The sequence below is a fragment of the Gordionus sp. m RMFG-2023 genome, chromosome 1 (assembly GCF_954871325.1).
Source record: "Gordionus sp. m RMFG-2023 chromosome 1, tfGorSpeb1-WG-v2, whole genome shotgun sequence".
Taxonomy (NCBI): domain Eukaryota; kingdom Metazoa; phylum Nematomorpha; class Gordioida; order Chordodea; family Parachordodidae; genus Gordionus; species Gordionus sp. m RMFG-2023.
The window spans coordinates 65,708,007-65,780,095 of NC_088775.1; the positions used below are offsets into that span (position 1 = coordinate 65,708,007).

General features: G+C 27.6%; 2 protein-coding genes and 1 long non-coding RNA gene across 4 annotated transcripts; 2 read left to right on the forward strand and 1 right to left on the reverse strand.

Moving 5' to 3' along the window:
• Nucleotides 1-259: 259 nt before the first annotated feature.
• Nucleotides 260-42,187, reverse strand: LOC135928683 (TBC domain-containing protein kinase-like protein). Its single transcript, XM_065465140.1, has 7 exons — nt 40,731-42,187; nt 29,546-29,723; nt 18,968-19,174; nt 18,499-18,801; nt 11,803-11,998; nt 376-622; nt 260-331 (listed from the first exon to the last, which is right to left on the reverse strand). The coding sequence occupies exons 1-7, from the start codon at nt 42,183-42,185 to the stop codon at nt 260-262; spliced, it is 2,658 nt and encodes an 885-aa protein (XP_065321212.1). The 5' UTR covers nt 42,186-42,187.
• A 9,466-nt stretch (nt 42,188-51,653) lies between these two features.
• On the forward strand, nt 51,654-52,675 carry LOC135931848 (uncharacterized). Of its 2 annotated transcripts, XM_065469156.1 has the most exons (7): nt 51,654-51,844; nt 51,894-52,008; nt 52,054-52,095; nt 52,152-52,211; nt 52,302-52,379; nt 52,418-52,471; nt 52,512-52,675. In XM_065469156.1, the coding sequence occupies exons 1-7, from the start codon at nt 51,789-51,791 to the stop codon at nt 52,596-52,598; spliced, it is 492 nt and encodes a 163-aa protein (XP_065325228.1). In that variant the 5' UTR covers nt 51,654-51,788; the 3' UTR covers nt 52,599-52,675. The 2 variants fall into 2 exon arrangements, with proteins under 2 accessions (XP_065325228.1, XP_065325227.1); XM_065469155.1 differs by having other exon boundaries at nt 51,894-52,095.
• A 1,351-nt stretch (nt 52,676-54,026) lies between these two features.
• Nucleotides 54,027-54,752, forward strand: LOC135931850 (uncharacterized). The gene is made up of 3 exons (XR_010573182.1): nt 54,027-54,304; nt 54,347-54,636; nt 54,680-54,752. It is a non-coding gene; the product is annotated as an uncharacterized LOC135931850 (long non-coding RNA).
• Nucleotides 54,753-72,089: the final 17,337 nt, after the last annotated feature.

Here is a 72,089-nt window from a genome sequence, read left to right on the forward strand (position 1 = left end):
GGAATTTCGACGCTCGATTCAATTTGTGGAAGAAGTTTGCTTCGAAATATTAATAAAATTTTAATCAATTATAAACTCATATCATATATTATTGCTTTTTTATTTGATGTATATAATTATATATATTATGAATTTCAATTGCAAATAAAATCCATAAATTTGTAAACACGAATTTGATTTACAATTATTTAATAATAAAAAGGAATACCTGCTTCTGTGAATTAAATACAAAACTTTTTTCTAATTCCTAGATCGTCATTTATAGCAAATTATTCGAAATTTGGATGCAGAGATATTTTGGCGTATAAACGTTAAAAATATGCAAATAAACCTAAATTCGGGAGGAATTATTTTAATTCTTTTATTAAAAAAAACCTCTATAGCAGCAGTTACGTGATATCCAGCATTTATGATCACAATTTCGTGCTTATTTAAATGATGTGTCATATTATCTTCGGTTCCGACACTACTATTACTACTCGCCAAATAAATTTGAGAGTCCAACAAGCATTTCTTAATTTCTTCTCTCCAATTATCAAAGAACGGCGGATCGCGTTTTTTAGTATTATCACACTTTTTTAACATGGGAATATTTATCGCCAGAAACGAACTTTTACCTACCCTATATAAATTAAATTAATTTATAATCAGATATAAATTTCTTTATATTGAATATTTAAAATTTTACTTAATATTCAATTCCTAGACTTTTTGTTTTCCACATTTATTCATCGTTTTTTTAGGCAAATATTTTTAAATATTTAACTTTCGAATCTAATAATGATTTTGTTAACATTTATATCTTTAAAAAAAATTTCGGCATAATAAAGATGAGACAAAATTTAAGGTATAAGATATTATATTTATTGATAATATTTTCCTTACAGAATATATTTCCAAATAACAAGTTTATATCAATGATTTATTAATTTTAACAAACTAATATAATGATAATAAAAATCTTCTTAAACAAAAAAAAATAATCATTTTATGTCTTTTATATCTTGAACATTTTGAAAAATAAATATAGATTTATTCAGGGTTGGGCAGTATCGCGGATATTTGTATCTAAGATACAAGATACTTTTGTACAAGATATTTTTGTATCTTGTATCTTCTATCTTTTTTAAAATTTTGGAAAGTATCTTGTATCCAGTATCTAAGATACATATTATTTAAAAGTATTTGTATCTTAACCAACTTTGTATTCAAAAAGATACAGATACTTTAAAAAAAATTATATTGGTTAATTTAAATAGTATTAAAATTTAAAATGATATTGTTTTAAGATTTAAATGAAAAATTTAATCAAAATTTAGATATTTTACGATAATTTTTGATATATGACGTTGGTCGTCATATAGCAATTTGCTAACAATTAGAACTACCATATTTGAATCGTTTTATATCTGTCTATTTTAAAATTATGGAAGAAGAAAATAGAATAATATGTTCATCTTCGTCTTCAGATGATTCTTCAACCGAAAATTATAACAATAAATTTAAACTAAGCATACTTAATGGCAAATTTTTTGAATTACTTCAAGATGATCATAATAAAGAAATTCATCGTGACTTTGGTTTTGCGAAAAAGTTATAGCAACTGTTACAGATAACGGCTCTAACTTTAAGAAAGCTTTCAAGGAGTTTGGATATGGAAGCTGTAGAGAATGACTTTGACATCAATGATGATGAATGTATAGAATTGAAATTAATACTTCAACAAAATCTTCAATTGATGAAGATGATGATTACTTTTGCCTTAAAAGTATCACATCCAATTCTAATAATTCAATAAATGATATTGAAATAGAGGTCCTAAATTATATGAAAGATGACAGGCGGAGTATAAATATGTTAAATAGTTATAAATATATAAAAGAAATATTTATTAAATACAACACAATATTACCCTCCTCAGCCCCCGTTGAAAGATTATTTAGCTTTGCTAATATGGTTAATAGACCAAATCGTCAAAGATTGAACGATAAATCATTTGAAAAATTAATAATATTAAAAAATAATGCTGATTTATTATTATTTAATAATTATATAATTATTAAATGGAATATCGCATTATCTTTTATAATAAATTTGTTATTTTCTACAATTTATTTTAAATATTTTTTTATAAATTTATATTATAGATAAGAAAATAAAGCTTTATACATTTTGATTTTGACTATTTAAAGTTTTTAAAAAAAGTATCTTGTATCTTAGATACTTTTTTATAAAAAAAATACAAGTATCTTGTATCTTGTATCTTATATCTTATTGAAATTTTTCTAAAGTCTCTAGTATCTTGTATCTTAAATACAAAATTTTATAAAGTATCTGTATCCGAATACAATTATCTGAAAATTTGCCCAACCCTGGATTTATTAATAATCTTCTTCAAAAAATATATATTTTTGATATGATAACTTGACAAAATAACCAAAAAAAATTTACAATGATTACGCAAAACTAAAAGTTAAATAACAATGAATATGAAAAATTCAAAAAAATATCACGCCTCCACTAATCGAAAACCAGTCCACTTCAACCTCATTCCCGACAAAATTATTGTCCTTTCATGGTGTTTTCACGAATTTGAACGGTAGTTAGCTCCTGAGTACCCTCCTTTGTTCGCAGGTAATCGCTGATCCACTTTTCATTATTATTATCTATCGCACAGGTGTTGAGTCAAACAATATCCATATCCAATCTTTGCTCTAGTTGCCCCCTCAGATTTTCATCGGATTTAATAAGCACTATATTAAGTATTTTTTACACCACAAATTTCGGACCACTTAATTCCTTCTATTCATAACTCCCTGATCGTAATCTCCCCAGATCTCGATGCCGTATTCCCTCTCTTCCGTCAGTGAACTTTAATCGATTTAATTTGTGTCCAATGTTCTCCATGATAACCCCGGATTCCCATTTTCTTGTACCACCATATATTCTGACCCATACGGTCTGTCCCACTACAAATTCAGACGTCTCACTTATCTCCGTTTCCACCTCTTGAATTTTAATAATTCCAATAATATCCGGATTCGCCTCCCTAAAAACTTCTCTGCCGGAGATTGTTCTTCTCCCTTTCGACTATTGTTGTAATATGCCACTGCTATCCAAATTTCCCTTCCTCCATACTTTGATTTTCGTAATAAGATTTTGACAACCGCCACCACCCTGTCCGCCTGATCATTCGAACTCGGGTGACATGACGGAGCCAAAATGTTCACTCCGGTTTCAGCACAAAATAACTTGAACTGCCTACTAATGAAGGCTGGGCCTCCATCCGATACTATTATCGTCGCCACTCCGAATCGCGCTCAAAGATTTTTAACCTCTTTGCCACCACCTGGGTTGTCAATCCTCTTACTTCTTCGTACTGTACCCATTTGGAATAGGCGTCCACCACGAGTATATATATATTTTATTTCTGTCCAATAAACAAAATAAAGGACACAAATGAAAATATGAATATGAAAGCTAGGGCGTTCCCTCCATGCCACGCGCAGGGTGTAGACCTCCATCCTGTGAAAAATAAAGTAAAGGTCAAAGCAAAGAAGACACTGGCAAGTTTGAATATTGGGACGCTTAAAGGTAAGACGAGAGAATTGGCATCAATGTTGAACAGGAGAAAAGTTGATATAGCGTGCATACAAGAGACGAAATGGAAAGGACAGAAAACTTTGATGATTGGAGATGGGTATAAATTGTACTATAATGGACTTGTTAGCAATAGGAACGGTGTCGGCATCATCCTCAGCCAAGACCTAACCTCTTCAGTAGTAGAAGTCAACAGGATCTCTGATAGACTAATGAAGATAAAACTCTGCATTGGTCAATCAATACTACACATCCTATCAGTATATGCTCCTCAAACGGGTTGCAAGGAAGAAGAGATAGATGACTTTAGAGCTATCCTTGATGAAGCTGTAATGGAAATCCCTAAGGATGACCTAGTCATAATTGGTGGTGACTTAAATGCGCATGTGGGGAAAGCAAGAGATAGCTACAAAAGGCATCATGGTGGTTTTGGATACGGAGAAAGAAATGATGAAGGAGAGCACGTACTGAAATTTGCGCAAGCCTTCGACCTTGCCTTAACCAACACCTACTATAGGAAAAAAGACAGTCATTTAATAACATATGAAAGTGGTACTAGGAAAACACAGATAGATTACATGCTAATCTCTCGCAGAAGATTAAAAGATGTAATAGACTGCAAAGTCATCCCAGGAGAAGATATCGCCGCGCAACACAAGCTACTAATCATGGATTTACAAATCTCAAATAAATCCACTCAAAATAAGATAAAACTGGAACCATGCATCAAATGGGGCAAATTAAAAACAATGACAGATGCCTTTGCAATCAATGCAAACATTGAAACAATAAATTGCTCACAAGTCAGTGAAAAAATATGGACAGACCTTTCATCCAGATTAATAGACACTGCAAAATCGACGCTAGGCTTGACAAGAGGAGGCAACAAATCACACAAAGAACTATGGTGGTGGAATCAAGAGGTACAAACCAATATACAGGAGAAAAAAGCCCTTTATAAAATATGGTACAAATCCAAAAATGCAGATGACAAGTCAAGATACAAAAAATCCAAGAGATTAGCTACAAAGGCGGTATCTAGGGCCAAATCTATGGCATACGATGACATGTACGAAGATCTACATACCAAAGAAGGGCAAAATAAAATATACAGATTAGCCAAACAGCGAGAAAAGAACTCTAGGGATATAAACGGAGCTCCGAAAGTAATCAAAAATAAAGATGGGAAATTGATAATAAAGGAAAAAGAAATAATGAATAGATGGAAAGAATATTTTCAGGAGCTTCTCATCTTTAATTCCCACATATTGCATCTCGATGAACACTCCCCTTGTCAAAACCTTGTACAACCTATAACGGAACAAGAAATATCACATGCCTCAAGCATATGAAAAACAACAAAGCTAGGGGTCCAGACGATATTCCAATAGAAAGCCTTAAAGCACTAGGAGATGATGGAATACATCTCCTCACAAATCTGTACAATAAAATACTTGGAAATGAAGAGGTTTTCCAAAAATGGAGGAAGAGCCATCTAGTTCCTATCTTCAAAATAAAGGGGATCCACACAATTGTCAAAATTACAGGGGCATAAAACTAATGTCACACTGTCTAAAACTATACGAAAAAATAATAGAAAAAAGATTAAGAGATATAATCGAAATAGGAGAGACACAGTTTGGCTTTATGCCTGGAAGATCAACAACCGATGCTATCCATGCAATTAGGCAAATGAGTGAAAAATACAGGGAAAAGAACAAAAAGCTACACATGGTCTTTCTCGATCTAGAAAAGGCCTTCGATAGAATCCCAAGAAAACTTATCTGGTGGGCGCTACGCCACAAAAAAGTTCCCGAAAAATATATAAGAATAATAGAGGATATGTATATGGGACATACAACAATGGTCCGTAGCAAAACAGGTACTTCAGCAGGCTTCACAATAGCCGAAGGAGTTCATCAAGGGTCGGCTCTCAGCCCACTTCTCTTCATTACAGTAATAGATGTATTAGCACAGTCTATACCTCAAACAGTCCCGTGGAATATGATATTTGCAGATGATATTGTGATACTTGCCGAATCCAAGGATGAAATGAAAGAAAGGTTAGTGAATTGGATAAATATCCTAGAAACGCACGGATTAAAAGTAAATAGAGAAAAGACGGAGTATATGGTGATAGGAGGAGATGAAACGGAGAGTAATGATATAAATGATTGGCAGATATCCGCAATTGAAAGCTGCAAATATTTGGGCTCCACTATACAAACAAACGGCACAATAGAAAAAGAGATAAAAAATAAGATTAATCAAGGGTGGTTAAAGTGGAGATCTTTATCTGGAGTGCTAATTGACAAAAGAATCCCACACAAATTAAAGGGAAAAATTTACAGTTCCATAGTACAACCAACTATTCTATATAGTTCGGAAACATGGCCAACCAAAGAATCAGACGAGAGAAGTCTACAAACTATGGAGATGAGAATGCTGAGGATGATTGCTGGGGTAACAAGAAAGGATAAGGTGCGCAGTACAAGAATACTAAATAGTTTAAAGGTAGTGCCCATTAAGACTAAGTTAATGGTAAACAGACTTAGGTGGTATGGGCACACAATGAGAAGGCCTATGAACTACATAAGAAATAAAGTTGAAAGATTGGAAGTGATGGGCAAACGTAAAAGAGGAAGGCCAAAACTTCAATGGGGCCATAAAGTTAGAGCCAATATAAAGAAGTATAAAATAGATAAAAGAGATTGTACGAATAACATAAAGTGGAGAGAGATGTTGAAGGAGCTTACCACCAGAAAAGGTGAAAGCTAAAGAGAAAAAAAAAAAAATTTTCAAAGTCAAAGAAATCTACGTGTATGCGCTCCCATGGCTGTTTAGCCTTCGGCCATACACATTTCTTGTCTTAATGCGACATATTCGCCCATGAATTACACATCACACAACTCTAGCTTATATATTTAATCTCTTTATTCATCCCAGGCCACCATACATATTCACGACCCCACTGCTTCATCTTTTCAACTCCTTGATGTCCCTCATGAATCATCGCCTTTACCGCCTCCCTTAATTTGAACGGTACTCCTCGAGTTCCTCGTACTACGCACTCGTCTACTATCGCCAACTCTCTCTCTACATGTTTACATTTATTTCCATCTCGCCACTGCTTTTGACCCCATATTTACGTTTTAATCCGCGTCAATTCGCGATCTTTAAATGTAGCATTTTTATGTTCTTCCCACGTTAAAACGTCTGCTCAGTTTCCTCGTCGAATACCCTTTGTCTCTCTTCGTCCAAATTTTCTCCAGCTGCACACCGGGAAAAAAATATCGGGCAAATAATTTTCTCTTCTTCACCGATATTTCAGCTATACGTCACCATCTCTGTAATCTTGACGACAGCATAAACTCTTTATTAACCTTTTTGAACAAGTGTACCAACGGCTTGTGGTCGCTATATACCACAAATTTACGTCCGATTAGATATTCTCGACACTTTGTCAGTCCAAAAATGACAGCGAACACTTCTTGCTCTATCATTGAATAACTTGTTTATGCCGCTCTAAATATTCGCGAGAAAAACAATAAGGGTCTTTTCAACTCATCTACACATTGTAATAATGCTCCACCAATACCTCTATTAGAAGCATCCACGGCCAAAACTACCTCCAGAGAGTTATTAAAGCATACCAGAATAGGTTCCCTTCCAGTTCGACATTTCAATTCTTCAAACGCTTTTTCCTGTTCCTTTTCCCATTCAAATCGTTCTCCGCCACTATCTGCGCAAAACCTTTCACAACCCGGTGATAATAATTTACCATTCCTAGAAAGGCCTGCACCCCACCCTCCCTCCTTTATTATTCGGTCTCAACATACTGGTTATTCCTGCCATATTTTTATCTAGTGGTCTCACCTCTCTCCCATTAATCTTGTGCCCTAGACACATCACCTCCGTTACTCCCAATATACTCTTCTCGGCACTCGCCCGCTTTTCCTTAATTCTTCGAAATATCTCCCCTAATCTCTGTGTATGCTGCTCAGGCGCCACCCCTGTTACCAACACATCGTCCATGTAGTAAAAGACTCTTTATAGGCCTTGAAAAACGGCTGCCATAGTTCATTGAAAAATTGGGACCGATACGTTAAGTCCAAAAGGTAATCTACAAAAAGCGTACAATCCTTTCGGCGTAATAATAGTTAAAAACTTCCGCACCACAGGCTTCACCCGTAACCGTAAATAAGCATTCGAAAAATCAACCTTTGAAAAATATATCCCACCTTTCAAGCTAGCCAATATCTCTTCAATTCGTGGTAAGGGGTGTTTCACTTCCACAACCCAAGGGTTTAGCATGACCCACAAATCTGAGCACAAATGGAGTTTTTCGTTGGCCTTCTTCGCCGGCACCAGCGGTGTTACCCACTCACTATATGCTACAGGACACACCATTCTCTTCTTTATCCATTGATCCAATTATATTTCCACTTCTTTTCACCACTCGAACGGTACTTATCGAAATCCACAAAATTTTGGCACACAGCCCCCATTTCAATTCCTCGAATATACGCTTTTTCTTTTCGTTCCATCTCTTCGATCTCCCTCGTCCATTTCTCTGGCCACTCCCTTTCATTTAAAGAATTCCCACCGTCTTTTCCCCTAACAGTCCCTCCGATTTTTCTCTTAGAATTCTTCTAAATTTCTCCCCTAAAATTATTCTCTATAATTACCCCCTAGAATTATTTTCCCCCATTTTTCTCCTAATACTCCCCAATGAGTTCCCCCGATTACTCCCCAATAAGTCCCCCCGATTACTCCCCAATAAGTCCCCCGATTACTCCCCAATAAGTCCCCCGATTACTCCCCAATGAGTCCCCTCGATCTCCCCCGATTTCTCTCTTAGAATTATATCCCCATATTTTCCCCCTCAAATTATGCGCATCTATTTCCCCCTTAGAATCAACTTCTCTTATTCTCTCATCTCCTAAGAATACTCTCCCCTCATTCGCAGCTTCTTCCCTTAGCTCTTTGATACTTCCTCACTCTCTTCCCTCCCTATTCCTACTAAACGCTGCCTTGATTTCAGGTAATGCTTCTACGTATTCCTTCGATATGTCTCCATACACATCTTGTCTAGTTAGGGGTACAAACACGCCCCACCATGCAAATACTCCCCAAAAATTATACCATGGACCTATTCGGGATCCAGTCCCACCCCTTCACAGCTTCAACCCTCCGATTAATAATCCTCTAATCTAATATCTCCACTCTTTTCCCAATATCGCTTCTATTTCAACTCTCTACATTACAGATACCTGTGATCCATCAAATTGCTGTATTCTCAATCCTTCATTTTCGATCATCTCATCGGGCCAAAGACTCCGATATGTATCATATCTAATCAGCGAAATAGCCGCTCCCGTGTCAAATAACATTGGTACCACCATACTCCCATTAAAATTTATCATTACTCTCGGACAAGGGTCATGTACTATTCCTTCTTATATCATATTTACACATCCAATTATTTTTATTTTTTCATGAGAACACACTTAGCCCGTCTCTTTTAATCTCTTCGCCTTGACCCGTGTATTTTCTTCGCTATCATATAGTCACAAATTCCCACACTCTATCGCCATATGCCATTTTTTCAGCATCTAAAGCACTCCACATTTTGCTCCTCGGTTTCTTTTACATTAGGTACAATGATCCTTGCACTTTTCTCACCCCAATAGTCCGCACATTTGTAGTATTTTGACCAATTCCTCTGTATGGAAAACCCCCTCTTGTATCATAATTTCCAGTATTACATTCCTCTTTATTGTGTTCAAATCTTCCGCAACCCGCACAGCGCAATTTCTTTCGTCTACCCGGACAATACGGGACTTATGTCCAAATTTTCCACATATTTAGTTTCTCGGCCATCCCGAACAATATGTCCTTGTCTTCCGCAATTATAACAATTTAAATTCATATTCTCTCTTCCGCGAAATCAAAACCCCTTCTCACTTCTATTCTTCTTTCCTGTGAATTCTCTTTTGGTCCACTCTGTATCCCCAATATTCGATTATAACCAGATCCTCTATACCAATTTACATTCTCCGGGTTTATCTTTTCATTTCTATTTAATCCTTCAACATCATTCTCAGTCCCTCCTTTAATTAATTGCTGCATCGGTTACCATGATACTCGACCCATCATACCTTCCTCTCCATTGTGTCCTTCAATTGTCAAAGTTTGCCCCTTTATTCTCACGCTACGGCTTCTCCTAATCCTTTTCCCCAGGATATAACTACACCTCCATATAAGTAACACAATCAACGCCCTAAAAATATTTTATTATATTTCCCAGTATTTTATAAATTTTAAACTCTTCATCACCACTCTATAAAAAGTTTATGATCAACTTCAAATTAAATATTTTGGTTATTTGTAACGTGAGCAGATAAGATAATATCATAGTCCAATGATGCACATATACATCAACCAACTTCTCAAATATCAATAATTTGCGATAAGACGAATAAATCTATGGCTTTTAAATTTATGATTTCCGTATACAGTCTATGTTTCAAAAATGACAAGTTTATATTTACGACAAGAAAAAATATAATGCTTAATAATTTCAAAAATAATATAAAAAAATAAATATCGTCGATTTTTCCTTTTTTTCATCTATATATATATATATATATATATAATTTTTTAAATATAGAAATAAGAATTTATAAATAATAATACCAATATTATTTTTTATTTATCAATGAAACTAGTAATCATTTACGGATGATGAGTCGCAATTTAAAAGCATAATAAATCCTTCTAACAAACTTTATCAATTTAAATTCATACTTAAGACAATATCAAATATAGGTTATGATTTTCACAAAATAAACATCCTTTTTTTTCTAAGTTCTGTAAAAAAGGGGGGAAATAATCAATGAGGATTCGTTTCCTTAAAAATTTTTTTCCATAATTATAAGAAAAAAAGGAAGATTCAAGAAGCCCATTTCTAGATTACGCATTCTTAATTATCTTGAATATTATAAAATTATATTCTAAACAAAGTGGGAAAAAAAATCGATGCGCCACTCAAATCTTATTTTGTTGCTTAAATTAATGCAACTATTTATATATTGCTTTTTATTAATAATTCATAAAAATTTTAAGACCAACTCCCTGGGAATAAATTTTAGGAAATCTGTTATCTTTATAAAATAACATTTTGTATTTTACATGAATAGCCCATTTTAAGAGATATTTTACTGAATAATCTTTTTAAGTATATTCAAGAGAAGGGTGGGGAGTGGGGGAGGGGGGGGGGGGTCTTTTATAGAAAAGAAAAATAAATTGTTTTCATAAGGACCTTTTAACTTTTAAAATATAACCCTTCCTGAGAAACTTCATATTCTTTCTTAAGATTCGAATTTTCTTTTAATAATATTTTAAGAGATAACCCGTCTCCTTTAGATTTTCTTTAACTTTTAAAATATAACCCTTCCTGATAAACTTCATATTCTTTCTTAAGATTCGAATTTTCTTTTAATAATTATTCAGAGATAACCCGTCTCCTTTAGATTTTCTGGAAGAGAAATAGCATTTTAATTTTGTATTTTTGTTCTAATTTTTATGGCGAAATGTCTTTATTAGTAAATTTGAGAATTATATGATTATCTCATATAAAATTTTGGTTATTAATTTCATTATTATTTATTCGTGCTTTTATCATCGAATGCGATATTGATATTATTTAAAATTTTGTTTAAATGGGGCCTAAAATTTAATTTTTTCATGGGTCAGGGCCATGTATGATAATAAAAGTAAGAACTATATGCATTTACTTCAATTTCAGAAGCTAAATCAAAGTTCTGACGAAATATTATATCCATTTTGACAATTTTACAATTTATAAATATTTGTTTTGGTTTAGTTTTCGAATTTTAAACAATAAGTTAATAATCGATTTTTAAAAAAACAAGTTACAAGTGCCAGGAAAAGAGATAAAATATTTGATTGATCGTTAGTGGCCTTAATTTTAAAAATTTTAATCATTATATTTGCAAATTATTTCAAAATTAAAGAAGAATTCAAATGTACATACAAATAATTTAAATTCATTATTAGTCCAATATTTTTTTATTATTCGTAAATTTAGAATTGAATAACGAGAATCAAATAAATGTGTAGTTCTCTGATTATCGGTATTTATTTACATATTTTTAAAAAATTTAAAGCCTATTATACTTTTTTTTTTCGCCAATACAACTTATATTTAAAACGACAATATTTCTCGCTTGAAACGATTTGAACTCCTTTGAACCGAGATTATCGGCATCATAATTCGAGAGCCTGGTCAGCTCGGACTGAAATATAAAAGGAATGTAGCTAATTTTAGAGGTCGCTTCGGTTATCGATTTGTATGTGACGAATCTGTATTCTTCTATAATTACATTTAGATTTCTTTTTTAAAATATAAACACTTTTTTTCAATAAAAAGAATATAATTTAGTATAATTGATTTAAGAATATGAATTAAATTATGATACATTTAAACGAAAATTGTGTTTTGATATGGTCATAACATAAATGATCTCTATTTTAACATTTATATTATTATATTGAAGCTGTCGTAGTTATTCGAAAAAGTAATGTCGTTACATTTTGCGTAACTCTATAAAAAAGTAACTTCGTTAAGTTTAAATTACTTTTTTAAAAGTACCGAAACCGTTACTATGAAAATAGATTGCATAAATTGTTTTATTTTTATTTTATCAATCTATATTTATTAAGCGAATCCCAAAATTCAAATATATAAATAAGTGCATATAATTTATGATAACTCTAGGAATGTTTTAATAATTTTTTTTAGTATTTTTTTAATAGTAACTGCCTTTTCAAAGTTTTTATTCCATAACATTTATCTCTCAGCACCGCTTTTTATTGATCATCCGTTTAATACATGCTGAGGATGGCAAGAATGTACAATATTTTATAAAAGGACAATGTTTGAAAAGTGTAATATTTTCAAAATATTATTCTCGAAGAATTTTAATAGTTAACATCAGAGTCATACATATCTACATTTTAAAAACGTTCTGCTAATCTTGGAAATGAGTCTTGGTACTATACCTAAAATGAATTGTTGGCACAATTTGAATCGAACATAAAAGTTAGTGGTATTATTCAACATTTAAAATTATTCGTAAATATTTGAAATTATTTTTAAGTATTTAACATTCCCTTGTGGAATTTTTAATTTTTTTAAACTTTTACTTCCAAAATTTAAATCCACTTTTCACTTTTGAAAATATTTTTAAAGAATATAATTTTCTAATCGAAATGAATAATGATTTTATTATTCATACAGATATTAATAAATAATCATTCGATTCATATTTTTGTACATATATACTTGGCCTAATTTCCTCACTAGATATCCTATTTTTATAAAAATGAAACCATAATTTTTATTTTTATTTAGTTGGCTTTTAAGGTAATGATAAAGATAATTCACAATTAATATTACCCTTAGCAATACTCTCTATTGAAGACATCCATTAGTTAGACAAATAAAAAAATTGCTGAAAATATGAAATGAGATAGGCGTAAAATTTCTTTTAAAAACAACTGGGTTTTATAAAAATATTAAACCAAAACATTAAATAATAATAATAAAATGATAAAAATATAATAACTATTGTAAAGTAACGAGTAACGTAAAAAGTAACACTTTGCTTTAATTCTTTACTTTTCCCATAAGTGACATTTTGCTTTATTTACTTTTTCCAATGGTAACAACTTTATTTTTGTAATGTTTTATAAAGACAAAATATTCAAAAAATTATGTAAGAAAAAGAGAGCCAACAACATTTTTAATAAGTAATCATTTTATACAGGGCCGTAGCCACGCCCCCCCCCCAAAAAATAAATAATTTTGGCCCCCAAACCTGGCCCCCAGAAAAAATCTTTGGCCCCCCAAAAATTTTTCCGGCTCCCAAATTTAAAAAAAAATTTGTAATATTTATTTTTATAATTTTAAAATAAATTTTAAATATTTATTCAAAAAACATGTCTAGTTTGTAAATTTCTTTCTATCCTGTTTTATTTTTAACCAAAAATAAATCATCATTCATTCATATTTTATCATTTTCATATGTGTTTGTGTATGACATTATATAGGCGCTTAATCACGGTTAAATTCTACTTATTTCAATGATAATTATTTTATTTATTATGATTCAATCACAATTTTATTATTATAATATAACCAGTTATTTAAATTAAAACAGCGGTGAATATTTTAGAATTATGAAGAAAATACTGATATAACAACAATTTTCAACAAATTAACAGTAATAAGGTTATGTTTAATCACAGGTAATCCAAATGAAGGTTTATACCTTCGACAAAGAATATCAATTGAAATTTGTAAATCCAACTCGGGTCATTAAGCCCAGACCATACCTAAATATTTTTTTTTTAATTATTTTTTTAATTTCTCTTTTAATTATATATTTTTATATAGAATATTGATATAGTATGTCAATTATAATTTTAATATTCTTTTAAATAGTATTTTCATCATTGTTATGTTTTATTTTTATAACTGCATTCAAGTTTTTTTAAAAATAAAAGTGGTATTATAATCTTTACTATCTTAAATCAATATTTGATTTGATGCTGTTTCTTAGCATACAGGAGCTACCTTTCCTTGGAATTGGTTCAACAAAAATTACGGATGCTGCAGACTATTTATAGCAATGTTTTCATACACCATCCAAAAAGATCCTGAATTAAATAAAATTATGAAATTTATACCCCAAAATGCCCAAAATACATCACCCCAGATTCAAAACGAAGTAATATCTATTATGGCAGATATGGTGCTTGAATATGCCTTTTAATTGTCTTAAGGCTGATGAGACAAAAGATGCATAAGGTTGTGAAAACCTGAGCACAATTATTTGCTATATTTTTTCTGGAGAAGTCCAAGAAAATTTAATAGGAATTATTAATTTAGTGTCTTTCTGCTAAAAACATTAATGATTGCATTTTAAAGCAATTTAGTGAGTTAAATATTAATTCAACGAATATAATAAGCCAGGCATATGATAAGACAAACTTTATTTCTGGCCGAAATGAAGGAGTGCAAACCCTAAAAATTAATTTTAAAAAGTTCCTTTTATACATTGCTAAAATCACATGTTGAATCTTGTGGTTCAAAATTGGTATAATAATATTGTTATCATTTCTAATTTTTTTAATTTATCCAATGCATTGTATATTTTTTTAGGCACTCTATCGTATCCTGTAAATATGCAGGCCATACTCTTAAGGGACTTTTAGATCAGAGGTGGACTGGTCATTTAGAAGCATCTCGCATGAGAATTTTAAGGCTATAGGTGATGTAATATTTTACTTTTCTAGAACTCTTAGCTTACCTCTGGTCTTTTATCTCAATTCGTTAATATAAATTATGTTATATTAGCCATTATAATTTATGAGATATAATAACATTAGATCCACTAAATAAGTATCTACAATCAGTAGGTAATCTAGTGGATGCTAAAAATTGTATTGATTCCAATATCAATATATTAAAAAATAAAAGAAACGATAATTCTTTTGATTTGATTAGAATTATTGCTGAAAAACTTTTAGCAAAATTTAATCTTACTCCCCACAAATCATCAAGGGTACGTAAAATGCCTATAAATTTTCAAGATCGAGACCAAATTACAATTTGATTGTGAAAAAGACTCCAATTGGAGTTCTTTAAAAGAAATTATCATGAAATTATCGAATACTTTGTGTTGGTCGTTTTTTAAATAGATTTACACATGACTATGGCCTGAATAGAATCATTATTAAACTTAAATATGGAAACGTTACATCATGAAATGAAAATAGCTTAATGATTATTAGCTGCAGAAGTTAAAGAAACACATAATTTTGAAAATATCCTAAATATTATGTATAAAAAAATATCATCACTCATTTAAAGAATTGTATAAATGCTACTCAGCAGCCATCATCATTAGAATACCAACGGCTTCTTGTGTGGCCTCTTTCTCTACAATAAAGAGAGTTCTATCAGCACTAGAGAGTCGATGAAAGATCAACGTAAGCAATATTTAGTATTGATGGCTTATGAAAAAAAATAAGATAAAATTTACCCTTTAATTCATTTATGTTATTATTTAAAAATAAAAATCGTCGAATTATATTATAGTATTATTTAGTATATTCATATTATAGTATTATTTTGTATTCATATTACATTAATAAATTTTTAATAAAAATTCTATGAATGCTTAATTATTTGTTTTATTTTAAAAAAATAGTAGCCCCCTCAAGTAAGCAGCTGGCCCCCCTAGCTGAAAATTCCCGGCTATGGCCCTGATTTTACATTTAATAATTTATTTTTATTAGATTAAAAAGATTATTAAATGGAATATATTATATATAATTAAGGTATCGTACCGCTTGTACTGTTATAATTAGGTATTTTGTCGAATATAATCTAACATTGTTTTTTAATTTACATTTTTCGCATATTTCTTTTTTTTAATATTAATTTTAGAATTTCTTTTTTTAAATTAATTTTTAAACGCCTAAACTGTAAACCAGGGGTTCGAACCGAACTGAACCGCTAAACCGGAATGAACCGTTATGATTTTCTGAACTGTAACCTTAACCGAACCGTTATAAAGAAAATATAAAAAGAGCGAACCAAACCGTTATAAATATTTTGAACCGGTTTAAACCGGTACAAAAAGGTTTTAAAAAATAATTAATTTTAAATTATTAATCTAAATTTTAATTTTCCTTGGGGGAAGTTTTTAAATTGGTGATTTCTTTTCAAATTAAATATTTTTTTATTATCAACATTATATATCAATTAATACCAAGTTTTTTGTTTTTTTTCTTTGAATACTTATTTTATTAGAGATTAGGCTAATTATCTGTTAATTAGATAAGATATCTTAAAATCACACATAATTATTCTTGGCTAAATTAACAAGTTTATATATATAAGTTATTAATAAGCTTTTATAATAATACTTGCTAATAATTTAAGAAAAAATTAAATAAATCTACTATTAATAACTAACATCTAATAGAAATCAAGTACTTTTTACATTCATTTTTATATTATATGGTTTATTTTTTATCTCATTATAAAAACTTGGATCATTGAATTTAAATGACAATAAATAAAATGGTCAGCAATATTTTAATGATATGATAATTTTTTATTTATAATCATATTGTTTTTTTAAATTCAGAATTCTAATATGCATTTAAGTCATTATAAATTATTTATTAAAATAATATTTTTAACATTTGAAGAAAGAGAGATCGCCAGAAAACATCTTTGTAAAACTTGGAACTTGATACAAAGTCTAAATAATCAGAATATTGAAATTCTAAATACTATGCCTAGGTGTTCGTATTCGAAAGATAATTTAGATGATGATTTTGAAGATTTATTTAAGTCGCATAAAAGTCTTAATAAGAATAATTCTCAGGGCATAGAAAATTATAATAAATGTATAGAAATAGAATATATAATTCGGTCATTTGATAATATAGAGAGATTAGAAAAAGATACAAATCTTTTGAATTATTGGGAACATGTAAAGAATAGTATGCCAGAACTTTATAAGTTAGCTATAAATGTGCTAGCAGTTCCAGTTATGCAGGTATTCGTAGAAAAAGCATTTTCTAGCCTTAAGTTTATACTCTCTGCGCAGGGGACTAAATTAAATCCTGAAATATTATAAAATATTTTAGTCATCCGTTCTAATTCTCTTTTTAAACATAAATAGTATACCTTTTATTATATTTATGTGTTATTTTATTCATCATTGTATTTACTCATGTTTGTTTTTATCTTATTTATGAAATAAAAAAAATTAATTTGTCTAATTTATATTTACTAAGTTTAATAAAAATATCTATTAGATTATCATGGTTAAATTAAATAAGGAATTATAAATTGAAAAGATTTTTCTCTAAAATTAATATATACATGGTTAATGATTAATTTTTTTTAAATCAAATTTATAAAAACCGAAATGAACCGTTATAAATTATAAACCGAACCGATATGAATTTTTTTTAAAAAACCGAAATGGAACAAAACCTTTATAAAATTTTAAACTAAAAACCGGAACAAACCGAACCGTTATGCTTAACGGTTCGAAACCCTGCTGTAAACCATGTGGACATGATAAAAAATATATAAACGGATCTAATCAGACTTCCTCAAATTTTATTAAACATTCAAAAGTAAATATTTTATTTTTTTTAAATTTATTTATATAATGTTCTTGATATAACTTAATTGTAATAAATAATTTAATGGCCAACATAACACACATAGAAAAAGCTAGACCATTCTACCCTATTTTGAAGAAATCTCGAGGGTAAGGTAATATTTGTTTAGGTAAAATCATGATTTAGTAGTTTTTAAAAAATCACCTGAATCGAGGTTTTAAACGACATTACTTGTATGTCAGATACTTCTTTAGAAAAAATGCAGCATCTTCTATCTTTCTAATTTTCCCCAAGTATCTTATATCTTAGAAAGTTTGACAAGTATTTGCATTCGAATCAGAGATGTGTAGGCCCGAGCCGTATTTTAATTTTTTTAAATATACCCAACCAGGCCTAGAAAAAAAAATTTTTTTTTAAATACCCGAGCCGGGGCAGTATTTTAAAACGACTATTTAAAATTGCGATTATTAGCTATAAAAATTAAAAATAAATGTAATATATTTTTAAAAAATCCGGGCCGGGCCGTGGAAATCGTAATATAATGAATGCTTTTTGCCCAACCCTGCGTGCATGTCATTTTATAATCTTTTTGATATAATACCATAATTATACATGTTAAAAATATAAATATTTTAAGCTAAAATTATCTGTATTTACTTATAATTCCGATTTCATAGGGAAGGGGAAATTTCTTGGATTTTATGAAATGTTTAGAACCGTATAGCCTGTAACCAAAAGAGTCCGGAGTTAATCGGTAATATTTATTGGCCGTTTGTATGCAATTTTCTATGTCGATATCTGAAAAATCGGAAAATAGAAGGATAGCCTCATTGAAACCCGAGCTCATCAACGAGCCGCGTAACACGTTCAGAAGTGCCAGGCTTATAAATAACGGAAACGTTTCGTCTTTCAATAAAATCGCGTCCCACAGGTGAAATATTTTTGGTAGAGGCAGAATATCTATAAAAAATATTGATAATATCCTCAGAACCCAAATATATTTTTTAAAAAATAAAGGAATTTTCCGTATGCATATGATCCTTTTCCCAATGATTATGTAATTTAAAAACAAAATTAATGTAGCTAATCGACGAGTACATATTATGGACATAAATTATTATTTTACGCGCGAAAACGGTCAAAAACCAAGGAATGGCGAATAATTCTGAATCAAAATTTATTTTGAGCATGCGCAGGTAGAGTCGTGGGTCGTGGAAAGCGATCAAACTATTGAAGATACCAAGGTATTCTTTGATGACGATCGAATTGTCCTTAAAGAAGAAATTGTGCAAGTATTTATCGATAAATTTTTCGAAGCAAGCATACGCCGTCCCTTGATTTAAATTTGTTTTATTAATAAGTTTACAAATTTGCCAAATAATATAAATTAATCGGATATAAGGGCCATTCCACGTCAAATCGATCACGATTCGGCCGACCCCTTTTAAAATTGTTAAAAATTTCTGGAATTATATAGATAGGTAAATGAGTGAGAAAGCCGTTTATTTTAGCTCGCGAGCACACCTGGTTCTCGAGAAATAGGGGCTCAAAGGTACAAAAAAGAGCCACTTTGGAATCTGTAAAAAAATTTTTATATCTCAAAAACTATTTATAGTAAAAAGAATTATTATATATCATTTTGTAGGTAAAGAAATTCTCTAATGGGCTAACAAAGAATAATAAATATTGGCGCCATTATAGCCTTTTAACATCAGGTTTACCTAAATTGCTTTACCTGTATTTTTAAGCAAAATAGTGAGTTTGTTTTTAAATTTTTTTTATTGCTTTTTATTTAGACACTAAATATATATACAATATCAAAACCTTGGCGACGCTATCGACTCCAAAAATTGATAAAAAACAGATGGCGCTTTATGAAATTACGGATTATGGTTAAAATTTTGTTGCTATCTTATCAATAACCAGATATTTTCACTTTTTTGCTAAAAATAATTGATTTTCTATTAAATATACTAATTAACTGAGGAGCAGGGGCATATGCCCATTAGACACTTAATAATGTAACAAATTCCCAATAATAAATATCTTTCAAATAATTTTTTTAATTTTTAAGGTATCTAGAATTTCATCGAATTTTTCATCATTTGATGAAGATAATGGTATAATTTTAGTCGTTAACTTTTTTTTACTCTAGATATTTTTTTCTTAGAATATTTCTTTTCACATAAGCGTTTTCTTTTAATGAGAGATTCACCATTTGATTGTAGGGATATATTAATGTTATCAATAGCCTCTTGATTAATTATATGAAGGGGAGAATCAATATCTACATTGTCATTTGAAGTATAAGGAATGTTTGGTAATTTTTGTCGCCATGAAGAGCATATTAACATATCTAAATTGAATGATAATTTTTTTGGGTCATCCAGGGTAGAATCTTTCTTAGATTCTCGCGATAATAAGCATGTCTCTGTAGATTAAATGGGTTGCAACATTTTAATATTTAGTACGTTCATCTGTAATCAGGGTTGTCATGTCTCCCCCCATCAGCGGGAGACACCCGCAATTTTTTAGTTTACACGCAGACATCTCTCTCCCGCAAAACTACCGCAATTGGAAAACTTCCGCAAAAATCTACCGCATTTTTTTAATTTCTCCCGCAACTTTTTTTTTAGTATTTTAACGTTTTAAATATATAAATAATAATTTTGAGAGACATTAATTGATTTTTTTTATATTTTTAAAATAAATTTTAAATATTTATTCGAAAAACATGTCTAGTTTGTAAATTTCTTTCGATCCTGTTTTATTTTTATCCAATAATAAATCTTTCATTCAAATAAGTCAGTACAGGGGAGTATATCTACATCGATTGCAATACAAAAATATTCCCAAAAATAATAAAGATGCAACTACATTTGCTTAAATCGTATACATCTATTATGTAGTTCAACATTCACAGAGCTATATCATCACAATGTGGGTCGAATCTTTTTCAAATGATATTTAACGACTCCAATATAAGTGCAAACCTTACTTGTGGCAGAAAAATGAGCAGAGGTCAATTCTAGACGATTTGAAAGGCATCCATATGCAATTCTAGCAGATGCATCTAATAAGGGAAATATTAAAAAATTTCCTTCGATCCTTCGCTATTTCAACAAGAATAAGAACATTTCAATAAAACTGTTAAAAAATTTTCTTCGGATAGTGAAAAATTCAACAATATAGCTACCATATAATGGTAAATATAGCTAATTCAGGGTTAGCAATGATTTGCATATCAGCTTTCTGCGCTGATAATGCCTCTGTAAATTTTGGCAAAAACCAAAGTTACCGAATTGAGGCAGCATTAATGAATTAATATCAATTGGCTGTATATGCCATATACTACATAATTCTTACAAGAAGGCAATGAATGTATTATCTGTGGATGTCGAAATAATTGTGATGAATTGTTTTAACGAATTTAGTTCATCAACTAAAAGAGTTATTGAATTAAAAGATTTGGTGAAGTGGTCTGACTTGGAATGGTGTGAGTTGTTGCGTTATATACCTATCAGGTGGTTGTCATTAATACCTGCCATATATAGAATTTTAAAATTTTACAAACCCTTAAAAAAATACTTCTTAAATAGAGATTTTAAAAGCTGTCCTAAAATTTTGAAAAATCAAAAGCATATTTGGACATGTAGGAAATCTACTTCATGCAGTTAATATTCAGTTGCACAAAATATTCTAAAAAAGATTCACAAAATCAAGCTACAGCTCTGTTCATCTCTACAGTTAAAAATTGATAATAAATTTTATGGCGCTATTGCTAAAAATATTATATTAAAATGTTCAAATAATACTCTAATTAATACATTTTTAAATGAAGCAGATATTTTTATTAAGACAATTTCAGAATATTTACAATCAAAATTTGATTTTAAAAACTCTATTTACAAATGTATAAATATTATGACCTTGAAACAGAAACCATCAATTCATGGTTTTTATAATTTAATAAATGTATTAAAACCGAAAGACATTTATGTCTTGTTTGAGGAGATTGTAATTTTCTCTATTTTTTATGATTCGCCAAAATACTTAAAGTTAGATGGTCTAAAAGCAGAGGAGAAATGGGTAGAATTTTTTCGTAATAACGATAAATCCGTATGCTTGGAAAAAATATGCGAGTATGTCTTCTCCTTACCTCATTCTAATGCCTCATCCGAGCGCATTTTTAGACTGATGAGGACTACCTGGAAAAAGGAGAGAAATCGGATTGCTTTAACAACATTAGAGGCCGAGCTAATGATTAAACAAATATATAATATGTAATGCCAGGAATTTTATAAATATCTCAATAACGACGGTAAACATTTATTTCTATTATTTAAATCTCAAATAAAATATAATTAAGTTTTAGCAATGGCTCTATAAAATTTATTGTCAATTATTAACTGTAAAGATGAACACATCTTCAGCATAATTTTGTGAACCTTTATTAATCTTCTGATTGCAACTACACATTAACAGCATGTAGTAGATTTCCTACATGTGAAATCATTCCTAAATATACCTTATGCCATTCATTATTGAAAAAAATTTTCAAAATGTTAAAACAACTTTTATAATCTTTATTTGAGAAATATATTTTTAAAGGTTTATAAAATTTTAAAATTCTATCGATGGCGGGTAATAGGAACATATCGCAACCAACATTGTGCTGACTCAATTTTGTAAATACACTCTGTTTTTATCAAATTCACTGAGGCATTATCAGATCAGAAAACTGACATGCAATTTATTGATAATCTCGAATCTGCTATATTTACCATTATATGGTTAGCTATTGTCTTTGGATTTTTCATTATTTGGGGGAAAAAATTTAATAGTTTTATTCAAATGACCTTAATTTTGTTGAAATAGCGGAGGATCAAGGGAGATATTTTAATATTTCCCTCTTTAGATGCATCTGTTAGAATTGATGATGTATGACCATCTTTCAAATCGTCAAGAATTGACCTCTTGGATTTAGGTCTTAAAACATTGATGATAGCCTTGCTCATTTTTGTTCTACAAGTATAGTTGTCATTTATATAAGAGTTGGTTAAATATTATGGGATAAAGATTCTACCAACATTGTGATGATAAGTATCTCTGTGATTGTACTACAAGATAAGTGATTACAATTGCCGCAACTGTAGTTGCATCTGTATTATTTCTTATTTTTAGAGTACCTTATTATGTATTTAAACGTGATACGTGATAATTAAGCGCATCCTATAATGTTATACACACACACGGTAGATTTCCGATTGCGGTCGTTTTGTGGGATATTCGCATAAAATATATTTTTAATTGTAAAATTAAAATCGTTTTTTTTAATAAAATTTTATCTTGTTTACATTCTTTTATATTTAAAAAAGATCATTGGTTTTTTTTAATTAATAAATTTTAATTAATCAAAATGTTATTTTATTTTGAAAAATTGTTACCGACTTTGTATTGATATAAACTAATTATAAAAAATAATAGGCGGATAATTGAGTCAATTCAAAATCCCGGGCCCGCAAAAAAAATTATTTTAGCAATTTTTATATTTCTACCGCAATTTTCATATTTCTCCCGCATAATACCAAATTTCTCCCGCAATTTGAAAATTTTGACCTGGCAACCCTGTCTGTGATATAGAATAAAATTTTAATTGATCTACACCTAGAATACATGTTTTTGCACTCTCCAAATCCAGATTGTTATTGGTAGACAGACGATAAAATTAATCTGAACGGACAGGTTAAATTATTTCGCAGAAAGAGAGATCGTTTTAAACAATTTATTTGTAAAATATAATCGAATATATGCCTAATAAAATATTCGTTTTTACTGCAGCTGTTATATATTATCGAGCTAATAAGTCATTCGCTCGCTATAGTAGCAAAGTAGAGATCTAAAAGATGTAAAACATTTTAAGGATAGTGGGGGGGGGGGGAGTGGGGCAGAACTGGAAAATTTTATTCTTATAAAGGTATCAATATTTTTATTTTCCAAGAATAATATTTTTCAACCATTAGCGCCATCTCAATTTTTGGTAAAAATGTATATTTCGAAAAAGTAAATAGCGTTGCCAAGGTTTTGATATTGTATATATATTTAGCAAAGGTGTTTAAATAAAAAGCAATAAAAAAAATTCGAAAACAAACTCACTATTTTGCTTAAAAATACAGGTAAAGCAATTTAGGTAAACCGGATGTTAAAAGCCTATAATGGCGCCAATATATTATTCTTTGTTAGCCCATTAGAGAATTTCTTTACCTACAAAATAATATATTATAAATTTTACTATAAATAGTTTTTGAGATATAAGCATTTTAAAAATTTTACAGATTCCAAAGTGGCTCTTTTTTGTACCTTTGAGTCCCTATATCTCGAGAACCAGGTGTGCTAGCGCTAAAATAAACGGCTTTCTCATTCTTTTACCTATCTAAATAATTCCAGAAATTTTTAACAATTTTAAAAGAGGTCGGCCGAAAAAATGCCTTTTTTGATCGATTTGACATGGAATGGCCCATAAATGGAATATTATTTATGCAGGACAAAAAAATCCGGGCCGGGCTGAAAATTTTTTTTAAAAAAAAATCTGGCCGGGCAGTATACAAATGGTACCTCTGCAGGTCTCTGAAAAACTAAAATTTGACAAAAAATAACGAGTTCGGTTTTATTCAAAATAGGGCTTGATGGTTCCTCTTGTTTTGAATAGCCGGACGGTCGTCTTTATTCAAAATTTTTACCTAATCATACATTTAATACAAAACACAAACCTACTTTGAAATCTTTCTTCTATCCCAATCTTCTCTCTCAAATATACCTTCATTCAGGAATAGGTTCTCTAATTGTAGGTGTCACGGAATTAAGACATTTTTAGACAAAAACCATTCCAATCTAGCAGATATACAACCAATTTTAAATGAATTACCAGGCCATCAGGCGTTCTTTTTACTTAAAAATTAGGGCATATAAAATTTTGCCAAGTATAAAAGTAATATTTAACGTATCCAAGGTCATATATGCTATGATCAGCCCCAATCTTTCATTGCAAAAATAGCCTGTTCAAGAATGAGTTGCATATCCGCACAATGATGGAGGCTATTGTCAATATAAAATTTTCAGACAAATTGTGGCTCCAGGTCAATCTTCCGTGTAAAAATGGTGGGATTAGTTTCCCTTCCATCTTTCCTCTCTCTTGCTGCTTTTATATCCTAGATTAAGGAATTCAAGTTACATTCCAACTAATCATGATCTTGACCTAGAAAGTGTGAGCAATTGTCAATTTAGTGTTAGCAGATCCATTTCCACCCTTCAGAATTGGTTTAATCAAATGTCGGTAATATTTAATTGGGAAAAAATTTGTAATTTATATCGATCATAAACCATTAATTCATTTATTCAAAAAAGATTATCGAGAATAAATGTTATCACCATGATTACAACGTTGGTTGTTATTAGTGGGAAGTTTCAATGTGGAAATTAGATATCGCCGAGGCAAAGAAAATTGTTTGCCTGACATTTTATCCAGAATGGGATAGAGTGAAGAAGATCTCGACTTTAATAAAGATAAAGTAATGGATAAAGAAAGTATTGGTTTGTTCTCTTTCGCATATGCTAAAAAGTGGTCCCACAAATTGGGAAGATCTTAAATTCAATACTTTAAAAGATAAAGAATTGAGTCAAATAAAATTATTCTTAAGTGGAAAAATAATTGAAAGATTTATAAAAAAATGAAAAAGAATTGTCCGTGGTGAATGATTGTATTATACGGGGGAATAGGGCTGTAATTCCTTTTAAATTACGTGGTAAAATTGTTAATCTATTATATGCCGGACATCGTTGGGGTAAAGTAAAATTTTGGGCTCGTGAATTGTATGGTGGCCTGGTATGGGTAGTGATATTGAAGAAATTACAAAAAAATTTATTCCATGTAATACCTGTGCCTCTATGCCCTGCAAAGAAATGGGAAATGTGTGGCTAAGGTTTAATCAGCCTTGGGAAAGGGTCCAGGTGAATTTCTTCGAATTGGATAAAAAAAACTATTTTTTAATTGTGGATTCATATTCCAAGTAGATTGAATATGAAGAACTAAATGGATTAACGACCAAGGTTGTTATTAAATTATTAAAAAATTGTGGGCTAAATTTGGGATTCCAAAAACAATTGTATCTGATGGAGGTCCAGCGTTCATCAGTAAAAATTATAGACATTTCCGTACTTCTTTACAAATAAGACATATGTTGGTCCACCATATCATCCTAGCTCTAACGGGTAAACTGAGAGACATAGTAAAAATTGGATTAAAAAAGCCAAATACGAAAAAAAGATGAGATTTGGATGGCCCTGTTATATTAAAATAATTCAAAATATGAATTGTTTTTGGGTAGAAGAACCTAAGGGCCATTACATTTTTTAAAACCAAAGGGCAGTACTATTATATTACCCTGTGATAAAGTGAATATTAAGTTTCATATGGGACAAAATATATTGGCTCGTTTGTTCGACAATAAAAATAAAAAATAGGAAAAATGTCATATAGTAACAAATTTGGGATCCAAATCAATTTAGAAAATGGGGTTCTGGTTGTATGACATCGTCGTGATCATACACGGTCCAGATCCTAAACCCAAGATACATAATTCAATTAATTGCTGATCTGTTATTCTTAAATTATCAAGGTTTAAGACATTTAATTCAATTAATTGTTGATCTGTCATCCATTATTTATAAGGGTTTAAAGATACTTAATTCAATTAATTGTTTGTAAGTGAATTGACTGATATGTTTATTCATCGAATATATTAAAGAAAAAGTTAATTTCTTCACAAGTTTCGATCAGTTAAGAGATCAGTTGTTATTATATGCCAAGTAAAATAATAAAATTAATAAAAAATTTGATAATTCAAATGGCATATATATGGTTATTTATGCAGTAGTGGAAATATGTTTATACCAATTGATATTTTTATCTATATAGTAATGTGATTTAAAATTGAGAAAAATAAAAGAACTGCACTTGTGGAGTGATACCGCAAAACCTCATGTGTTGTTTGATTTAATTGTACAAAAGAAAATTTTTAGTGGAATATAACACTGTGAATTTACGTGTATAAATAAATTGTTGTTAAACACTGTTAATTAAAAGAAATTTTTTTTAATATGTGGTAAAAAAATTTTTTGTTCTTTCTTCTCAATGTGGCTTGTTAGAGATAAAAATATTGAAATAGTGTTGATTGATTAAAAAAAATTTCCTTTGTATGGTTAACCCTATGTCATTTTTATTTAACTGTCCAACAAAATAATGTACAATCTTTTGTTATAGAAAAATTTTTTTGTCACAAAGTTTTTATGCATCAAATTTTATAATTGTATTGATATTTTAAAAAAAAAATTTTTTTAAATAAAATAATTTTTTTTAAATTAATTTATTAGTTTATAAATTTTTATAAATTGTCGTGTCTTGTATATCATTTTATCATCCAAACTCCCTCCCAAATGAAATTTAAATTAATAGTAGGTTACTTGATTCCAAAGAATGCCAACATGTAAATTCCGTCTGGGAATAAATCTTCAATAGTTAAAAAAAATGTCCAATTTTGTATAAATTGTCAGTCTGAGTGTCCATGCCAAAGAATACTACAATATAACAAAACAGCTTAGCCAGACAGCTTGGAAACAATATTCTATGATCATTGATCTTCTCACTTGACTGTATTGATGATAGCTCAACAAATATTTCATTGACGCCGAAGGTTACCATGGCAATTACTCCAATAATATCAATATTAATCACCATGAACATAGATATGAACAAGAAAAGCTCTCAGCTTAATTATTTAAAATATTTTGTAATATTTCAGATATACCCGGTACTATTGTTTAAATATTTACTAGATATTATATAAAATTTTGCTAGTGAATGCCTTGTACCCATAAAGGAGTGGCATGTCCTAATTTTCGTTTATTTTATAACGGTTTATAATATTTTTTTTAAATAATTTAAAACAAAGTATTATAATAAATAAGAACTAAGAATTATTATATTTTTCTGGACTTATTTTTTTTATGAATATTCATTATCAGATTTATGATATTTTTCTGGAAAATTTATTAACTTTTGAACTATTTTTATTATTGGATTTGTAATAAAAAACTCTAAAAAATATTATCGGACTTAATAATAAAAAATTCGAAATTGAAGTATGATTTAAATTATATATATTAAATTGAGACGTATAAATTAAATTATATAAATTAAATAGATATTAAGTTGAGGTTGAGATGTGTAAAGTGATGAGGTCAAAATTTTTGATTTCTTTTTCCTGTTGTCTATTTTGATAATATTATTACTATATAAAATTAATGTGGTAGAATAGATGTGAATTAAAATTATTGTTGGACTTGTTACATAATGTTAAGTTATATAATTCATTATTAGATTAATAATTGATGATATGTCACATATGGTAAATGATTTGCCTACAATTTTACCTGTTTTATGCCAAAACCCATGAATGATTTGCTAGCTTGAATTATATCTGAGCTTTGGTGAATATTATATTTGAACTCCATACCATATGAGGATATTGCAAAGTCTCCTTGTATTTATTTATTGCTCTTCTTAAGGTTGTTTTAGGAATATTAAATTTAGTAGCTATGATAATGTTGATATTTTATTAATGATTATATCATCAATTGCCAGTTTAATTTGTTATCACTTTGCACCAAATATTGTTTTGCGCGAGCTTATGAATGGATGAATTTTGACCAGACAATACTCCCCTGTCTATTATTATCAATCGCCTTTATATATCTATTAGATAAAACTTTTAAAGTCTAATTTTTTGTGTAACTAATGCTAAATGCCTAAATATTTATATAAAATATCAGTAATCTAAATTAGTAAATTTTTACCAAACAAACAAATGTGCAACGTGATTTTTCCAGGAAGAGGTACTAAATTTATGTAAAATATTTTCTTAATGGATTGCTCTATTCAATAAATAAACTTAGGTAAAGTACATATCATAAATATACACATTTTGACCAATTTTGAGAAAAATCTGTCCGATAGATAAAAAGTTAAAAGATGATGGCCAGTTTTCAAACATGGCCATTTATGGCACATTTCCCCTAAGTCTTAAAAAAAATTGATATAAATATGGTTTGGATAAGGATACTTTCAAATATGAAAAACAGTAGATAAAAATAATTGCAAACCTAAAAAAATTATAAATATATTGTCTGGATAAATAATGTTGCTATATTATTTCCAAATAATATTTAAATGTTTATTTTGTATTATGATTATTTGTTTATTGGATGATTGATTTTTATTTAACATGAGATGCTTTATGTATTTATATACAAGTTAATGTTGTATTATTCGGCACTTTTAGTATTTTGTATCGGCAAATAATTTTTATTTTGGAAATTCGTTATAAAAATATTATCAGTACGATTCAGACTTTGTTAATTTTATTCCAATAAAGAACAGTTACAATTACAAAATATTTGAAATAATTAAGGGGTATAAAAACTAAAAACCTTAATCGTGTTTTGTTAATAATAATACAAGAGGAACAAGTGGTAGAAAACTTGGAAATATCACGAATGATTGGAATTAGAGAATATTTATTATAAACAAGTTTCTAGAAAAACTAGCATTATACAATGAATGATAAATTAGTGTAAAAAGAATTGTAACCTTCATCGTTAAAATGCAAGAGAAGAAAGGGAGCACAAAGTGAATCCAGTCCTTGCCAGTACACATAATCTGGATGGGACAAAATCCAAGCTTTGAGGATGTTCTTAAATTTACGATGGCCTTCGGAAGAGGCTAAGATTTCGTTGTATTGGTGGCATCGTGGTATATCAACTTCGATCTAATAATCGCGATATAATACAAATTATATGTCAAATTAAGTGCCCCGAATATCAAGATTCTCCTAGTATTTTATAACACTCGCATTTTATAAATTTTCTTAAACACATCTAAATTCGCAATTACTATAGATTATAGACATTAAAGAAATTATATTGTTTTTACAGATTTTGTAACTTCAATTCATTTAACATATATATGTGAGAGTTAAATAAAATGGCATAAACAAACCCGCCTGACGACATTTCGTAACGCGACATTGGTAATTTATCGCTCCAACACTTTATCACGGTCATTAATAACTCGTCACTTTATAATGCAAGAATTTTGAGTTAGATATTTATATATTCGTATAGATTAGACCTGTACGTCGATAAAAAACATGAAAACTAAAATTATTATTAAACAATTTGGGCTAAATAAAATTTATAATAGTTTTATTTATGTATCCTTTATAGTTTTCACCTTTTCGGGTGGTATATTATTCAAATAATCTCTTTTATACAATTTATTTTAAGATATTGGCTTTAACTTTATGGGTCCTCTACAATCTGTATAGTTTTTATGCCTTCTCATAGTATGGCCGTGATATTTGTTTTAATGGGTACTACTTTTAAACTTCCTGCTATATCTGTATTAGTGTTTTATCCTTTTTTTGATACCCCAGCCAACATCCTCATTATTCTCATCTGGACCTTAAACTTAAGTAAGAGCGATTGAAAGAGCACGCTCACTGAGAATGTTTGTAGCCGGGTCCATAATATTATCCTGGCTAGAACAGATAGTCTATAAAATTAGATTCTCTTTTTCCGAAACACTTGAACATTATCTAACGGCGAAGATAGATCAGAAAATAAAAAAAGTAACATTATTCTTGTTCTAAATCTTCCATATCGTTTTTCATCTGAATATTGAATGTTTATAAGCTAATTTTGTATATAATTTTCAATATAAAAATCTCTCTCGTATTCTATTACTTGTTCCATATCTTTATAAGTTCAAGATCGCATGACATAAAATTGAACGGAAGTGAAACATTTTAAGATAATAATTAACTATATTTAACTTTTAAAACGGTCTAAAAATGGTTCAGTGAATACCTTGAAAAAATATAAAATATGTAGATAATATATTAATAACCTGAAGATCAATTACTGGATTTCTATTTATATTTTGCTTGGAAATAAAGATATCGACGTTATTTATCATTTGCGATCAAAGGATTTCACTAAGAGTAAAGCTAAATTTATGATATTTTTTTGAGATGAGGAAAAATCATATCTTGAAATGATTTTAGGAATTTCAAGATATCTTTGGATAAACTGCATTCAAACTTGAATAATTAATGTTCATGATTTATCATTCTATTAATAAGTAGGCTTTTGAGTTTAATTCACCTTATAGCATCATTAAATGCTATACCAAAGTGTTTAGTTTTAAAGTTTTTTTAATTATTAGATTGACCAAATTTAAAGCGCTCTTAAAGATAAGAATTTTTATCGTTCAGATTAGGGGTGTATCAATACTACTTTTTAGAGGCCGATCCGATCCGATATTAAATTGATATCGGCTGATTACCAATCCGATATCATATCTAATTTTGTATTCTGTAAAGATACCAATGGTTTTAATTTTTATCAGATATAACACAACGGAAGTCGTGCAACGCATTCGCTATTTACAAAATCAAACATTTCTTTTAAGTCTTAACGCGCAATCTCTGATTCTTCTAACAATATTTTATATTCTACTTACTGTGATGACGAGATTATGTAATTCATGCCACAAACACAGGTGGTGTTAATATCCACCTAACCACTTCTCCTGCAATTTGAGTATTCTATCGAATTTTCAAATGCTTATAAATAGAAAATTGTAAATAAACGAATATAAATATGTAGCGGGAAGGATAATTTATAGTTGTATATAGACAGATATAAGAAATTACTTTAAAAAGTTGAATCGTAAATAAAGCTAGATACACAACTATATACTTTTTTAAAAAATAATTTCATATTTTTTTTCGCATTGCAAGGCGACAAACTAAATGAAAGTGATAAAATGTCGGAATGATGTCATATTCGGGGTTTCGCATATTGAGTAGGGGACTACTTCTATTTATTTTTTTTAAAAGGGAAATATAACCGATCAAACTTCCACACAGAGCCGTACAGACGGGCGGAGCGAGCGAGGCAGCCTTTCCGGGTCACTGAAATTAAATAATTTAAGGGGCTAACAGATTCTGTAATTTTATTCAATTATTTTTAGAGTCTTGAAAAATAAAATATTTTCTTTGTACTACATGCAAAGCATTATTCTTTTTTTGTAAAAAATCCATGTAAGAAATTTGAAAAAAAGGTTTAACATGTCTATTCATATTTATTATGTATAACAAAAAATTTGATTTTTGTAGTTTAAAAAAATTGATTTATTTTTAGTTAAAAAATTAGATTTTTATTTTTTTCTATTTATAAATAATCTTTAAAATAATTTTCTATTAGCAAAGAAACAAGGTAATAGGTAAGTAAAAATATATTATAAATTTATTTTTTTAAAAAACGATACTAAATGACTATTTTGATAAATATTTGGTCATTCTCTTGTAAAGATCCAGTTTTTGTAGTTGTAATAGCTATGAGACACTTTTTGGAAATTCTGATTAGTCTATTTTAAAAAAATATACATCATAGCCTTCATTTAATACATAGACATTCGGGTAGGTACACTTTAAATTACTCTAATCTAGAATGAGTTATTATTTTAATTAAGATTTAGATTTGTCTATTAAATGTTTAATTTCATATCTTATATAATAATCCTCAAAAAAAGTCAATCAAATTCAAACAATAGTATTCTTTTAAAAAATATATGACCAATGTAATCATCATAGCAATTTTAAACCAATGGTAATTCCCATGTGTTATATTTGAATATTTATTATTGTAAGATATATTTTAGAAGGTCACGTTATATATTTTAAAAGGACGTTATTTGTATATTTTATTATAACTTTCCGACATGTAATATTATATTATCGAGGTTAATCAAATTGCATATTATTAAAAGTAAAATTGGATAATTATATAAATGTATATATACAGAAGAATTAAAAATAAAATTCATTATTGTTTTTTAAACTTTAATCGATTTAATATTTGGCGACGAGGTAAAATGTCGCGCGGTTTTGGGTTTTGGGTCTTCGGTCAAGTTAAATGTTATATAGAATTATAATTTTTTTTGTTTAAAAAAAAATAAATATATAAATTGATTTAGCAATTATGGATAAAGATGAATGAGATAAATGGGCTATTGACGACTATAGACACATAAAATATCCTCAAAATTTTCTATTGATAGAGGAGCAATTGATTTCATTAGATTAAATCGCGGCCCTACTGAATCCGTAATGTGCTATATAAAAAAATATATATATATAAAGGATAGCTCGAAGATGCGAATTTGAAGATAATGCAGAATTAAGAATTCGCGATCAATTAATCGCCGGAACGATACCCAGATACTAAAGACGAAGACCAACCGTGAAACTTAAACAAAGTTATAGAATTTATGATAAGGGCACGATGCAGCCTATTTAGATTTCCATGGATTATAGAATTTATGATAAAGGCAAGATGCAGCCTATTTAGATTTCCATGGATTATAGAATTTATGCTATAAAGGGCACTATCAAAATGATTGATACAGCCTATTTGGATTTCCGGGGATTATAGAATTTGACACAGCTTTGATTCCAGGGATTATAGAATTTGACTTATCGTTATTAACATATGTAGAAATTAACATGATCAACAATATAATGATAATGGTAACGTGAATATTGACAAACTATATAGAGTAACCTGGAGTACTCCAATGGTAGTGGTACGTCAGGTGAACTACGATTATGTGGTGAATAATTTTATCAACGTTTGAAGAATTAATCGCAAATAATAGATCTACAGGGATAACAAACGAAAATGGAATAATTTGATAAAGATGTCGAAAAACTATAATCGCCATCACAATTCTGGAAAAGGGAAGAAGAAAAAGAAAAAAAAATAATAAACGTACAAAACCGTATTAAAACATCCCGACCAACTACATAAGGGAAGAACCAAAAGTAACCAAATCAATAATAACAATTGAACCAAGTCAAAAAGGAAGGCAAACGTGTTATCCAACAAGGGATCTAAAGCCAACAAAAAGATTAATAGATGAACTTGAACTTGGTAAATAAAAAGATTGGTAGACGATCTTAACTTGGTGGGAAAGCATATATGTTACATTTGAATATTTATTATTGTAAGATATATTTTAAAAGGTTACGTTTTATATTTTAAAAGGACGTTATATATTTTAAAAGGACGTTATATATTTTAAAAGGACGTTATATGTATATTATTATATTATAACTTTCCGACATGTAATATTATATTATCGAGGTTAATCAAATTGCATATTATTAGAAATTAAATTGGATAATTATATAAATGTATATATACAAATGAATTACAAATAAAATTCATTATCGTTTTTTAAACTTTAATCGATTTAATACCATGTGATTTGTAATATGGCGAATTTCTTCAATCTATTGCTTGGTTTAGCTGATAGCAATTACAAATTTAAATATATAAATGTGATGATGGCACTTTCAGAAATAGTAGTTTATATCAAAGTAAATTTTTAATATTAAAAAATAATTTTTACTTATTTTAGAGTTAGAAAATCAAACATTTTAGATTGCACAAGAATATTTTGAGAAACATGGATTTCCAAATTGCCTTGGCTCATTAGATGGTAAGCACATAAAAATCAAAAGTCCTGCAAAATCTGCCATTTTTTCAATTATAGATCTTTTAAATCTATTGCTTGGTTTAGCTGATAGCAATTACAAATTTATATATATATATGTGATGGTGGCACTTTCAGAAAGTGTATATCAAAGTAAATTTTTAATATTAATAAATAACTTTTAATTATTTTAGAGTTAGAAAATCAAACATTTTATATTTTGAGAAACGTGAATTTCCAAACTGCCTTGGCTCATTAGATGGTAAGCACATAAAAATAAATAGTCCTACAAAATTAGATCTTTTAAATCAATTGATATCTTTTAATTTGGTAATTTTTATGCATAAGTAAATATTTGCATCTCTCTTATCTTTTCGGAAAATTTGGTCTTTCTACATGCATTCCATAGTGGTTTATATTTTCTCATTTCATAATTGTAGAATATATGTTATTCATAACTTATTATAACATTTTTGATTAAATGTATAACCTTTTTGTTTTACTTATATATAATTTGACTATGATTGAAGTTTACCTCCTATTATTTGTTAACTTAGAATATCTTTTTATTTTTCTATTGTAATTTAATAACAATGTCTTAAATTTAATTTTATATTTTGTAAATAAGTAATAAATCATTTGGAAGGGTGGTGGTTTGTTTAAAATTTAAATTAAGGATAAACATATTTTCAGCATGTTACTTAAATATGTATTCATGAATTTATAAATACTAGGAGCTAACCAGTAGAATGGTAGGTAAATCAGATATTTCCCCTTCATTTGATGATAATTTTGAAAAATTTTCCCAATAATATAAAATGGCAAAAAAATATATGTACATATTAGAATTTAATTTTTATAAACCCCTTACATCAGGCCTATTTTTCTGGATTCAAGAAAAAAATAAATTATTCTGGGTTTTTCAGAGCTTGGGAAATATTTTTCACAATTAATATGGACTTGGACGTAGCTTGAGAAACATTTTTCAAATATTCCTGAAAAATTTTTAATTATAAATATGGGCTAGAAATTGGCCTGAAGACCTGATCAAAAACCAAGGCCCATGCAAATTTCATATTCTGGTTGTATTTTTAAATGCATTGTGACTTTTTATATATTTATTTCAGTTCTCAGCTATCAAAATTATTATGGTCTTTGGTGGGTTTAAGAAAATTTTCCAAAGTGCGTGGACCTCGCTAGGGAATTTTTTAATATTGGGCATAGGTGTAATATTTAACACAGAATATTTATATGGCCCTGGTAAAAGCTAATTTTAATGTATTTTTATTCAAAAAAAGAGTATTCACTCTCAGTCTTAATGGGTTGGCCTTTGTCTGAAGTAGGGGTGAGCTGGGTTAAAATAGAATAAAAAATAGATATGGTTTTTAGAGATTTACCTAAAAAAATTTGAAAATTACTATGGGTTGGCCAGGCTTGAGAAAATTTTTTTATAAAATTATTATGGGTTGAGCTGGGTTTGGAAAATATTTTTATAAATTATATTGGGCTGGGTTTGGGGGAAATTTTTCAAAATTATTATGATCTTGGATGCTTGAGAATTTTTAATTATTAACAATGGGTCAGACATTGACCTAAAACAAATTTTTTTGCAAGCCTGGGCTCGGCCTGATCAAAAAACTAAGGCCCGTGAAGATTTTGATTATTTAAATGTTTTATTTCAGTTCTCAACCAGGGATGTGAACCCGGACCCGAACCCGGAACCCTCCTGGACCCTCGTATTTTGGCTGAATCCAGACACGGACCCGGACCCTTTTAAAAAGTGGAGGGTCCAAGGGTTCAGGGTGTTAAATTAATTTTTAAAAAAATAATATGAAATTTTTATAATTTTATTAATTTTTAAAAAATAATATAAAATTTTTATAATTTTATTAATTTTTAAAAAATAATATAAAATTTTTATAATTTTATTAATTTTTAAAAAATAATATAAAATTTTTATAATTTTATTAATTTTTAAAAAATAATGTAAAATTTTTATAATTTTATTAATTTTTTTCGTGGAATCTCCCTAAAAAATAGTCACTTTAAAACTATAATTGATAAAGCAAGGGATGTTGTAAAATATTTAAGAACTCCCACAATTGTTAGAATATTAAAATCCATGAAAAGGCAAATGGCAATTTTAGATTGCACAACACGTTGGTCCTCTATATGTATGATGCTAGAGCGATTATTAAGTTTGAAAGATTTCTGTAATGATTTAATCATAGGAGCATGTGAAATCATTTTGTCAGAAGATGATTGGAATCAAGTAAAAGAGCTTACTAGTGTGCTGGTTCTTTTAAAAATAACAACATTAAGAGTGCAAGCAGAACAATTATGTTTATCGGATTTTTATGGCATATGGTTAAGATGTCGATTAGAGTTAGGGAGATTAACAAGTTCTTTTTCAAATGAAGTATTAGAAAATACGAAAATATGAGAGCAACAATATTTACAAAATAGTGTTGTATATGCTTCGATATATTTAGACCCGCGATATCAGGTTTTATTAAGTAGTGAGCAAACAAATGGCTATAGACCATCTTGAAGATTTATGGCATACCCAAAACTCTATTATTTACAATATATTGGAGGTTACAACAATATCTACTGGTTGTAGCGATAACAATGATAATGATAACGATATTGATGATCTGGAAATTTTACTATTAGATAGAGAAAAAAAATTAAATTATCATCTGATAGAAAGGAGCAAAAAATATCTATTGTATCTTTAATAGAAAAGTTCTCGGAGGTTATGAATAAATAGAGATGCAAACATTTTAAAATTCTGGAAGGAAAATTCTTCAATATATCCAGAATTATATACCTTGTCTAGAATCGTCATGGCTGTACCGGCGACACAAGTACAATAATTTATGTATTATAAAAATGACTATATATTTTAGGTAAGCGTAGAACGTGGATTTTCATCGTTGAAATATATTTTGTCTAATTTACGTGGAAATCTGAAGGATGATATTTTAGAAGATATCACGATTGTGCGTTTGAATAAAATATTTAAAATATAAATTATCTCATTTCGAATTATAAATGTGTATATATTGAAGTATAATAAAAAAATGAATGAAAAAAAATCTTATTTTGAGTCATTATTTTTATGTTTCCTCTGAACCCGGACCCGAACCTTGGACCCGGGTCCTTTTTAAATTTATTACCGGACCCAAACCCGGACCCTTTTTTTGTCGAAGGGTTCACATCCCTGTTCTCAACTACCAAAATTATTATGATCTTTCATTGGGCTTGGAAGAATTTTTTAAAAATATTTTGGCTTTGTACTTTGCCTGGGAATTTTTTTTAATATTTAATATTAGGTATAAATGATCAGTAATATTTAACAAATAATATGGGCATTATCAAGTAAAAGTTTTAAATTTATTTTTACTCAAACCATAGTATTTAGAACCTGGCCTGAAGGGGGAGGGGCTAAAAAGAATAAAAATTGGATATTATTTTCAAATAACAGGTAACAACTATCATAAAAGTTAGAGGAAAATCTCATTCCTCATCATTTTTGACGGGCTATCTACTAGTATACTATATAATATGCTAGTTTCACATCCTTAAAAAATGACACACTAGATTAATATATAAATACTATTTAGTGAATGGAATTGTTAAGAGATACCATATAATCTTTAGTTTCATAACCATTAACCAAAGAATTTTCAAAACGGGAAGAAACAAATTTAATTCAGATTCTAAAAAACAAAAAAGAAGGGTGATGCTATCTTTATTAATTCTCAAAAGGGGTTATTCTAAAACACTTTAAAAATGAAAATGTGACATCATGTGCCAAAAGTCAATGAACATATTTGATATTCTTATGCTTATCATAATGATCCTATAGAAGTTGTTGGTTCTTTCTCGCTCTCGTCATGACGATTCCGCAGAAGTCACTGGTTCATATATTTCTCTCTCATTATGATGATTGCACAGAGGGTGCTGATTCATATTTCTCTCCTGACGATCCCATTAGAAGTTGCTGGTTCATATATTTCTCTCTCAACAATAGTTCCCCTAAAAATTTTAACACAACCTAGGACATTATGGATGAATTTGTGGATAATTGATAATTTACAAATGTTTTTAGTATGAAAGGGTCCTCAACAAATCGAAAATTTTAATTTTAAACTAAACAAAAAAGATTATTTGGCTTCATTCCATATGTGAAAACTTTCCAATATACAATTAGTCTATCATTGTTGGCTAGTGTACTCGATAAAGAATGTAATATATTGTTTTTGCTGTAAACTTTTTTCAAATTCTTAGAACAAATTTTCAAACAAAGACTATAATGACTGGAAATAGTCCTCATAGCAAAAATTATCAAATAAGCTTATATAAATTTTGTTTTTTAAGGGACCAACAAATTATTTTGCCTAAGCCACCAAATGTTTCAGCTCAGCTTTGCTTAAAATTTACAGCAATTCTAAATTTTTTATTCAAAATTTATTTAGCATAAATGTTAAAAAATTTATACATAAAAAGTATTTAATTTGTATTATATATATTTTCCTTTCGGTTTACCTATAGAATAGGGTATTTCATTATTTTTTTGATCAGGTTTTAATATTTTATTAATGGATTGGGCATTGTCAAATTTAAAAATATTAACCACTTCTGATTAAAAAAAATAAAATTTAGCTAGTTTTTATGAAATATTTTATATTAGATCAGATATCTTACTGATCATAAATATATAAATATAGATCCAACTATAGGTAGGGAAATGTAGGCCAGTGGTTCATAAAGAGGAAAAGGATGGAGGCAATATATATTAAACGTTTCCACAATTCAAAAATTACCTTGCAACCATGGTCACATAACAGTGTAGTGAAGGTCAGTGGTATGGTCCTAATCAATCTTAAGCTAGCATCGGATTGGTATTTTTCTCATGGACCATAGTCATTGGTCTTTTAATAATTTCCAGTCTGGGTCATGGTCCAATTCATATATTTTTTTAAGAAATTTTTGTGTATATTTCATTTTATAATACTTTTCTAGAAGAGTTACTTTAGTTTTTGACTTTTTCTCTTTTAGCTAATTTTATTTTGGAATATATTATGAAAATAAAGGGTAAAAGAGCATTTTACTTTTAAATTAAATATATGTATTATATAGATTTTATATTGTTAACATAAAATGATAAAACAAGAATTAAAATAGACAATTACAAAAATATTTTTAAAATGACAAAAACAAATAGGGCTGTGCCGATATTAAATATCGGATCGGTACCGATATTTAGTGTTTTTTGAAAATATTGGATCGGGCCGATACCAGTAAAAACCCAATCCGATCTCTTTACTTTTCTTTTTTTTTGTTATTTTTTTATTTTATGTTATGTATATTTATTTTACATTATTATAATATTTTCTAAATAATTTTTTTAAATTTTTCTTTTTTGTATTTTAAAAAAATTTTTTATAAAAATAGAAAGGAACACCCAAAGTTTTATTTATTTTAAATCTTTTTAAATAATGCCAATTTTTTTATTTATACTTTAAATAAAAGAATTTTTTTAAATATGGTATCTGAATTATGGAATATTTTACAAAAGGCAGAGATAATTTTGCAAAATGTGTTATCTGCAGAATCATCTGAGTCTGCCTTCAGTACGGCAGGAGATATAGATAGTCCATATCGTAGAAGCTTATTTTCAGAAAATCTAGAGGCTCTCATATTTATTAAAAAAATCTAATATATTATATTTTATATATTAAATATTACAATTTTATAATTCCAACATAAAATGGATATATTATTAAATATATATTTTTTTATTATAGTATTAATTGTAGAAATAAAAAAATTAAATTATTCATAATTCGATTTTTTGCATAAAAAATATTGATTTCTTAATTACATTTGGTTCAAATGGGGGTGATTAAAAATCAGTAAAAATATTGGTATCGGATCGGTTTTGAAGCAATATCGGATTGGATCGGTGAAAAATATGTGGATAAGCACAGTCCTAAAAAAATGAAATAATGACTAGACTAATTTTTTTATTTAGAACTGTATGAACTGGTCTTTTATTTGGGGGTAATGGGTTGGTTCAGTTCACATGAGTTGGTCCAGTCAAGACCAAAGACTGGTGTCAAACCAAACAAACACCAACATTAAAATATATTTGGTGTTACAATATATAAAAAAATTAAAGCTATATAATACAAATATTTTAAACTTGTCTTTCAATGTCCAAATACAGAAATTTATTTATTTTATTGTATCTTTTCTGATTGTTTATGTCAACATCCAATATTATGGCCCAGATATCTTTTCTAAAATATGGACAAATATCAACATTGGCCTCAATAATAATGTCCATTTTTTTAAATGGATTAGCTCTGAGTAATCTTTTATACAAATTCAATCTTAATATTTGATATTCTATATCCATTTCTTTAATTTTTTGAGGCAACTCCTTGTTGTATAAATTATCATAAAATATGGATTTGTGATTTGGTAAAGAATCTGATATATGTTCTTCAAAATATAAAAATAATTTTTCATATGGAATTTGATTTACTTTAATTTTAATATAACTTAAATCAATTATTAAATTTTCTTTGTAATTAAAAAATAAACAAATATTTTTAAAATGTTTTTTCCCATATATCTGTCCTTTTATTTTAATAATATTAGGAATCAATGAGATAGATTTCAATCTTTTTAAATTTTCCTGAACAAAGGATTTACAATCTTTTTCTAATATATAATTCCCATGATTAAGAATTTTTATTAAATAATTTATTTCAGGATATTCAAAAATATTGATTGAACTTATATTATCACCATTAGATGATTTAACATCATGTTTTTTCTTATATAAAAAAAACAATTCATTGTCTATAATATTCTTAAAAAATTGGTAATCTCTACTAGAAGAAATTGGTTCTAAACATGAATGGATTAATGACTTTGTCTTCCAAGGCAGATTATTAAATTTATCTTTGATATTATGGTCTAATAAAATATTTTCCAAAATTGATAAACTTGACATTTTAACAAATGAAAGTATTCTGCATATTTGTTGCTTCAAGGATAATCTATCCCATAATTTTATTGAAAACATAAATTCCAATAATATAAGCCCCAAACCCCATGTAATAGAGTATGGATTAGAAGTTGTTTGTTTAGTTAAACATAACAATAATTGATCTGGTGATAAATATTTTATATCACATAACGGATATGTGACTAACTTACTTTTCTTAGTTATATGGTATAAACCATAGTGAGTTAGCTTAACATTGCTTTTAAATATGACTATACTATCAGGAGATATGTATGGATTGATAATATTATTATTTAGTAAATACAATGATGCTTGAATAATCGATTGCATTATAAGGTAAATAAACTCCGATTTTTTGTGGATACCCATAAAATACCAAGATGATTCAAATAGCGTGTGATGATATTCTTGTATTATATAAATTTGATCATTTTTTCCTCTGAAAATATCTAAATACCTGCAAAGATATGGATTATTTAACATTTTAAGCTTTTGAAAATTTCCTATTATTTGCACTGATATCGGGACATTAGATAAGCCTTCATTAGATTCATTATCATAAGAAGGAAAAGTAGGTAAAACATACAAAGCTATATTTTTTAAACTTGAATTATCAAGCATTTAAAAATCTAGTTATCTTCTTTAATAAAAAATAATTACAAGTCAACTGTCATAGTTAGATGTGAGAGTATAATATATTATCTGACAAGTATGGCTGCATTTATAGTAAACGAGTTTTCTTCAAGGAGTTTTTGCATTATTTAACACAACGTTATTACAGCTTATTCAGTTTTAGTTTTATCATAGCATTATCATCATAAAGGTACCTTCATAAATATATCATTTTTGTTAAAAACATTTTAAACTAATAAAAAATATCCTCCTTAGTCCTCTCCCTATTCCCTGTCCCTCAAAAATGTATACATATATCTTAAACAATAAATTAAAATGAAGAATATAACAGTTACTATTTTTTAAACTAAAACTATTGCCTATAATTCATACTTTTTTGGAAAAAAGCATTTATTATAAAAAAAGTGAAACTAAAAAAGCTTTTTAAGAAATGAAATATAAGCCAAAGATAAATAAGACAAAAGTTATATTTTACTAAATAATATAATATATAAAATATATTTTTTTATAAAGTGAATAACTTTAATTTATTTTTCTAAATAAAAGTAAAATTTAATTATAAAATTATTGAAAAATTTAAATTATAAATTATATGCCGTAGATTTAGGGTAAATTTAATTTTACCATCTTATGACAATCAAATGATTTTTACCAAAAGTGAATTGTATTTTACAGAAGATTGATATGGACATCATAAAATATCTTTAAAAGAATGCAAATAAAAAAAATTTTTATATTTGTTAAATTAATAAACCTATCTATTTATATTTAATTTTCTTTAAAATATTAATTAAATATTGTTACATTCATTTAAATATATGAATTATAAATTTTTAAATTTTAGTTCAACCAATATCTATCCTCTTTATTATTATTATTTAACAATGTAAATCCTAAGTGGGTACGATGGATATTGAATATGGAATGGACTGTTGATTATTTTCAAAGTTGGATAAAGAACTAGTTTATTGATAAGTAATTATATTTATACTTGCATTTTTATTTTATTTAATCATATGTTTATATCTAGTTTCATTATGTTAAATAGCAAAATTATCATAACCAACATAACTCTTTCATGATCAAGTTTTTATTTAATTGGGCATTAGTTTTTTACCTCTCCTCTTATTTCCTATGGGATGGGCGTTTAAGTAAGTAGCTTTGCCTCTTTATGATAAAACAATAGTAATTATGCTAGAGAAAAATGATCCTATCATTCAGATAGTCCCAATAGGTAGTGTAGTGTATTTTAACATTACATTTATATTCTTTTAAGTTAATGTTGATGAAAGAACTGCAATAAATTTTATTATAATAATTTATTGATCAATAATACTATCTTATAGGTAATACATTCAAAAATACAAAATTTGCAATCTAGTTAAATTTGCTTGTATTTAAAAAAAATGTATTTAATTAATTTAGGAACTGTATTATGCTATTTTACAAATAAGAAAGAATCCTGATTGTAAATTTAGCAAGATTTTTAACATGGTTAAAGGTGCATTCATATAATATGTTGATAAACATGTCAAGAATTGTATCAAGACAAGTACATAGGAATAATAGTTCTACTTAATCAGTTGAGGAGTATTACAGAATTAAGATTTTTTTAACCACGTATGAATTCATTTTTAACGCAAATTAGAGAACGCTTATTGAATCATAAACTGTTGCTCAATAACTTTCAAATTTTGTTATCCTCTAATCCATCAGTGAGCATCTCGGATGATATTAGAGATAAAATTCACTATATATGTTTTATTTGCAAGATATGGTAGGGACATAATTGGAAGTAATTTGAATTTAAATATTGGTCTGCAAGCTTAAAAAGAATGGTCATTAAGCCTGAGAATCCACTAAGTGTACTCAATTTTTGCAAACTTCCAAACATTACAAAATTCAAATTTTAGCATGCCTCCCTAAAATGACATGTACAAATGAAAGAACTTTCTCAAATTTACAAAGGTTAAAAACATATGCGAAATACTACCTTGCAAAATTGATTAAATGGCTTCCGCTCATATTAATTAATTATCAAATTCTGAAAAAAAATTAGATCTAACATTATTATTACCACGTTTTCGTATTAATGTATATATATATGTAATTTATTACATTTTATATAAACTAAAAAAAATATATTTCCTATTAAGATAATTTTTTTATTAAAATTAACTTCCTATTTAGTAAAAATAGTTTCTAACTATATATAGACTAAGGAAACCCGGAAGAAGGCCCGCCATGTAAAACAAAGTATTGGATAATGATGGGTAAAGGGGGGACAAAATTAAAAACAATGTAGGGACCAGTTTCAAGTGAAAAAAAAATGACATTTTTTGGCAGAAGAATTATTTTGCGTCTTCTGTTACCACCCGAGGTATATGCATCAGCTTTATCGGGACGTAATGGTATTGTACGCTGCTTTGGTAAGCCGTCAATATTCATTACATACATCTGCAACTCTAAATTGGATAAAATTATGCATGAAGTATTTCCTCATCACACTCCAAACGATCGCCCAGATTTAGTTTGTCGCTTTTTTTATCAAAAATTATATTATTAAAAAGGATTTGCTCTAATTTTTAACAGATATACAAAATAATAACTAATCCTCATCATTTTTTAAAAAAATTAGGCTAAATCTATAAGGATTGACAAAAAAAACAAATTTCATAAAAAAAATTATAGGAGTAGCCAGGGGTTAGGGAGAAGGGGAAATCCCTCCCCCTTCAAAAATTTCTCACTTTTTATAAATATCATTTTAAGCTAATAAAGAATATCCCCCTTAGTTCTCCCCCCACTCCCAGACTTCCAAAAATGTAAGCATATATCTTAAATCATATATTAAAAGAAAGAATGTAAAAGTTGATATTTTTCTATAAAGCTATTTATCATAATTTATACATTTTTAGAAAAAAGTATTTATATATAAAAAAAGTGAACCAAAAATGCTTTTTAAGTAATGGAATATAAGCCAAAGATAAGTCTTAAGACAAAAGTGAAATGTATTATAATTATTAATAATAGATCCATAAAATTACTAAATAATATACAATCAAATATAATTTTTTATAAAGTGAGTAATTTTAATTTATTTATCTTAATAAAAGTAAAATATAATTATAAAACTATTGATAAAATTAAATCATAAATTTAATTTAAAAAAATTAAGGCACAATACAAACAGTGGAATATTATATGTCGTAGATTTACAATATATCTAATTTTATCAATTATCAAATAACAATCAAATAATTTATACCAATAGCGAATTATATATTTTACAGAATACTATAAAATATTGATAAGGACATCAGTATTTTTAACATTGTGGAATAAATAATATAAAGATTAATTTTTAATATTATTTTTATTTAAAATAAATAGATGGCGTCAAATAATTGAATGCAAATTGTTGCTATATTTATTATCAAGAGCATTGATTAGTAAAATTTGTTAAAATATTAACTGTAATATATATATTCTCCAACTGTCAAATATGTCTATAAAAGTAAAATTTTACCTAGTATTTTGTAACCAATTCTATATAATAGAGAAACATCAACTATATGTCTACATAAATAAATTTCTTATACTTGTTTGGAATAAATTATTACCATGCTTTTATATTAATGTATATACAAGTAATTTACTTTATTTTATATCTATAATAATATATATAAAAGCCTTGTCACACTTACAATTTATAATAAATATATTTAAAAAATCGTTAATTTTGATAATGACTTGTGACCCAATCGGTAAGAGCGTCGCTTACAAATCTAATGGACTTAGGTTTGATTTCCCTAAGATTCTTCTTTCTCAATCTGGTAAACTATTTTTTTCTTTCTTAATCTGGCAAAATTAATCAAACTAGTAGAAAACCCGTCAAAAATGACGGGGAATGAGATTTTTATTCATTTTTTACGATAGATGTCATGCCAGGTTCAAGCTGACAAATTAGGAAGCATCCAAGATCTTATAATAATAAAAAAGTTTATCAAGCCCAGCTCAACCCTTAATAATTTGTAAAAGATATTCCCAAGTCAGGTGCAAGCTAATATTAATTTTGAGGTTCCAAGACCAGTCCTACTTAGTATAATTTTGAAAATTTTTTCCCGCCTCGGAGATAGTTAAATTTTTAAAATCATCACATGAACGGGAAATATCTGATTTACCAATTAGTCTTATATGGAAAAAAAACATGTAAATTCCGTATTAAGGGAAACTGGGAAGGCCTGGGCAACCACTTATTAGAGAATCATGACAAATAAAATAAAAATAACTAACTCTTATACTTTTTTGTAATATGATCAATTAAAATTATATCTAAAAAATATGTTGTTTATTATATAAGGTTATTGTTGTTTTTCAGATAAATTTAATGTATGTCTTGCATTTCTGAAATTATTTGTCAAAGAATTTGATAAGGGATATATATTTTTTTATGTTAAGTAAAAAAAAATGCTGTCTATTTAAATTACAAAAATGCTATTAAACACTAATGAAACTTATATGCAAATTATTTATATATTTCTTAAGATTTTTTTTTTTATTGACATATAAATTTAAGATAATTTTTTTTTTAAATAATGAGGATTATTTATTATGTGTTTGATAAAATTAAGAGCAAATCCTTGTTGACATTTTAATTTTTGATGGAAAAGTGACAAAATAAATCTGGGCGGTCGTCTGGAGAGGATTATTGTATAATTTTATATCATTTAGGGTTGTAGTTTAAAGTAATGACGGATTAACAAAGAAGTGTACAAAACACATTGCGTCCTGATAAAGATGATATGCTTATGCCTTGGGATACTGGTAAAAGAAGAACGCAAAACGATATTTCTGTCAATGTCAGCATTGGTATCCCCCTCTAAAATATAATCATAAATTACAATGTTAACTCAACCATAAAACGGTCGTAAGTATAGTTATAAAGGCCACGACAGAACTACTGCACATTTTTCAATTAATAAAGTTGATGAAATTGGCTGTACACATTCAAGTTTGAACATTCCTCTAAATATTCGTGAAAGTTTCTCAGAGAATCAGATAAAGTAATATTTATATTAACTCCTAGTGAAGTGAATGATAGTACAGAATTAAATGTTTAAATTTGTTAAAAAATAGGCGGAGGTGGCATAGGGATTGTGGTAGTGGTGATAGAAATATCATTTGGAGAAATGGGTGAAAATAAAATAAACATAGATATAAAACATATGATAAAAAAACAAAATAAACCTCCAGATGAGTTCATTTCAAGCGTAGTTCTTTATTATTTTGTCTACCAATAACTCTAGAACGGGCTAGGCGTTTGTTTACTCGTCATTATTTTATTTGCTTATCTTTAATAATAGATTCATCATGTTCTGTAGCAATGTGAGGGATTAAGGTTAGCCTAGACAAATAAAGAAATCAGGCAAAAATATAAATAAACTATTGTTGAAATTAAACAAACATTAAAATAATGTAAAACCGGTAGATGGGTCAATATTAGATGCATATTTCTAGTAGTTGGAGGGCTATTATCAAAAAAAAATTTGGGGGGACCTATCAAGCCTATTATGATATTCTAAAAGTTAAAAAATAAATGTAATAAAAAAGAGAATATTTGGATTCTTATGAAATTAACGGATTAAGAAAGAGTAGCAAAAATTTAATGTTAGCACTTTTTCTGATCAATGGCTAATGAAATTTGATACATGGGGTCTAATTTTTGATAAAACTATTTTACCTTGTGATTTTATACTTTTTTTTTGGTGTTATTATCAATTTAATAATTCAAACAACATTAAATATCTAAAATATATATTATTATATACATTTTCATCAAACCTTTAAAATTTGCTGGTAAAATTTAAAAATTTTACAAAAAATGCATAACTCTAAAATATAATAAAGATGATTCCACGAAAAAATGATTTTCACAAAATAAAATTAATATTTTTTTAAAATGAAAAAAATGAATAAATTACTTTCTTTCTTTCATTCCTGAAACCATGCCTAAATATGCCACTCCAATTCATTTTCGAAATTAATTTCTAGGACTTTTTTGATGATTATCCAATATATATTCATTCATGCATAATAAGCGATCCATTCATCGATTCCTTCCCACCCCAAAATATCGACGATGTTAATGTCAAGGATGTCAACAAAAATTTTAACTCATCGAAAGGTAAGGATCTATCTATAATATATATAAAAGCCTTGTCACAGTATTTAAAAAATCGTGACTTTTGAAAAGCGTTTGTAGCATCGGCAAAAGCGTCGCTTACAAATCTGATTTTTTTAAAAAATCATTGGTGGTTTAATCCTTAGGGGTTGATAATATCTATAATATATAGTCACAGTGTCACTACGTAATAGCCAATATTATTCTTTTAACCATAATTCGGTCCAATAATAAACCATAGCTTATTCGGTCCAATGATAATATCAAATATTCATTTATTTAAGCTACCATTACATATATACTAGAATTCTTAGTATCAAATTTGTAATTTGTTTATTTTTCATTTGGACAAATTAATATTTTGAAAAGCGTCTGTGGCCTAATCGGCAAGAGCGTCACTTACAAATCTGTTGGATTTTGGTTCGAACAGGGGCGTCGCTACTTTACAATCTCAAGGGGCTCAACTAAAAAAAATTTATGGGGGGCGAAGCCCTCATATTCCCCAATTTGCGGGCCTTCGGCCCGCTTTAGTCCTGCCTTCGGCCGGGTTTAATATTACTATATTATACTTTTTTTAAATTAGCTAACTCTGAAAATTACTTCAATTTTGTATTTATTATATTATGCATACAAAATAAACGCATATAAATAAAACAATACAAGACATTTCTAAAAAAATATTTTTTAATACAAAATCTATTTATTACAGTATAAAATATTTTCGCTGATATAAAAAATTTGGCGTCTAAGAATTACAATTGATAAAAAAGGTTAATTAATATATATGCCTCAATTGAAAATGGTTTTTAAAAACCATATAAGGCTATATAATTCTTAAAACTTACATTGACAAAAGGTCATGAAACTAATATACTGTTACCATTTTAGACAATGTTTTATAGAATGGACTAATAAGAAAAAATTTATAGGCCTTACCAAATTAACAATTGTTGAAGAAGAGAATATAAGTGACCAATCCAAATCATAAAACTTTCTTTAGAGCTTCCTTTTAGATGATAATGGAAGCTAGATAAGTAATCGAGAAAATTAATGTGAGATATTAAATTTCTAAAAGATTATCTTCCATTTTTAATGATATATAAACGACTACACAGTTGACCATTATTGCATATCTAAAATATGCAATCATATGCACTCAGCAGCTGTAGTAATAATCTTAAATTACATAGCCACACAAATTATAGATGCTGGTTAATTTACAGTCATAGCCATGACACTCACGATGTTAACTCATATCAGAATTTATAATGTTAGATAAATTGATAAAACAAAAACACTAAAAATCTTTAGAAGAAATTAAGCAAATATATTGAAGCTTTGAGTTATTTACATGGTAAGGATGCCAAATTAGAAATGAATTATATAGTAGCTAAAAAATAAGAGTGATATGATGAAAGCAATTAAGATCTTATATATTATTGTATTGTCAATATATATCTCAAAAAGAAATTTTTTATAAGTGCCATATCTTTAAGCTAATTTTAGAAATGATAAAAAAAATTATAAAATAAATATTAAACGATATATTTACTCGCTTATACTAATGCCTAAAATTACGTTTCATAATATAAATTATAAGGTTAAATTATCTGATAAAATAAGTTCTCTACGACAGTTAGTCATTCTTGCATATTCATTTATAATGTGATCTATAGGAATGTTATTATTAACATTTTTTTCAATGCTCAATAGAGCCAACGAATTTAATCGTTCCTCACCCATTGTCGATCGAATATATGTTTTCACCCGTTTTAAAGCTGAAAACGATCTTTCACATGAACAGGAATTAAAAAATAGTTAGCCCAATTTTAAAGCAATTATATATACGAGGGAATATATCGATGGGTACGATTTTTATCAAATCTATTATCGATTTGCACATAGGTTCATGTGTTTTATTATAGGTTAAAATATAAATCTTTAATATTGCGTATTCTTCCATTGGATCAGGAAGATTATAATGTAAGATAAATGGTTTAATGATATCATTATTTAAAAATTGGGGGGAGGAGGGATGTAAAGCACTTATAGCTATTGATATATCTGTGTTTTCTTGACAAAATCTCTTTTTTAATTCATTTATCATAATATCCAAAATTGGATAAAAGACATGACACTTATAAAAAGTTTCTGTTTGATCAGAATAATTAGGAGAAACAATATCATCTATTTGAATAGAATCATTTAAAATGGTAGAAGGTATATTTGTTCTTTTATTTGTTATTTTTATATTATATAAATTGCAAAATTTATTTACTTCGGTAAATAATGAAGAAAAATAAGAATTATTTCTTAAATTTGACAAAGAAATGATAAGAGACTCGATAAGAGCCAATGCTGTTGATATGTCAGAATCTGATTTTTGTAAAAAAATAGAAATATTGGAACACATAGATAATAATTTTTGGAATATAAACATACACATAATTGTATCATATTATAAAAGAAGATATAAAATTCTATTTGCTTTCACCATATCACCATGCTCTATATTTTCTAGATAAGAAATAATTGCAGGGAAAGTGTTTTTTACTGCCTCTCAGCGTCTACATGAGCGGGGGGGGGAGTAGGAACAGTTTGCATCCAAATATCCTAAAAGGGGGTAGGGGGTAGGCATCAGTTGGGGGGTAGGGTAAAAATATTTAGAATGTTATCTACTACATTTTTGAATTATATGTGAATATAGTTTGCTTTAATTATTTATAATATAATAATAGATCTATTATAATAGAGATAGATTACTAAACAACAACGTTACAATCATAATATATTTGTTCATTCATTAAAGTAGTAGATCAGCTGGACTCGCCATTTTGTCAACATTTAGGATAATTATTTTCATATTTACAAATTTCTTGAAATTAAAAAAACAAAAATATATAATACAATTTTATGATCCAAATTGATGTTATTTGAAAATATGTTATTTTAAAAAGATATTTCAATATTTGAAGATATTTGCCATCCATATTTTCCTAAAAAGTATATTAATAATTTATGAATTTTAATTGCCTTTTCTTCTTTTATGGAATTTATAAATAATAATAAAAAATTTTTCATAGGTAGATTTTAATCATATTACACCATTTTTAAAACATCTATTTTATTATTAATATATTATTACATCATTAAATTATAGATATTTTTATTAAATCATCTTTTTAAAATGGATATAAATTTTTTAAATCAGATGCCAAGCAATAAGATAAATTACAAGGTAAAATGCTTGCATACAGGCTGCAACTTCAATAAGATTAGAAAAGACAAAATTAATTTACATTACAAAACAAGACATCCTAATAGTGATGTAAAGTTTGAGGTAATAGCAATTAAAAAAGATAAGGTTTGGAACAAACTTGGTCCAAATGCAAATAATCTCAAAATAACTAATGGAATCAATACTCAATTTAAAAAAAATAAATCAATTGCAACATATTTTCAAAAGGTTAAACTATTTTTTGATTTTTATACATGCTTTTTATATCATATTTAAGTGATCAATATATAATTTTAAACACTTTTAAGGAAATTGACTCTCCATTAGATACTCTTAAGATAAATCTACCACAACCATTACATAATATTATCACACTAAATCAAGATGAAGAAGTTTTTTTAAGTATTTATACTATAATTTATTCATTTGATCTAAAGAAAACTTATAATATGGAGACTGCATTCATTTTTAAGGACAAAGTAGTAATTATTTCAAAATATTAAAAATGACCATTTTTTATATTTAAAATTAATAGCAATCTCATTTAGATGCTCCCTATCCAGAAATTATTCCATTCTTAGATGATGAAACATGGGTATTATAATTTTTTTTAAAAAAAAAATTTTAAAGAATCTGACAAAGCATTTACAATTTAATAAATTAATATTCTCTTTTCAAAATATAGAAAATCGAAAATATGCCTAGAAGTTCTAATTTAGACAACCCAGAAAAAATATCTGGAAATTTATCAACAATTAAAGAAGTTTATAATTTAAATATTATTTAATAATATCTTTAAAGGGTAAAAATGATGATATTGATATGCAAGCATTAGAATCAATTTATATAGATAAAGTAATAACAATAAGCTATCTATACATTTTAAATTATACAGTTACCAAACAAAGCTAAAATAACTCCTTTATCATATGAAGATAATGAAGAAAATATTATTTCTTTATATAGGGAAAAGAATGGTTAATGATGCTTACTACCAAGTGAATGTATGGAAATATTCTAAATACCAACCTAATTTGCTAAATACCGACCAAAATTTATTAAAATGTAATAAGATCCTTATTATTTAATATATTAATACGGAATCACGTGGTCGAGTCCGGCCTCCTATATATTATCCCCCCAAGGATGGAACCACCAAGTTAGAATAAGAAAAAAAGCATGATCATTGCCAGGATTCGAACCCGGGACCATGGGATAAGTAAACCAAGCTCTTGCCTACTAGGCCATAGAGGCTTTCCAAAAATCACGATTTTTCAAATATATATTATAAATATATTTGGTAGTGCCTATCCAAATGAAAAATGAACAAAATTCAAATTTGATAGATGGTACCTTAAGGTACCAAGCATCATTAACCGAAAAGAATCCTAATGATCCCTTTCATTTTTTTAGATTTAGAATGACAAAAAATATGATTGATTTTATAATTCAATTTGGTCCACTACAACCAAGTTCCAATGAATTTATTTATCCAAAATCTCATAACAGGTTGGTTTAATAAATTATTGCTGCAATATTACTTATATATTATTAATTATTCAAGAATTATGTATATATTCATATATTGCTTTTAATGTAGGAGTATGAAAGATGCCTATTATAAAAAAATAAATTATGACAAATCATTTTCTCAAAGAAAATGGCTATCATATAGCTCTATTTTGGATAAAGTATTCTGTATCTTCTGTATTATGTTTGGAAGTCATCAAGCAAGATTGCAATGTACTCATAAAGGTGCAGATAGCTGGAATAATTTAGTCCGGGATATGGAGAGACATGAAACATCCCCTGTTCATGCAGATTGTGAATATGCACATATGGCATGGATTTCTCGGGGGCGTATTGATGACCACATTTTATTCAACCGAGAGGAAATTATAACCCAAAATCGTTATATTATCCATAATATAATTGATGCTATTGTGTATTTAATACGGGGCAATATTGCTTTTTGGGGAAGCAATTCTCATGATGGTAATTTTTCAAGACTTATAACTTTGATCTCAAAGAATGTTCCAGTATTAAGAGCATATCTAGAGAAAAATAGTAGTTCACGAGAAAAAAGTGGTAATAAAATATTAAGGCCACAAATAAACTTCATATCCTATGGCCATGTTAAAAAATTGGCTGATAAAAATATTGAATGAAATAATTAAACAAATTATGTCAAATTGTGCCTTTAGCTTAATATTAGATGGTACATATGATATTTCAAAAAAGGAATGTGTTGCCTTAATTATAAGGTATATACAAGAATATCCACACCCACACCCAGTAGAAAGAATCATTAATATTTTTACAACTTCTGACACAACAGGAGAAAATATTAAAAATAATGTTCTAACTAAATTAAAGGCATTACATCTTCCACTAGAATACCTGAGGGCAAAGTATGGATGGTGCTAGTAATATGAGAGGTGTTAATAAGGGAGTACAGGCTTTAATATTTAAAGAAGCTCCTAAAGCTATTTATGTCTGGTGCCATGCTCATAGGCTTAATTTAATTGTTATTCGTATATGTGGATATGGGAATGAAATTAAAAAAACTATGGGAATTTTAGATGAATTATATAATTTTATGAATGGAGTTAAACGCCAGGGTGTTTTTACCAAATTTCAAATGCAAAAAACCAAAAAATCTCTCAAAAGAATAAAAAACACAACAAGGTAAATAAATATAATTTTTTTAAGAATTTTATTTATTTTCAGAAATTGGGCATCATCTTTCAAAGCATTACAAAATTTTTTAGATGTTTATGAATATATAATAGCCTCCTTGACAGAGTTAAGCAATTCCGATGACGCAATCACATTTTCAATTTCTGAGGGATTGCTATCTAGAATAAAACGATATGATTTTATTTTAGGATTATTTATTTTAAGAATAATCTTAAAATGTACACATGAAACTTGCATTGAAATGCAGGCAATTGGAAATGATTTAGCAATGATGATTAAATTGATCCAACATACAAAAAATAAATTCCAAAGATTAAGGGGTAAATTATTATTCATGTATTTTAATTACATTTTCTAATTAAGCAAATGGTGATAATATATTAACATCATTACATACCGATGTTAAATCATTTATGGATAAGAATAATGTTACAACAGATAATTATAATATTAAGTCAATATTTAAATTGGATCAAAAAGAGTTTGATAATTATATTGAACAACAAAAAGAAAAGTATATTTTAAAATAATATATATTTTTTTAGATATAAAAATGAAAAATTTTACCCAGTGATTAATATGATCATTGAACAATTAAATGAAAGATTTAATTATGAATCATTAAACTTTTTAAATCAGATTTCTATTTTTACTCCTGCGGGATTAGCAGATAATGAGAATATAGAAATTTCCCAGATATCTGAAATTGTGTGTTTATATAATTTTGATGCACAGAAAATTATAGATGAATTTTCCAATTTTAGACCATTATACTTAGATTCCTTATCAATCATTTATAGTAAAGATTTAATCAATATTAGAAAAAATGATACCTTATATGATGAAAGTTATTAATTTTATTAACAACTTAATTTTAATATATGTTTACAGGTGAAAACATTATAAATGATAGTAAAATGACCGAAACAAAAAGATGGCTGAAATATTCATTTATTCTACCATATAGATTATTAATTAAATCAAGTTCTTTTCCTTATCTTAAAACGTTATATAAATATCTTATAACCCTCCCCACCACCTCATGCTCTGCTGAAAGAGCTATGAGTAAAGTCAAAATTGTTAAAACACGTATTCGAAATAAAATCTCTGATTCTTTTTTAGAAAATTTATTATTAATATCAAGTGAAATTGATATATATGATACATTTAAAACAGAAGATATTATTACAGATTTCGCGTTAACTTCTAAAAGACTATCTAATCTTTTAATTGGATAATCCTTTTTTTTTAAATATTAAACAGCATTAGACATTTGGCATTATAATTCCCTTTTTTCAATATTTGAATAAATTTGGATTACTAATCCCTTATTAGTTAGTCATTTTTAATTAGTCTTTTTCTGCACATATATTTATATTCCTTGTGTTATATCTTTAACATTAAAAAAAATTATTATGTAGCAATTATAATATCCATTTTTTTTAAATATTAAATAGCAATAAATTTAGACATTTTGCATTATAATTCCCTTTTTTATTTGAATAAATTGTCTTTTTTCTGCGCACATATTTATATTCCTTATGTTATATATATTTTTAACATTAAAAAAATTATAAATAAAATAAAATTATTATGTGGAAATTAAAATATGTAATTTCGATAATTTCGATAATTTTTATACCAATAAATATTCTTCCTGTAATCTATATATCATTATTTCATAAAATATTCAGATTTATATTTATATTGAAATAATGCCGCCGAAGACGGCAAATTTTTTTAGGGGGGTAGGCTGAGGTTTTTGAGGGGGGTTTGCATCCAGTGGAAATCCTGTGCACATATATAGCCATTTTATGATTTTTGCGATATCTTTCCTGGACTCCTGAAAGATGCCCTTTCATAACACTGGCACCATCATAGGCTTGAGCAACGCAAAACGCATTTATAGAATTGTTATTTAAGGTTGATATCAATGTCTTTGTTAATGATTCTGCATCTAAGTCTACAACTTTTTCAAAAGATATAAAAGATTCCTTTGGTGTTTTTGTTATATCAGTATATCTAACACATATACTAAATTGTTCATATGAGCTAACATCACGAGTGTCATCAGCCATTACAGCAAAATAACCTGCCTCCCTTATTTCTGAAGCTATGTACTTTAAGATTATGTTTCCCGCTGCAGATAGCATTTGATTTTGTGATGGAGGTGAGCAATAATGAGCATTGCCTGGTGGCTTATATGCCATTAAAAATGAATCATACTCTTTCAAACAGTTTAATATTTCACAAGAATTCCCTTGATTATTGCTTGTCTTACTTTCATGATGTCCTCTAAGGGGAAGTTCTAACTTACCACATAGTATTATAATTTTGAATAATCGTTTCAAATATTCTCTTCTTTCCATTATTGCTGATTTAGTTAGAGCTACAAATTTTTCTTTAATGGTACTTTCTATTAAAGATTGTTTAAAATGGTTCCAGAGAATCACATTCGTCGCATGACCATTTGTTGCTCCGTGAGCTGTTAAGAATTCTTTTACCTTACGAAATTTTTGATAACCTATATCAAAGAGATAACCTTTTTGAGGTTGTGTGGAAAAATTACGACAAGGAAAACAAAAAATAGCGTTTCTGGTAATGCTATATTCTATCCAAGGAAAGGATTTGTACCACTGAGGTTGAAAACATCTTGTTAAAATAAAAATAATACTTGTATAAGTTCTTCTAAAAAAGTGACAAATATTAATATATAAATTAAAATAATATTTTTTTTATGAAAATTATGGCAAATATTATATATTTGAAGAAAAATATTGTTATAATGAAAAAAATACTTGTATGGTTGTCACTTTTAAATTGAGCCATGTGTATAGCTTTTATTATTTTATAAATATATCTTATATTAAATATAAATTAATTTACCTATATTTTTCTTTTCTACTGTCCCTACATTAGTCCTCTCATCAATAAGCCTTCTTTCTTCATTAACCAAACAATCTAAATAAGATTAATTTTAAAATGTATTACAACAAAAGTAATTTGTCCCAATACAACCCATACCTTTATATGGATTACTGCTATCAGTTTCAATGCCTATATAAAATTTGATATTTAATTATATTTAAAAAAATTAATACATCCTGAGATATCTATACATTGGATCTCACATATATCTACAGATTGACCCTCAGGTTTATCTTTTATTATTTTATAAATAAAATATCTTAGATTATATATTAATTAATTTACCTGTCTTTCTTTTAACCTTTTTGTTTTCACAATTTATATCTTTTAGAACCACAATTAATCGTCTTTCATTATCTAAGGTATAGTTTGAAATTAAAAAACTGTATTAAATTACTCACCACATGTTTAGTTTTTTAAAAATTTTTTGATAGATGAATTTTTCACATGCATTTTAAAGTTTAAATAGTAATTTTGAACTCGGATAATTAAAATATTAAATTTGATAATTATCAATTAATAAATGATTATATTTATTTAATTAAGGTTTTAAAATAATTAAAATAATAAAAATCAATTAAACTTAAATTTTTAATGCTAAATAGATGTTTCATTATGCATGGTATTGATATTCCATTTTTAATACAGAACTTGATTGCAAACTGACATAGTAAAATATAATTTAGACGTATTAATCTAATCTAATAATTAAAATAGTAATTATTTAATAAATATCTATATAGTCTTATTAATTTTTAAATAATAAAATTAATATATTACTTAATAGAATTATAAAAGAAATCGTTCTTGGGGTAATTAAAAATTATTTTTAGTTCAAGGGGATATTAAGGAGACTTTTTAAAAAAAAATTTTGCTTCGGTGGGCTATTCTAATTTTTCAGGGGGCTCGAGCCCCTGCGCACCCCTCCCCCTAGCGATGCCACTGGGTTCGAATCCCAGCAAAGATCATTTTGGTTCCATCCTTGAGGAAATGATATATAGGAAGCTGGACTTTACCACGTGATTCCATTATAATATCTACTATCTATCTATCTATAATCATAGGTCTGTAATTTTGCAATTTGGTAAATCAATAGGTTATAATGGCATCTGATTATATATGATATTTTTAATGATGATTACCCAATATATCTAACCAGAAGACAAAAAATATAGCCTAACCATTTCATCAGAGGGTTAATATTTAGATTTTCGCAGTATCAATGTTTAAATTATCAAAATTTCTTACAATAAAGATTTTATTGAAGAATGGATATATTTGAATTTTATACAATTATATATCTTTTAATTAGGGTAATTTTTATGCATAAGTAAATATTTGCATTTATATGATTACTGACTGATAGATCATCAAGTTTGACAAAAAATTAGAATTTTCTCCTTAATTTGATAATGGATGAATTAAATTAAAAGTCATGTTTCATTATCACTTTTATGAAATATCTTAGGTCTGTAATTTTCAATTTGGTAAATCAATAGAATTTTTATTATGGAAGCAGTGGTTTTGTTATTTAATACAACTCAATTGCCATTAGCATAGCTGATATTTTTAAAATTTTGCCATTATAGGCTTCGTATAGGCTATTCCATGTTATTCATGCAACTTTCAACTGAATACCTTTCTTATCTTTTCTGAAGATGCCTTTTTACATGCATTCCATAGTTTTGTATATTTTCTCATCACTTCATAATTGTTGAATGTATGTTATTCATATAACTTATTATAACATTTTTGATTGAATGTATAACCTTTTTGTTTTACTAATATATAATTTGACTATGATTGAATTAACATCCTATTATTTGTTAACTTAGAATATCTTTTTATTCTTTCTATTGTAATTTAATAACAAGGTCTTAAATTTAATTGTACCTAAGTAATAAATCACATATTAGTTGGAGGGGTAGTTGTCTGTTTAAAATTTAAATTAGGATGAACATTTTTCACTAATTTATAAAAGGCATGGTACTTTAATATGTATTAGTCCTATTCAAAAATAATTTGAATATTCGATTCGATTCGATTCGAATAATTCGAATCTTATCGAATAATTACGAATACGAATAATAAATTATTTGTTTTATCTGAATACGAATAATCATTTATTCGATTCGAATAAAACGAATTATTCGAATAAAACGAATTATTCGAATAAAACGAATTATTCGAATAAAACGAATTATTCGTAATATTATATAATTTTTTTATTAAATCTAACATTTTTCATTTCTATTTGTTGACCTGCCAATCGGACAGGTGATGTGTTTGTGTTTATAAAAATTCTAGCACAAATTTAAAAATTTCTGAAGTGAAAATTTAAATTTTTATTTGCCACATTTTTTGAATCTCACGAAAAGTTTATTTTTTGAATCTCATAATAAATTATATTAAAAATTACACAAAACAGAGGTACATAAAAATATATTACATTTCTACAATAATTATTGTTAGCTAGCCTAATTATGTTAGAGGAGAATGCTTCTGATGAAATTATGCTTGATGTTGAAGATGAGAAAATTTCCTCACAAAAGAGAGAAATCATATGGGATCAATATCAAATCCTTAAAGATAGTGAAAAGGCTGCTTGCAATCATTGCAAGAGTATTATAAAATGTAAAGGCAAAACAACATCTCCTCTTATTAATCATTATAATAGGTTTCATTCACTCCTTAGTAAAAAAAATAATAAAATTGACATTTTTTTAAAGTCTACACCAAATTCTTCAAAAAAAATTAATTTTAAGGATAGTTTAATTATTTATAAATCATAATATTCCTTTTAAAATTATTAATTCTAATGATTTTAAAAATTTTATAAGTGATCTTGATTGTTCTGTAAAATCAATATGCTCCAATACTCTTAAATTGCACATGTATAATACTTTTGCAGAAAAAGAACAATTGGTAAAGGAAATAATATATAAAAATAAAAGTCAGATTAATTTTTCATCTGACATTTGGACTAGCCCAACACAGGTTCCTTTTTTAGGGCTTGATGATAATTTTAAAATAAATAACATAATTTTGGATGTCAGTCCAATAAATGAAACACATTCAGGTGAAAATATATTTAAAGCCTTTGTCAAAATAATTAAAAATTATAATTTAGAGAATAAAAATTTTTATATAACTTTAGATAATGCAACTAATAATAAAACATTTATTGATACATTTTCTTTAAAATATCCCTTAATAAAAATAGGGCACTTCCGATGCCATGCCTATGTAATTAATTTAATATCCAAAGAAATTTTAAAAATTTTAGACCCTTCAATTCTAAAACTAAGAAACATTATTAGAATGATTCGTAATTCCCCTCAAAAATTAAATTTATTAAAAAATATATGTAGTTCCCTACATCCTCCCCTAAATTTTTTAAAACCAAAATTGGATTGTGAAATAAGGTTGAATAGCACCTATCAAATGATTGAAAGGAGCTTATTGTTAAAGCCTGCTTTAACAAAATTAGTTAATGAAGTAATAACTAACATTAAAATTCTTCAAGAAAAACAAATATCAGAGGTAAACTAAAATTTATAATTAGGTAATAATATAATACTTTGATAACATATAGGAAGAATGGGAGGATCTTATAAAAATTAAAGCTATACTAGTGCCTTTATATGAAACTAAAAATATGGTATGTGGAGAGAATTATCCTACTTATAATTTGGTTATACCTTATTATATTTTAATTCTTGAACATCTAAAAAATGAAAAACCTGGTTTCCAAAATCCTTTAACAATAGTTTCAAAGTAGCATGTGATAAATTGTTGGGCTATTATAATTTAACTGCCGATGATGCAATAATAACCACAATATTAGATCCCAGGCTTAAAGTATAATATTTTAAATCAATATCTGTTGATTATGATATTGATATATCCAAGTTAATGGACAAATTTAAAGAGATTTACAATAGATATACAGGTATTTAATTTACCCCCATTTAAGTATGATTTTATTTTATAAGCTCATAATTATAACTGTCAAACAAATAAGGATAAGATTCAACAAAACAGGCTAGACATTGTTTTTAAACAAAATAATATTCAACTGTGTGAAATAGATTTTTATCTGAGTGAACCAAGAGCAAATAGTGATACTGACCCGTTAATGTGGTGGAAGACAAATGCATATCGGATCCCCATACTCTCGAAAATGGCAAGGGATTATCTATCTATACAAGGAACATCAACTGCTTGTGAAAGGCTTTTCTCAGTTGGAACTAATTTATTGTCAAAAAACCGCATGTCATATAAGGAAGAAAATATAAGAAAAACTCTTTGCCTTAAAATTTGGCTTAAATTATAAATTAAATTAATAATATATATTTTAATTTTGTTTATAACTTGATTATATATTATTTATTATCAGATATTGATTACATATTATTATAATTTTTTCTGTTTAATCAAATTTGTAATAAAAAAATTTGTCAATATATATGAGTATGATTTATTTTATTAAAAAAATTAATTCGAATTATTCGAAATAAAAATAGTAGATTTTATTATTCGTACGAATTCAAATAGTAAATTATTCGATTCGTTTAAACGAATCGAATATGAATAATGCACTATTCGATTCGAATTCGTTTTTGAATAGGCCTAATATGTATTCATGAATTTCATAAAAAATGCCAGGAGTCAACAAATAAAATGATGGGTGGTAAATCTGATATTTCCCCTACATTTGATAATAAATTATTTTGAAAAATTTTCTCAATAATATAGAATGGCAAAAAATGTACATATAAGACAGATTTAATTCTTATAAACCCCTTACATAGGACCTATTTTTCTGAATCCAAGGAAAAAATTAATTATTATGGGTTTTGCTGGGCTTGGGAAATATTTTCCACAATTAATATGGGCTTGGATCTGGCTTGAGAAAAAATTTTCAAAATTATTATGGTCATATGCAATTTTTGTATTCTAAATATGGGTTAGACATTGGCCTGAATTTTTTTTTTGAAGACATGGCCAGGCCTGATCAAAAAACCAAGGCTCATGCTCAAAAAAATAGTATTACTCTTAGACTTAATGGGTTGTCTTCCAATTAGATTTTTGGTATATCCTTTTGTAATTATGAGAGGTAGTTCTAATGTTCGCCCTTTATATTGTACTTTTACTACATTCTGACCTAATAGTGGTATATTGGTTTTTAGCATGCAATTTGTTAATTCAGGATGATTAAGTTTATTTTTCCAATCTATTTCGTTAATTATACTGACCCCAGCTCCAGTATCCAATTCCATTCTTATATCACTGTTGTTTATTTTGACATCCACCCAAAATTCTGGATTATATTCGTTTGTTTTATTATTAATATAATTCACTATTTCTTTTCTACAGACTTGAGCAATGTGCCCAATTTTGTTGCATTTATAACAAGTGGCATTCTTGAAAAGACAATTTTCCCTTCTGTAGTTTCCGCCGCAGGAGTGGCATGGATTTGGTTTTTTGTAGCTCGCAATATAATTATTATATGATTTTGATTGTTTATCATTATCATTATTAACTTTTTTAATTTAATTAAAAATAAAGATGAGATTTATTTATCTCCAGGCTGGAAACAAATTTTGAAAATTACCATGGGTTGGGCTGGACTTGGAATTATTTTTAGAAATTATTTTGGGCTGGACTTGGGGGAAATTATTCAATTATTATCAGCTTGGAAGCTTGGGAATTTTTTTATTATTAACTATGGGTCAGACAGTGGCCTAAAGCAAATTTTTTTGCAGGCCTGGACTCGGTCTGATCAAAAAACCAAGGCCCATGAAAATCTAATTTTGAATGTATTTATAAATTCATTATGATTTCTTAAATATTTTTTTTCAGTGCTCAACTAACAAAATTATTATGATCTTTCATTGGGCTTGGAACAATTTTTTCAAAATTATTATGGCGTACCTTGCTTGGGAATTTTTTTTAATATTAAATATTAGGCATAGGTGATCAGTAATATTTAACAAATGATATTGATATTATTAGGTAAAAACTTTAAATATATTTTGACTCAAACCATAGTATTTACACTTAGTTTTAATGGATTGAACCTGGCCTGGAGGAGGGGGGAGAGGTGTTATAAAGAATAAAAATTGGATATTATTTTCAAATATCAGGTAAAAACTATCATAAAAGTAAGGAGAAAATTCTTAATATATATAAAAGCTGTGTCAGAGTCACAAAGTCACTGTCACCGTGTCACAATTTATAATATATTTTAAAAATTCACGACTTTTTAAAAGCGTCTGTATCCTAATCGGCAAGAGCGTCGCTCACAAATGTAAAGGTCATGTGGTTCGAATCCCAGTAAAGATTTTTTTTTACTTAATCTGGCAAAATTAATTAAATAGAAGATAAAATAATTAAGTGTGACATATTCACATACGATTCAAAGTTTGCTGTTATTTTAAAATTCAAACTATTAAATAGGTATTCTTATATTTTTAAATATATCATAACGTAATAACCAATAGTATTCTTATAGCATCATATCATATCAAACACTTATTCATCAAAGCATCCATTAAAAAAAATCTAACATTACCATCTTATACATCATAAACATATATCTATCTATCTATAATAATATATATAAAAGCCGTGTCATAGTCACAGTGTCATAATTTATAATATATATTTTAAAAATCGTCAACTTTGAAAAGCGTCTGTGGCCTAATCGACAAGAGCGTCGCTTACGAAGCTGATGGCTTTGGGTTCGAATCCCAGCAATGCCTTTTTTGTGTTAGTTTAACTTTGTAAACTTTTTTTAAATTATATTAATTTACTTATTTTTTTAAATTTTTATTATGTACTCAATAAAAATTTATTTTGCGAGATGAGGGTTTTGTATATTGTTATCATGAAAGCAGATTTCGGATTTCGACTTATTAAAAATGAGTCTTTTAAAATTGGCTTCAAGAAATTAAAAACCAATTATTTTAGGAAGAGCATCACAGATTGTTCCATTATCAAGTTGCTAAATTATTATATCCAAATCAAATTAAGATTTAAAATAATGGATGTGATAATGAATACCAAGGCAAAATAAACGAGTCGTTTGCCCCCTGCTGTCAGAATCTATGACATGTGGGCTGAATAAAGAAGTTTAAATGTTACAGTATATCTCTAGGAATTTTGAATAAACAGGAAATTTGGGATAAAAACAATTCATAAAATGTTCACAAAATTTGCTATTGAAAGCATTTTTAAAGTCTACTTTGATAATAGCCATGTTAGGAAGGATTTTGGAATACAAATGGCATGTGAAGCTATGCTTTCTCCCTTAACACCAAATCCTAATTGATAAGTTTACTTAATAAGTTGAGACCCTGGGTTTTGACCCATGGCAATTATTTTTGCTAATAATCTTCTAAATAGCCCATTGCAATGAGGTGAATACCACCACAGTGTTTGTAAGATAATCAGGTTTGCCCCCATGATTGATTCGAATCAATTATGGCAGGTTTTTTTTAAAAAGAGTATTTAGGAAGGTTTTAAAAGCATTTAAATGATTCTTTGAGAAGAAAGTAGATTTTATACGAAGTGAGAGAGCAAAACCATTACGTCTGGATGTGGAAAATTTTTTAAAAGAATTGATAAATATCATAACTCACAAATCATATTTTTTTTACTCTATATTTTTCATAAATATATTTAGCCTTTTCTCTAAAAATTTATAGAAATCTTGGAAGGATGAATATGGACACTCTATTCCTCTCATTTGACTATTATTCTGATTCATCCATCGTCAAATGAAGGTAAAATTTATTATTTATCTATACGAAAATAATTCTGATTACCCGTCATTCTTGATGGGTTATCAGCTAGTAAACTAATAAAAATATATTTCATATTTGTTCCAGGCTTATTTTTTTTATTAAAATTAACCTCCTATCCTGTAAAAATATTTTATGATAATATATAGACTAAAGTAACCAGGCCGAAGGTCGGGAAAAAGCGGGCCAAAGGCTATGGTCTGGGGGCGAAGCCCCCTTTTAATTCTCCACCCTTAGGAAAATCCTGGCTACGCCTATGAAAAATATATAAATAAATTGCAATTAAGCATCATTAATATTGAATGACATTTTTGTAATTAAAACCAAGGACCATGCTGATTCTGATTGCATTTTTAAATGCATTAAGATTTTTTTAAAATTTTATTTTGGTTCTGAGCTACAAAAATTATCATGATCTTCAACCGGGCTTGAGGAAATATTTTCAAAATTATTGTATGTTTGGATATGGTTTTAGATTTTTTGAATATTAAATATCAGCCATAGATAATCAGTAATATTTTAACAAAGAATTTTGATATGGGGCAGAAGCTAAATTAAAGGGTTGAACTAACCTGAATAAGGGGGGGGGGGTTTAAAAGAATAAAAATTGGATATGATTTTTAAATAAAAGGTAACATCTATCGTAAAAGAACAAATAAAATTCTCATTCCCCGTCATTTTTGACGGGCTATCTACTAGTGTCATCATGTAAATAAAACACAAATCAACATTACGATAATCAATTTAATTATGAAAACAATAGGAATAATATGATGACCAGCAGTAGCGTCACTAGGGGGGGGGAATTGGAGGTCGAGCCCCCTGAAAAATTTGAAGATTATTTTTTATACCTAATGTAATTTTGATAATGATAATTTTTTAAAAAAGAGATAATTTAATAATGTTAACTAAAAAAAAAGGTTATTTAAAAAAAAAGGAAGGTAATTTTGATAATATTTTGCTAAAGAAGGAAAAATTTTAATAATATTTGCTAAAAAAGATAATTTTGATAGTAATTTTTAAAAGATATTTTGAGCGTCCTGAGATTGTAAAGACTAGTGAACGTCCCCTGATATCCAAGAATCGTGACAGCAAAATAAATACAATCAATTTTGAAGATTTAGAAGATGACAAAAGTGACAATATAAAATAAGATTTCGATTTGTAAATATAAGTAAAATAATTTGGCAGGAGGATCTCAATGATTAAGAGAATAGGGCATAAGTGATCTACTAAATAATGTAGACGACTATGCAAGTAGACACAGGTGCACGCTTTACTATCGTACCACATTTTACAGCACAAAGTTTGAAGTGACGAGAATATGATAAGGGTTCTAAGCATCGCACATATTGATGTAAATTATGAAGGTATAAAGAATGCTAAAACCCTTGCTTAATAGGGGTGGCTCAATGCATTTTGAAATATCTTAAAGTAATTTGTAGGGAATATTAATGATAATCATAATGATAAATTGATGAAACTTTTAAAAATTTTGAGCCAAAAATATCTGTTAACCAAGTATTAAAAATTATGTTTAAAACATGACGCATAACCTAAGATGATACCATCAAGGAAGTGCCGTACTTGAGGTAGATATCATAAGTAAAGAACTAAACATGAATCAAAGAAAAATCAATGAGCCTGTTCAAGATTTTCGATTGGTGGCCCTTGCCTCTGTCTTTAAGGAAGGTAGAAGTCTCAGGCTTTTACTGACTTCAAGCATACTGCCGGTGTTGAATTTAAATATCCTATATCGAGGATGAACGTCCTTATTGCAAAATTATCAAAAGAGAAGAAGTTTATCAAAATAAACTTCATGCAAGCGTTTCTTCAATTGCCTATAGATAAAAAAATCAAGAATAGCTACACTTAAAGGCTAATTTTGATTCACGAGATTACCTTTCGGTTTAAAGACTGCTTCGGCATTATTTCAGTAGATTAGACCAAATTTTCGGAGATTGAATTGTCATATTTGATGATAATAAAAAACATCTGAGTAATATAAAAAAGGTATTCGAGAGAATTAAATTTGGTTTAATTTCTAACTTTAAGGAATATGTTTATGCAAGCCAATAGATTTTTAGGGCACGATAAATATGCTCTAGGAATTCATAATAACGAAGAAAAAATAAAAGTGATAATTAAGTTACCCGAACCAAAAACAGTCGAATTACAGAATTTTTAAACTTCCATTGTATAAGATGGTGAATATGAAAAATGTTTATGGGAAGAAGAACACAAAAAAGTTTTAATAAGTTTACATTATTGATCAGTCAACCTTCGACGTTAAGTTTTATACCCTAAATTACCAATTGGAATCGCTGCCGATGCATTCAAGAGGATTAGGAGCTGTTCTATTTCATTTGAAAGCTATGGTAAATAAAAACTATAGATTATTTTTAAAAGCAGAGTTAAATTATACAAACATAAAGCACAAGGCTCTAACTATCATCTTAGCCATAAAAAAATTTCAAGAATATTTAATTGATACAAAATTTACAATTATAATGAATCACACCGTTTATATACCTTTTTCGAAAAGATTAAAATAAAATACTGTTGTGTTATAACTAAGTAATTTTAAATATAATTGAATTTGAAATCTAAAAGAAATTGAAATTGGAATAAAAGGAAATCTGAAATCGTACTATCTGTTTATCAATCTTTTTATATTTTTATATCTATAAATTTGATATAACAAACTATTCAAATATATTACAATTCAAGATATATTATATCATAACGTTAAGATAAATTATAACGCGAAACGTGTGTATTCAAATCTAATAAAATTTATCAATAACATAATATTATAACAGGAAACATAATATTCAAATATTTGCTTATATAAGAAATGTATATATATTCAAATAATATTATTAAATCATAAATATACTTTTTCAAATCTAATTTATATAACAAATTAGATTGTAAAAATGGAATAAAGACATAGAAGCTTTTAATTTGATATAAAATATAGAAAGGTTAAATAAAATTTAGGGCCAGATTGCTTATTACCATTACCCTTAATAGAGACAGGAACAATACATGATTTAGGAGAAAAAATTGAGAACAATAATCTATTGGATGAACCGTTGAACTTCGAAAAAATAGCGGCGAGAGATTTAGATGACAAACAAATATAATAAGTTATAGACGATATAAGGAAAGGCTATCTTATAAAAATGATTTTTTAAAAACAATAGAAAATGAACTAAGTATAGTTAAGAATTGTCTCCATAACGCAGATAAAATAGTCATTGCAGATAACGTAAGAAAAATCATGCGGCAATATTTACATGCTGAACAGCAGTGAAAACTAAAGCATTGGCAAAAGTTTATAGGTGGCCTGGAATAAATGCTGATAGATTTGAGTGTTAAAAATTGTGAAATATGCAACATATGGGCGGATAATCCTAACACAAAACAACATTATTTAGTACCCACTGGTTTTTTCCACTAAAAATATTGGTTAATAATAGTTGATGCTTACAACAAATATCCTATCATTAACCCATTGAAATCATTAACCTTTAAGAGAACATTAAATGAACTTATGAAAATAGTAAGTTTATTTCGGATACCACTCACAGACAATGGCACTAATTTCAGCAAATTATTTGAGAAAATTGTTGCGACCACGTGATAAAACATATATTAACATAAGCATACCACCAGCAATCTAATGGGTAGCTGGAAAGGATGGTGTGAACATTCAAATTAAATATGAAACGAAATATGGAAAAAGAAATACACACCTGGATATAGCTTTAATACCACCAGTGGTATTCCACCTAGCAAATAAATGTTTAATGATATCCATGAAACCTTTACATGTTAATAATAAATTTAACTGGTGAAATTAGTACGAAAAATAAATAAATTGATTTTTAAAAAAAATCCAATTATATTGGGAAAAATCAAAAAATGGGAAGAAATAATTAAAATAATTTTAAAAAAAAGTAATCCAATTATACCGGGAAAAAATTTAATAAATGAGAAGAAATATGAAGAAAGGTATATCAACGTTTGGTGGTATAGAACACAATGTTTAATAGAAAAAAATGTATAAAGAAATTTTTTGAAGAAAAATTGAGTTGCAGTACATTATGAAGAGGATGGTTCATTAATTGAAAAAGTAAAAAATGTATATATATTGAAAAAATGCTGTCCAGGTTAAGTGTATAGTGAAGTTCATAAATATGATTTTTTTGGATCGTTTAGTCCTAAGAACCATGTAATAAATAGGAAATAATATGATATTTTTGGAACGCTTAGTCCATTAACCATGTACACTATATTATGAAAAATTGGATTTTTTTTTTTTTAAAAATCTAGATATTGAAGAATGTATTTTATTAAATAAAAGTGAACATATACATATGTACATTAATATGAAATAAAAATTTTTTATTGAAGAATGTATTTTAATAAAGTAAAAGTGAACAGTGAGAAAAAGGTTTTTTAAAAAAAGAAAATATTATACCAACACAAGTTTTTTAAAAAAAGAAGAAATTATACCAACAAATGCAAGAGAATTGGTTGAAAGTTAAAATAAAAAAATATTATGTGGGGGTTTCGGAAAGGTTTGAAATTCTAATTGTATTAAATCAATTTGAAAATGTATACACAATTGTAGTAAAAAGAAATTTAAATTTACTAATCAATGGTATTTCAAAAAGAAAGTTTGATGGAAAATTATATTAACAAAAGTGATAATAAATAAAAGGGTTTACAAGCAATTTCTTTAAGAAAAAAAAGAAGGGAGATTTGTAAAAATGAATTTTATTATGAAAATAAGAATATGATAAATAGTAATTATGATGATTTGTAAAATAAAATGGAAAACATTTTTTCATTGCAACAGAAATAATATTTAATCAGACTCAACAAAAAACTCTAAACTTAAGAATAACCAACAACAGCGATACAATTAATATTTCAAATAATACGATATCTGACTCGGCTGAAATTTAACATGAACGATGACCCCTAATTTTGATTAAAAGAGGCGTAAAAATCAGTGATAAAAAAATCATGTACTTCAGTTCACAAAATATTATTTCAAATTCCATTTTAATAAGATCAACATCAACTTATTTTATATACTCATTAATTCTAATTTCATATTTCTTTATTTTTAAAACACATAGAAACAACAACTGAAGAATATATATGAGACCCAACAACTAAAATCTCAAAACTTAAACAAATGAAGCAACAATAAAAACAACAAAATTTCAGAGTCCGATCTGATATAACAACAATTAATACCAACACCAATGCCTATTACCATCGAAACAAAGAATAATTATGATCGCATTGTAAAATATTTTTTGGAATTTAGGCTTAGTAAATTTTTAGATTGTATTTTTTAATATACTAGTAGAAAGCCCGTCAAAAATGACGGGGAATGAGATTTTTATTCATTTTTTACGATAGATGTCATGCCAGGTTCAAGCTCACAATATTAGGAAGCATCCAAGATCTTATAATTATAAAAATGTTTATCAAGCCCAGCTCAACCCTTAATATTTTGTAAAAGATATTCCCAAGTCAGGAGCAAGCTAATATTAATTTTGAGGTTCCAAACCCAGTCCTACCCATTATAATTTTAAAAAATTTTTCCCGCCTCGGAGATAATAAAATTTTTAATATCATCACATGAACGGGAAATATCTGATTTACCAATTAGTCTAATATGGAAAAAAAACATGTAAATTCCGTATTAAGGGAAACGGAAGGCCTGGGCAACCACTTATTAGAGAATCATGACAAATAATATAAAAATAACCGACTCTTATACTTTTTTGTAATATGATCAATTAAAATTATATCTAAAAAATAGGTTGTTTATTATATAAGATTATTGTTGTTTTTCAGATAAATTTAATGTATGTCTTGTATTTCTGAAATTATTTGTCAAAGAATTTGAAAAGGGATATATATTTTTATATGTTAAGTAAAAAAAAAATGCTTTTAAATTACAAAAATGTTATTAAACACTAATGAAACTTATATGCAAATTATTTATATATTTCTTAAGATTTTTTTTTTTATTGACATATAAATTTAGGATAATTTTTTTTAAAAAATAATGAGGATTATTTATTATTTGTTTGATAAAATTAAGAGCAAATCCTTGTTGACATTTTAATTTTTGATGGAAAAGTGGCAAAATAAATCTGGGCGGTCGTCTGGAGAGGATTATTGTATAATTTTATATCATTTAGGGTTGTAGACAGGGTTGCCATGTCTCCCCCATCAGTGGGAGTCTCCCACAATTTTTTTGTTTACCCACATACATCTCACTCAAAACTCCCACAATTAGAAATGTCCCACAAAAAGCTCCCACAATTTTTTAATTTCTCCCACAATTTTTTTTTAGCATTCTAATGTTTTTAATATATAAATAATAATTTTGAGAGACAGTATTTGATTATTTTTATATTTTTAAAATAAATTTTAAATATAATATGTCTAGTTCTTTTATTTTATTTTTCCGCTCTAAAATATATTTTTTATAAAATTCTCCAATTCTCCACTCCACATTTTCAAAATTTTTGTGTTAGAAAGAATAGAAGTTAGAACAGTATGTATAATTATTATAAATATATTTTAAATTACTCTTAATATATTTTATATCGTTATCTAGAATTGCAGTGCTCCACTCGACATTTTCAAAATTTTTGTGTTAGAAGAATAGAACTTTTAGAAGTGGATATTATATCCCATATACCAAACAGATTTAAGTAATAAAATGTTCTATTTTGCTAAAAAAAATTTTCGAGGATGAAATGTCAGAAGCATATTTGAGATTAGTTTCACATGAAGGAAATCTACTTCATGTAGTTAATATTCAGTTGCAATCAGAAGATTCTTTATAGATAAAGATTCACAAAATCATGCTACAGCTCTGTTCATCTCTACAGTTAAAAATAGATAATAAATTTTATGGCGCTATTGCTAAAAATATCATATTAAAATGTTCAAATATTACTATAATTAAAGTATTTTTAAATGAAGCAAATATT

Coding starts and splice junctions, on each gene's coding strand:
- LOC135928683 (XM_065465140.1), bottom strand. CDS start 42,185: ATGCTTGATAATTCAAGTTTAAAAAATATAGCTTTGTATGTTTTACCT. Junction 18,802..18,967: donor GTTTTTGACCGTTTTCGCGC/GTAAAATAATAA, acceptor TATTTTTTATAG/ATATTCTGCCTCTACCAAAA. Junction 332..375: donor ACGTAACTGCTGCTATAGAG/GTTTTTTTTAAT, acceptor TCCCGAATTTAG/GTTTATTTGCATATTTTTAA.
- LOC135931848 (XM_065469155.1), top strand. CDS start 51,789: ATGGAATCAATACTCAATTTAAAAAAAATAAATCAATTGCAACATATT. Junction 52,096..52,151: donor CATTCATTTTTAAGGACAAA/GTAGTAATTATT, acceptor TAAAATTAATAG/CAATCTCATTTAGATGCTCC. Junction 52,472..52,511: donor AATCAATTTATATAGATAAA/GTAATAACAATA, acceptor TAAATTATACAG/TTACCAAACAAAGCTAAAAT.